Raw genomic sequence first — 72,089 nt, forward strand, 5'->3', positions numbered from 1 at the left:
AGAATGGACTAACAGTTACCAAAGGGAAAGGGGCCGGGGAGAATGGGAGGGTAGGGAGGGATAAGGGCGGGAAAGAAGAAAGGGGATATTACGATTAGCATGTATAATGTGGGGGTGAATGGGGAGGGCTGTGCAACACAGAGAAGACAAGTAGTTATTCTACACCATCTTACGCTGATGGACAGTGACTGTAATGGGGTTTGTAGGGGGGACTTGGTGAAGGGGGGGCCCTAGTAAACATAATGTTCTTCATGTAATTGTAGAGTAATGGTAACAAAATAAGAAATAAAATAAAATAAAATAAAATAAATGTAACTTACAAAAAATAATAATAATTGCATCACTTGTAAAAGTTTTGCTGCTAATATCGCACACTCTAAATATAAAAACCTTAATTAATGAATACTTACTTCATACAAATGCTCTGTTTAAAATTTAATCCTATATTTGAGCAGTTAAATGAATAGAGCTATAGGCAAAACAAAACAACACCAAAGAAAAACACAAAACTATACAGACTGGTTTTATTTTCAATTCACATCAAAAAAACGTTTAGCACTGGAAATCCTACTATATGCTATTACTTTAATCAATTAATCAATTTGCTTTTCTATTCTCTAAGATGATTACCTTTCCTTGTCCTCTATTTTCAAAATTCCAAAAACTCCAAAACTGTCTCTTTTAACTTTCAACTGATAATAATGACTTTTTATTTCATTCAAGAAATGTTTCATTCAAGCAATCAGAAGAGACAGTTTTTGTTCAAACCCTAGTTTTACCACTTGCTAGTTGAGTGAACTACTTGGACCAGCTACTGGCTCTCTCTGGGACTCAGTGGGCTCATCTGTACAAGGAGGAGAGAACAGCCATGTCTGGTGATGAATGAGGATTTTCTGTCCTCCCAGGCCATGTACTACAGACCTTGCCTGCCTTGTGATGTGCGCACCTGTGGACGCTGCCTCCCCTCCTTGTGCATATGTCCATGGACCCTGCCTCCCCTCTGGTACCACGGATGAACTGTCTCTGCACCTGTCCAAAGGCCAATCCCCTCCATGCACGTGTGATCTCATTCCTTCTCCTCTATTCAATGATTTTGCTCTTGTAGTTGTTCCCTCTCTATCATGCCTCATGTTTTTTCTCTATGAGCTCATCCCACCAGCATACAAACATTCTCTAATATCTCCTACCTTAAAATTCCTCCTCTGCTGTCACAGAGCTCTCCAACAATTACTTCTCTTCTTCCTTATGCAGCAAAATTCCTTGAAAGAGCTGCAATAGTTGCTTTTCCTTCCCTCAGTCTTTTGAATCCATTGCAACACTTGTCAAAGTCCATCTTTCCAAATGATCTGGTGGATTCTTGGACTTCTTTCATTGAACATTTCAGAAGCATTATCCTTTAGGCTTCTAGATGTTACTTGTCTTAGTCTTCTTGGGCTGCCAAAACAAATACCATGGACTGGGTAGCCTAAACAACAGAAATTTATTTCCTCCCAGTTCACAGGGTTCAGTTTCTGGTGAGGACACTTCCTGGCTTGTAGACAGCTGCCTGCTCTCTGCGTCCTCAGGTGGCCCTTGCACAGTGTGTGTGTCAGGGGGAGAGAAAGCTCTCTTTCTTCTTCTTCTTATGAGAACACTCATCTTATCAGTGCACTCTTCCAACTTCATTTCACTTCAAGTACCTCCTGAAACCCCATCTCCAATATAGTAACTTTGGGGGTCAGGGCTTCCATGTGAGATCTGAGGTGCGGTGGGGGGCACATGGTTTCTAGGGTATCATTTCTTTATTCTTTCTCAGAATTCAAGTTTCTGTGCAAATATCACCTCCTCAAGGAGAAGGAGCCCCTGACCACCCCATCTACATCTCTGTGGGATAGCCTTCTATCTTGTTATTAGAGCTCTGGGTTTCAGAACCTGGACTATGAAGTAGACTGCTTTGATTAAAATCCAGGCTCCCCTACTGACAAACTCTGTGACCTTGGCCAAGACACTTCACTTCCCTGGGCCTTGGTGTCCTCATCTGTAAAATGAGGATAATGATACCACCGAGACCCTGTGAGTCAAATGAGTTAAAATATGCAAAAAGCTGAGAATGTTGTCTGGCACAATTTAAAGGCTTAATAAATGATAGAAACTATTTTTCTTCATATTTCCCTCTTACCCCAAGAGAGAAAAATTAAAATTCCATGAGGGCAAGGACCTTCTGTCTTGCTCACCATGGTATCCGCAATGCCCACAACACTGCCTGATTCATAACAGATGTTCCACATGTATTTGTTGAAAGAATGAATGTCTGAATGAACGGTTTCTTGGAAGAGTTTCAGTAAGTTGTGGTCAACAGTGTCGAATGCTTGCAACAGCTCTGCAGGTAAGGATTTAAGCCATTTGTCAATCAGAAGGTCACTGGTGACTTGAGTGGCATTAATAGCTGTAATTTATTGAGACTCGTTGTTAAGTGTGCTAATCTGCACAATGACCCTACAAGGAAGCCATTATTATCACCATTTTATAGATGACAGGGCATTTCAGCAGCTCTGTGGGACAGGAGCACAATTGAGAAGGATTGAGAGATGAACAGGAATTAGAGACGTGGAGACATCTCTATTAGGACTGGCAGCTTGTTTAAATATATTAGCCTAAATGAGGGAAATGAATTCAGCTGGTCAGAGACATAATCTATCAGCCAATGTTATCAAAGAAACTAGGTACCACTGATGAGAAGGGAGTGAGGAAAATAGAAAATAATCAAATTTCTCATCTTTATAAGTACGTTTTTCTCTTGGGTCATCTTACATGCTACATCCGTCACAGTCTCAGTTTACTTTGTTTTTCAGATCCTCTATGCTTGCAAATGCAGAGACAATAAATAAAAATCTCCATCTTGATAAAAGCCTTACTGGATGAGAAAGTGTTTTTTACAAATCAAACTACTGAAGAGATTCCAATAGATCTGGAACACAAATCAACCCAAACTGTGGCAGAATGGCCAGAAACAAGTCTCTGGAACATTTGAGAATTCAGGCCCACCCTCTGCAAAAACTATGTCTTTCAGATGGTGGGTGAGGAAGTAGAAGGATATTTCTCAGTTGCCTTAGTGTAACAAGCCTTTTAATAGCTTCTGATGACTATGAACTACACTTCTGGAAGCTGGGCCTGGGGCTGGAGTGTTTATGCTGATCTTGCCAGGATACTTAAGGACACTGGTGCCTGTACCAGAGAATCTGCCTTCTTCGACCTTCCTTCGGGTGGTGTGACCTGGACACCTGTATGTCCATCCTGCCTGTCACTTTTCAGAACTCAGTAGCAGTAGCAATGAAGAGGTCTGACATACAAAATGTCACCTTACATGCAGAATATTAGAAAGTTTTGCTTTTTGTTTTAAATGAGAAGCTGAAAGGTCATTGTTTGTTTCAGGGCAGTGGAGGACCAGGAGCCTCACTCTAATGTGCGGCTGGATCCAGAGAAGGCGCGGTACACATCCATCAATGTGTTCTGTATCTGTGTTTCCGTGAGCTATAGCTCTCCTCAGCCCAGCCTCTCTGCCTCTGTTTTTCATCAGCGCTTTACAATTTTTCTTTTTCTTATTTATTCATCCTAGTTGTTTGAAAGTTGATAAAGATGCCTGCTAGGGATTGGCAGGGGCTGTTGGGTGGTTAGAAAATGTGGTTTGCCAAAATAAGAAGGATCATTTCATAATGTATTTCTCACTTGGGGTATTGAAAATTAAAGCTGAAAAAAAGCTAATCACTAGTCTTTTTTTTTTTTTTAATTTAAAGCCTCTGTATTGCTAGGGTGACCTTTCCTGCTCTGTCCCGTGCAAACATGGCCATGGGAATTTTCAGCCCTCCCTGCCTCCATATCTACGTGAGGTTGGCAGTTACGTCCTGGCCTCCTGCTCTGGAGTGCCACAGTGTTCATCTCAGCTCCAGGTGGCAAGGGGTTAACAAAGACTCCAGCGCCTACCCAGTTGTAAAAGGAACTGCTGAAGCTGATCAATGACCACTGTTAAGACCTGGAAACCAATTATAAACCTGAAATTTGTGATGAACAAAGCCCTGAAACACTGGGATGAAAACTACTGAATTAGTCCAGTTCATTAAAATCATTAATAGTCATGAAATGAAAACCACCAGAGTCCAAAAAGGCTTAATGCTCTATCCATATTAATTAGATGGGAGCAAATCTGAACTGAAAAGCAGCACATGCTTTGTAGAATTAGCAATTGGTCTCTACAGACTACACAGATCTCTATTAAAATTCAGTTTAATTAAAATTGATCACGTTAAGAAACTGATGTGGTTAATTAACTGAATTCCTGGACTTCTTTTCATACATTTCACAGACACCTTGTACACTGCTTTCCTGGGTGACACTTCATGTTGCACAGAGCACGTCTGACTGCAGAGGTTAACTCTCTGTGTTCCTGGAGAGCAGGGGTGGGGCGGGGGGAGAGGGAGCTAAGCTTTACGGACAGTTAAATCCCAAGCTAAACTCTTTGGGAAAGTTTGCCCCATTCACGGAGTTTAAATGAATGGGTGTCTGTCAGTGACAAAAAGGTCCTCTCTCCCACACTGCCATCTCTGGAGGAGGTGAGAAATCGTACCAAAAATTAAGAGAGTCACTCTAATGTCAAAGGGAGGACAGTGCAGAGATGGAGAAGTGCAGCCGTGCAGTGAAGGAGATGCTGCCCCAGCCTTGCTCCAGGCACTTTAGTTTTATTGCCTACACAGCTTCTTATTCTGCTGGGCTCAGAAGAAGTCATTTTGTATTTTGCCATCTGCAGAATGGGGATAAGGACATTTCTAGATGTCACCAGAGCGTTATGGGGCTTAAGCTGACAGCAGCCCCTCTCAGGGCCGTCCTGCTGCTCTCGGCCAAGCCTGCTCACCCTCCCCACACCCACCGAGCATATCGCTCCCTAAAACAGCTGTTCATCATGTCACACAGGCCTGCGCTAACCTCTCTGATGACAAATGTACTGCCTACAGGATAAAATCCAAACACTGTAGATTTGAATTCAGAGTCTCCATCATCTGGTCTGACATACCCTTATCTTTGCCTCCTCACCTTCTGTGAAATATATTTCCTTGTTTCAAACAAACTGGCCAATTTACAAACTTTGAATTCTTCATTTTCTTTCCAGGCTCCACTCCCTTTTCCTCTTAGGAATCTATTTTTATCCAGCCTATCCTTCAGGGTTCAGCTTGAATGCCTCCTCCCTGAAGGCCTCCTGTCTTCAGCCTACCAAAGGGGTATTTCCTTCCTCCGTTCTCCTGCCGTAGCATTATGGGTTGAGTTTGTTCTCTTTGGTTCTTGTCCCCATCAAAACACAGAATCGAAAGGCAGAGACACAATAGCGAAGCAGAGGGAACGTTTTATTTGAATGCTCTCCAAGCGAGGAGCGGGCCAGAGTCAAGTATACAAAGGCCTTCATCCATTAGGTGGGAGGCCTATATATTGCATTCTGCCTGGGAGGCGCCTCTTTGATTGAGAAGGGAGAGTTATTTGATTGACGGGTCCATCTGAATAGCCATCCCTCTCAGTGTGCATGTCCTTTCCCATGATGTAGTGTGTTTTGGGCAGTTGTTAGTTTTGTTGGATTGCTTCCTGCAAAGATGATCTCCCTACAAAGCCTTTGTTGTCTTCACATGGGACCCCCTGCCTGGACAGAGTTTGGCAGTCTTCTTCTTTCCTTTGAGCCTTATCTTCCCCTTCCCCGACTACTCACGTTTATCTTTCTGCCTAACGGTGGGTATTTATCTCAGCTGCCTACGTGGCTCTTGTTCCTCAAAGGCTGAAATAATTGCTTGTGTGTACATACCATCTCCTGAAGATTTTAAGTTCTTGGCAGGTAGGGATCATCTCTTACATTTCACTGACTCAGAACGGGCCTTGGACAAATTGTGTGCTCCATAAATGTTCGTTAATAATGAGGATGATGACTATCCTTTGATAGTTTCTGGTGATTTTCTCAGAGAGGAAAGTTTGAGCTTTATTGTGTAATGAACTAGTAGGAATATTTTATTGTGATACGCTAATAGCAGTAATAACGATAGATGACATTAAACTCATCTGTAAAGCATTGTGCTAAGGACTTAAATTTTGCAAAGAAATCACCCCCTTGCCTCTGGCATACTGCCAGGGTTATAAAGTGCCTTTCTGAGTATAACCTTGATTTCTTTTGCATCTACAGTTGTTTTTCCCATATCTCATTTCTAATCTTGTATATTTTTACTTGTGTTTTTCTAATGTAATCAAGCTTTTTGAGTTATTTAAAATGTTCAGATCTTATCAAAGAATCAGCTTTTGAGTATCTATGTTCTTTGTTTTTGTTTTCATCAATTTTAACTTTTATCTTTAATTTTCATTTCCTATTTTTTGGTAGATTTTGTTGCTTAATTTTTTCTAATAACTTTAAGTTTAAAAATTCTTAATAAGTATTATGTTCCTTTTCTCTCCCTTGTTTCCTTTTTTGTCTTTCTTTTTAATGATAAAGGCATTGAAGGCCATATATGTTCCTCTAAACACAACCTTTATAATGATCCTTGAGTTATGGGCTATAAATTCTTTGAACCCTTTCATGTTCAAACATCTTCCCAACCTCCTAGTTGTTGAAAGATTATAAATCCTTCTCTCTCAATCATCTATAGATGTTATTATGATTCTACAGTGGTTGCTTTTCTTTGCAATTAGTTGTTATTTCCTTTTGAATATAGCTGGAGCTTAGTGATGCTTTCTACTCATCAAACTCATTTTCTTCAGTTTAGTGACTTTAAATATTGACTCTCTTCCACCTGTTTCTTTTCCTTCTTCTAGATGGTCTATCATTCATGTTTAGTCATCTTCTAAGTTTTCTACCTTTTCCCTCATGATTCTCATCTCTTCATAGTTTTGTAATGTTTTGGGATGTATATTCCACTTTATATGCTGGGATACTACTTAATTCTCTCATTCAATTTATAAATTAAAATTTTAGTTCAAAAATCATGATTTCTAGGTCCACAGAATCTTTGGGGGCTGAAGTAGAATCTCCTAATTTCTTGCATTGCTTTTATTGTATTGTTTTGGTAATTGCCTCTCTATTTAACAGCTCTATTTAGTTAACAACCATCCTTTCTGGACCTCATAAGTGTTCCTCCCTCTGGCCACCAGGATGCTTTATAGAAATTGTAATTGTCCTCTGACTATTCACAGGGCTTGGGCTGAGTTTATGGGATACCCACTTCTGCAGATGGTGAGACACAGAGATATTTCTGTGTGACTAGTTCAATACCAGCCGGCAGGTGTCAGTACCCAGCTGAGTCTCCCAGGGAAAAGAGAAAGGGAAATACTTTCTCCCTGAAATACTTTTGTGGGAGGGCACCACTCTTCCTCTTGGAATGCCACAGATTCCTAAAGGCTATGCTCTTTCCAAGATCATAGGTATACTGATTTTACTCCAGAATTCTTTGCAGTTCCAGGCTCTGCCGAAAGCCAGAAGAAAAAGTCTGACCCCAACTGTCTCTGTCTGGATTTATAGAGCCCAAAGGCACACACCTACACTTCAGGCCCTTACTGCCTGCCAGACAGACCCAGGGGAGAATGGCTGCTATTAGGTAGGAATTGAGATTAATGAGCAGCAGACATAGTCAGGGTGCCATATTCCCAGTGTTCCCACCATTTCACATACATTTGGAAGTTTTAAAATGTGAACTATAGTACTCATATAGAAATGTGCATAAATCATAAACATCAGTATAATAAACGATTATAAAATGAACCTTGTGTAACTACTACCAAAGTCAATAAACAGAGTATTTGCCCACAACCCAGATGACCCTGTGTCTTCCTTCTTAAACACAATAGCCTCTCTGCCTATGTAGAGGTAAATCACTATACCATTTTTTATGGAATCAATTTTTTTTCCTTTCTGAAAACAGACTCACACTTATGTGCATATCCAAAAATAATGTAGTTTGGTTTCCCCTATTTGTGAATGTTACATAAATGCAATTGTACTGTATACATTTTTTTGTGCTTTGTTCCTTTTGCTAAGCATTTTGTTTGTGACATTCATTCATGTCATCTGTAGTCCCTTCCTTTTCATTCACTGTAGAGTGCTCCAGTGAGGGAACATGCCACAGTTGCTTTGTCGTTCTCCAGTCAAAGGACATTTGGGTTGTTTTCAGTTCAGTGTTATTTCGAATATTGCTTGTCTTAGTCTGCTTGGGCTGCCATAACAAAATTCCCATAGTCTAAGTGGCTTAAACAATGGAATTTATTTTCTCACAGTTCTGGAGGTGGGGAAGCCCAAAATGAAGATTCTGGCAAAGTTCAGTTTCTAATAAGAGCTCTCCTTCTAGCTGTAGACATCTACTTTGTCCTCACAGGCAGTAATGGTTAGTTTTATGTATCACTTGACAGGCTAAGGGACAGTTTTAGGTGTGAGCCTGATTGCACTAAAGGTTTACCAGGTGGCTGGTAAAACATTATTTCTGCATATGTCTGTGAGGGTGTTCCCAGAAGAGATTAACATTTGAATCAGTAGACTTGAGTAAAGATCACCCTCTCAAATGCCTGTGGGCATTATCTAATTTGTTGAGGGCCTAAATAGAAAAAAAAGGCAAAGTAAGGGTAAATGTGCTCTCTGCTTGAGACTAGATATCCATCTTCCCCTGACCTTGGACATCAATTGGTTCTCCTGCTTCCATGGCTTCAGATGTGGACTGAATTACCACCAGCTTTTCTGGTTCTCCAGCTTACAGAGGGCAGATCATGGGACTCTTGGCCTCTGTAATCACATGAGCCAATACCTAAAATAAATCTCAATATGTGCTGTGATTCACATGTTCACGAGTTTCTCTAGAACATATAATTAATTAGGAGTAGAACTGATGTCTGATAAGGCTACAAATCTTTGACTATTAGATGATGCCAATCTATTTTCAAAAGTGGTTGTATCAATTTACAACAACCTGCAATTCATTAGAGTTTCTATTACTCTGTGTCCTTTTCAACATGTTAAATTGTCAAAGAAATTTTTTTTTTAACTGACTGATCTGGTGGGTATGTAATGTTATATGTTATGTTATCTTATTTAGGTTTTTATTTGCCTTTTCCTGATTCAAGTTTAAGCAATACTTTTCACATAAAAAAAAAAGAGATAAATCTAAGGAGTAGTTTAAACCTAAGAGAGTAGAAGTAACATAACTTGGCTAAATGTTTCATGGAATGGTAATCCTCATAACAACCCTGGAGGTTGGTACTGTTATCATCCCATATTACAGGTGAGGAAGTTGAGGTTTAGTGATGAAGTACAGCTGTTAAAATCAACATAAATGGAGACCAAACTTGAAAACTCCCTGAGCAGGCAAAACCAGTTTAGTCATATAAGCAAAGCTGAATTTAGCTTATTTTGCGAGACAAGTGAGGCTAATTTGACCTTGGTCACTTCTTGCTATGCCTCTGAAAATCATAAGAGAAGCTTAAATTGTTCCCTAAAGTTGATATGAAGTAACCACTAACCATTTGCCTTTTATTTAAGAAAATCCTAACATCGTCGCCAATCACTGTAAGGAATAAATACTTGCTGCTTCCATACCTTATAAGCTGCTTTATAACACCATACCATTGAGCCTCACTCCATGTTTTAATGTGAATGCTCCCAGTTTGCAAACTATCTTTTTGGTGTGTGCATAATAAACTTTTACTAATTACTTCTTCAGTGACTCACTGGTTTTACTTCTGTTTTTTTTTTTCTCTGAACTTTTGACAGTTCAGAGCTGAGATTTGAACCCAGCCTTAAACTTCTCCCTAGTCTGAGTACTTTATGCTTTAAGAAGCCAACTGGAGCAGCCATGTGATAGGTTACCTAGAGACAGGAGTTCCTAATGGTAGGGAGAGCAGCCATGAGGCAGTAGAAGCTGGTGAAAATTTTCAGAGTTAAGTCTCAAAAGTTTAGCTTTAAAAAAAATCGTTGGCTAAGGCCTTAGAAAAGAAAAGCAAAACATCATATAAATATAGTCTTAACGATGCCATGAAGATTTGAGGACTTGTGGCATGCAAAGTGAATTTTTTGGATTTTCAAGATTCAAAACTATTAGTTTTTTAAATCACCGCTAAACGTTTTTTTCTATATTAAGAAATACACATTATTTATTTTTTCCTGTCAATATTTTGGCAACTTCAGGAAGCCACAAAGATAAAAATAAAAATTACTCTTAAGCTTGCTACCTGGAGTTAACCACTATTAATATTTTATTTTATTCTTTCCAGCATTTTTAAGCCCACAGACATGTAATTATTTTTAAACAAAGTTAAGATCAGATTGTATGTGCTGTTCTGTTATCCTTTTGCCTTAAACAAAATATTGAGAATAACTTTATGTCATCAAAAAAAATCTTTTGCACAAGATTTTTAGTAGTAGTCCATTTTATGGTTATATCATAATTCTTTTTATACTATTTCAAATAACTAACTCTGTGATGAACATCCTCATAGATAAATCTTCACCAGTTTTCTTATTATTTAAGTAACATTCCTAGAAATATGCATGATGGTGGATCATAGCCCTTATACTCAGGTTTGCAAGAAATGTCATACCTGTGTAATTTCTTTAGATCAATTCAGATTCGATCCCAAGACCTATTACTTCTGGTTGGCAAGAAATCAGATTTGCCCTCAGAGTTTTACAAGAATCTGAGAAGCTTATGTGGTGCCTAAGACATAGAGGAGGCACACCTTCACCCCACACCACCTTAGTCAGTGTGAACAACAGCGTTGGCCAAACTCCTGCTGTTCTGAAGCCATCAGCTCTCTACTTCTGCACCAGCCTAAGAAGGTTAGGCTGTAGAACTCTCTACTTCTCCCAGGCCTGGGAACATCAATGCCCAATGCCCAGTCTCTCCAGGAGCACCACACAGCTGCTCCTCTCAGATCTTGCCACCATTCTGGGTGCTGTCAGGGTGAGGATTTGGGTCACTGCTGCCTCCCTTCTCTTTTTTGGGAGAGAAGAGCCCAACCTGTACCATTTCTTGTTCCTCAAAAGCCCTCTTCTCTCCCGCTCTCCCTGAGCCACTTCATGTAGGCCTTTCCATGATTTTAGGCTTTCATATGAGACAGGACATGTTCTTGACTGTCCACAGCTTCAGCTTTCCACCATGCAGCCAGCTTCCCTCAGGGCACGGGAACCCCACAACTTTGCTACCTGCTTGAAATGGGGAGGACAAAAAAAATATGAGAATACCACCAGTCTTTTGATCTGCATCTTTGCACATTTCTGATACACTATCTCCACATCCAAAACACTTGTCAAGGTGATTTCTGTCTAGTGGAATAGACAGAACATAAGTAGTCACACAGGGTGAAAAAAATGAAAGGTACCATATAAAAGGCACTGTCTGAGTTTTAATGAAATTAAAACCCAACAAACAATAACTCAGAGCATCTCATAGAAGAAAAGCTTGAAAATGGGTAAAAAAAAAAAAAAAAAGGATATTCTAGCAGAGAGGACATTGTTTATAAAGTCTTAGAGGTAGAAGTCCAAAGTGTTTAAGGTTGTGCTATTCCAAGTATGGCCTGTGGACCAGCCCCATGGGCATCACCTAGGAGCTTGTTAGAAGTAAAGAACCCTAGTACTGCACCCAGAAGCTCTGAAATGGAATATTCATTTTAAGAAGAAGTCTAGTGATGGACAGGCAACTAAGGTATGAGAAGCACTGTTCCAGTGCAGTGATTCTCAAGGTGTGATTGCAGATCAGCATGATTTGCTGCACCAGAGAATTTGTTTGAGTTGCACATTTTCCAGCCATACCCAAGACCTAAAGAATCTAAGGCTCTGGACATGGGACCAAGCAAGGCTTTTTCACAAGGTGGCTGATACATGTGCAGGTTTGGGAATAACTGTTTCAAAGCAGAGGTTGAAAACTTCTTTACCTAAAGGTACAGATACTAAGTGTTTTATGCTTTACGTACAGTAAGATCTCTGCTATTGTAAAAAGAAAGTACCAATAGGTAACATGCATAGGAATGGACATGGCTGGGCACCAATAAAACTTTGTTTAGAAAACAGATGGATCACTGGTTTTGGCCTATAGTTCATGTTTGCCTGGCCTACAACATGGAGTGTCAGACTTGACTATATATTGGTATCACAGGGGAGTGTCATAGATCTTAATACCCAGATTGTACCCCACACCAATTAAAACAACATCTCTATGGGTAAGGTGAGGACTCTTTATTTTGAAAAACTCTCCAAGTGATTCAAATGCACAGCTAGAGATGAGAACCAGATGCTACAGTAGGAATAGATGGCCCAGAAAGAGGGTGTACAAGGATCAAGGGAGATTAAGTAGGAAGGGTGGCTGGAAGCCTGGACGTGGAAGCCTTTGAACTTGGGATATTCCCCCAACACCACAATCACATGGAGATTTTAATATCCATATAGGTCAGAGCACGCATTTTCATTTTTTTCTTAACCATATGTTACTGCATTTAAAGCACAATATTACAAATGAGAAACGTCTGAACAAGTAATAGGCCAAATGGCTTTTAATTTCCTAACAGTGAAACCCTGTTAGTACCTTGTCCTGTGTCAGCAAAATAATTGTGGTTCAAGTGAATATAAAACACTTCCATTCAATCTTCTCCCTCCTCCCTAAGGCAAACACTTTCTTATCATGGAGAAACAGTACTCCTCAAATTGTCAAACTGCATCAAGGGAGTTGAATAAGAATTATAAAGCCAGGCTAAATCAAGGCATCAGCTGGGAGGGTAAAATCCTTCTGCAGGTGAGTTTTCTTTAGCCTCTTCTCTGCCCACAGCCTCCCTGATGCTGGAGAGTGGAGGCCAAGACTTTTGCACAGGAATGAATTAAATTTCTTTGGTAGCAGAAGCTGTCAGTGGTTAACAAAAGTGGGGGGAAAAAAGTTAACTGAAAAGATCTGCAGTGGCCTATAGAATAAAAGGAAAAGCAGAGGAACAAGGCTTGGAAAGGACAGAACTATGGCAGACCTGGGCCTTTGTAATAGGGCTGGGGGCAGTCCCTTCACGGGGTTGCCTTCTAGGTGGCAGAGTTATTTCTGTTATTCTGCCCTTGAGTCACTCCATCCAAGATACCATTTTCAGGAAAAGAACACCTGTTGGCCAAGTTTGGGTCATGAGACCTTAATAAACAGCCCCAGCTTGATTAATGGTTCCCCAAAGTCCAACCAGGATTCCATTACCACAAGAAGGGACAACAGATGCTAGGAAGGCAAAAACAATAGGCATCTACTACAAAGGGCAATAACCAATATTTTTTAAGCAATGTATCTAAGGACTCTAACAGTTTGTCAGTATGTCCCACATTGATCTTGGGGCTTGAGTGCATGATCTCTTCAAATTCCAAACTCCCCATTGGAAAAGGGACAGGCCTTAAAGATCCAACCTCTCTTGTTACAGGGGAGGAAACTGGGGAAGACGAGTAAGTTTCCCCAACCTGTTCCTATTCATGTGTAGTACTATTCATGAAAAGTATACAATTAGACAAGGATCCAAGCTAGGCTCTTCTAGATCATTCTGCCTGTGGCTGTGAAAGGAGTGTTTTTAATTTCCTAGAAGACTCTATGCATGCATCACAGCTGCTTTTTTAAAGTTGAAAAAGAACAGTCTCTCACGTTTGGCCAATGGTTCTTGTGAAAGCACCAATTTCTAGGCCCCACCCACCAGAGATTCTAATTCACTAGGTCTGGGTTAAGGCTCAGGTCACTGCATTTTTAAACAAGCACCTCTATACAGGTGGTCTGCACTTTAAACAACAATGCGTCCCACACTCAACTGTTTGCAGAGGCCAGGAGGTAATGTGAGTGAAGCTGGGTTGGTATAAAACAGTAATATAGGGTAAGAAGGGTAAGTTGGAAAGTGTGTATCCTAAGGGTACTCAGATTCAATCTATTTTTAAAAACTGTAGGCCAAAAACAAAAACAAAAAACGTATTTGCAGAACAAATTCTGCTCTCATAGATCCCATACGTTTTAAGTCCTATTAGTGCTTGCATGAGAATTTTACTATTTACTGGACTTTTAAGGTAGAAAAAACAGCTATTATTCCCACTTTCATGAATAAAATTTGAGAAGACAGATGTAGAGTAACCCACCCATGGCATCTGCTGAGCTTAAATGAAAATCTAATTCCTAAATTTAGGTACTTTAAAATATACCCAACTAATGCGCACACACCCCACTTTATTTTCTCTGTGATACAGTTTCATAAACAGCATTCCTTTCAAATATGATTATGTCTGTTCAGTTATAAACAGGGCAAGAAAAAAAGCCTAGCTGTAATTTTTTAAATATGTGAAAAGCATGTAAAACATGCAGAATCTTTAAGATTTCAGATCATGTGATACAAAGCTTGGCACATCATTTTGTAAAATTACTACATGCTTCTTTAAGATTGACTTAGTTTTCATAGTGTTCTTCATTTTATTCAATAAAGTTAATACATATTATTCTCATATAACAGTTGGGTGATTTAGAAACACAAAATATGTTTGGCACAGATTCACAATTCCTTAATAAAATAAAAGATGAAACCCCCATACCAGTTAGAAAGTTAATTATTTATCTTAGCCAAAGACTGAATGTTGTTATGACACAGATTAGAAGAGCATTTTTCTAATAAGATGCTATTCAATGTCAGGCTTTAAAAGTGTTGGGTTGAGTACCTTTCACACTAATTGGAAATTCTGGATATATCTGATTCAACACTTCAAATCAGTGTGGTATTCCTATACATTGTTGGAGATGGAGAACAGAATTAGGACTCGGTTAGAGGTTAACTGTGTAATATCAGTTTTTCACTGAACAAAGCTTGATTCAGGGAACATGTTCTGACCAACCTTACCTTAACATCTTTGTGATAATGAACCAAGTTACAGCAAGTTCACTTTGCAGTGAACACTAGAATTGATCAAAGGAACAAGAGAGAAAACAGCCCGATTTGGTGGTAAGAGAAAATACTTGTGGTTTTAATTGGGTAAAAGTGGGATTAAATATTCACAAAGGTACATTAAAATAACATTTCAAATAAAGTTTTATAACAAATGAAACAGATGAGTTGTTATCTACAGTATGTAAAGAGTGCTTAAAAATCAATAAATGTATAAAACCAACCAGCTACAAAACTAACAAAAAGACATTGACAGTTTATAAAAGAAGAAATATAAATGTATTTTATAAATGTATATATAAATGGATATCAATATAAATGTATTTTAGTAAGACTAAAAGTCTTACTTTTAGTAGAAATGAAATCAATGCATGTAAAATAAGAATAAGAAATTTCACCTACCAATTGGTAAATATTTTTTAAATGATACTCAAGAGCAAAAAGTGTGCAATAAAACAGAGATTCTGAAATAATGCATATGGAAGTAAAATTTGGTACAGTAATATTGGAAAGCATTTTTCTTATCTGTAAGAATGTATTATAAATTAAATATGTGAAGTACAAGCCAATAGTAATTTATAATAATGTTTATTGCAGTATACTTATAATTGGGAGTGCCTTAGATATCCAATAGAGGATTAGTTAAAAAATCCAAGATATGTCAATGTGGTGGAATATGTTTCTATTTCAATAATCAGATTTCCAAAGAATGTTGAAATATTTGACAAAATCTCAATCATATGAAAAGGAAGGACACAAAATTGTTTATGTAGTATAATTTTAATATGTTTTAAAATATATATTCTGTATTAGTCTGCCTGGGCTGCCATCACAGACTAACATAGGCTTGGGTTCTGAGCAAAAGATTTTGTTCAGAAATTTTCTTACAGTTCTTAAGACTGGGAGTTGAAGACCAAGGTGCAGTAGTGATGGTTTCTGCTGGGACTCTGTTCCTGGCTTGTAGATGGCCACTTTCTGGCTGTGTCCTCACATGGCCTTTCCTCCGTGCATGAGCACTTCTGGTGTCTCTTCCTCTTCTTTTAAGTACAGCAATCCTACTAGATTAAGGCTTAGCCTTATAATCTCATTTAATGTTTATTACCTCCTTAAAGGCCCGATCTCCAAATACAGTCACTTCAGGGGTTAGAGTTCCACATATGAACTTTGAGGGGGAGCACAATTCAGGCCAATAACATATTCCACAGACATAAAGGAAAGATGGGAATGAAATACAGAAGAGTCTTAATATTGATTATTTTTGGGTAATGGGAATATGGATGATTTCATTTTCTTTATGTTTTTCTATATTTCTCCCCCACCCCATTTTTTTTCTTTTTCTCTTTACAATGAACATATGTTACATGGGACATAAAAAAGGTAAGTAAATGGGAAAAACAGAAGAGCATTCAGTCTCACAGATGTAGAAGAAAATAATGGAATTTAAAAATTATAAAACTGAGATATGAGTTCAATTGTTTGGTCAGAGGGGTATGTGATCTTAATGCCTCAGTTGCCACAAGTACAATAAATGGATAGAAATAATATTCACCTCATGAAACCTCTAGAAATAAACTAGATGATGTTTATGAAAATAATCTTGCAACCTGGAAACTAGTTTCAGTTTTTATTTCTAGAGCTTAATAATTTTGAAGACATGCAAACAACACTTTCTCTGGGCATAAATGCCTTCTACATGTGATGGGGATCTATATTTATATATGTTATCTAAATCTATTCATGTATCTAAGCTTTGGTGTCTGGTAGTTTGTAGCTCTGTTGGGGTGAAACAACAATAGAGGCAATAAAAGTCAGCCAACAAGTTGTACACAACTTGAGCAGAGCTTCAGTACAATGATCATATGTTAATGTCTTTGGTTTGCTTGGTCTCTTTGCCGTTCCAGAACAAGACCTCCTCCCCTGATGGGAACATACCTTACTCAGGCCTGACTTGTCTACACCAGAGATGAGCACATGACCCCAGCTGACCAGTCAGTGTACCTCCTCCCCTGGGAGATGGTGATAAGTTCAGAGATGACCATGTGACACTAGCAGGGTCAGAGACTCTTTGGGACATTAACCTTAAGTTCACCTTAATCTCTCTTTCTGAGATTATGAGAATTAAGGTATAAGCAATGATTTATCATAGAAATTAGGACCCTTTTGAGAGTGAAAGGAGAAGCTATAGATGATTGTACTGTCACAATAGGTGTAAACTGGGCCTAATCCAGGCAAACTGTGATGTGTGGTCACCCTAATCAAGAACCATAGAAAGTCAAGACTATCCAACACTGCCTTGTAGAGAGGAAGTGCTTGGGAATGACACTAACAGAAGGGAAAACAATGGGAGAGAGTTCGAGAAATATTGATGGCTTGTTTGTGGAAATTTATCTAGGTAAACCTGATGGCTGCTCACTCCTAGAATTTTTCTATTTACATGGGATAACACATTCCACTCTTGCTTAAGAAAGGACTTGCAGGAAAAGAGCAGGGAGGGAGAAGGCATTTGAATGAAAATTGATATTCTTTTCTTTTGTCCTCAGGTTTCAGAATATGTGTGCTGTCTGCGTTTCAACATAGCAGACACCATGCCCTGGCCAGGCTTGAGAAGCATCACATCTGTGCAGGTTTCAGTGACTTCTAGGAGCCAGAGGTCATTATTTGAGGATCATTCTCCCCTTTGGGTGGCAGTGTCTATAGCTCTGCAGTGCCCAGAGTGCCACAGCAGCTGCTGAGACATGGAGAACCCTGTGTTTCCTGGATACTTCTTTCCAAAATCCTCTTTTGCCCACAGGAACCAGCTTATGGCAATGGCCTGGTCCTCCAAATGATGACTTCCTGCCATCAAAAGGAAATTGTTTTCTTTTTCCAGTATGATACTATTTCTGATTTTCCTGCTTTTGACATAGGCCAGACTAACTGACAGATTCTAAAGGCCAGACACTTCCAAATATCTCTTGACTTGCTGGCTCCAGAGGGGTTGAGGCAAAATTATCATGGATTAGATGGAGACTTTCCTCGTCCTAGGAGAGTCTGAAGAAGAAAAGGACTTTTGAGAAGATGTGGCAAATGAGTCTGGTAATTAGGCAGTGAATTATATAGCTGAGTCTGGTAAATTCAGCAGTATATATATATATATATATATATATGGTTTCAATGACATAGACAGCTGATTTTTAAACTCTGGGGTGGAGGTATAAAGTGGGGAGATGACTGTCCCCCTTTTCAAATTTAAAGAAAGTTGAGAAACTTCTTCCGAAACAAATGCCCCTGCCTGCCTGTTATCTTAAAGGCCAGCTCAGGGAGTTCTTAGGCTCTGGAGCTCACCAGGATCTATGATCCCAAATTTTAAGGACCTTAAAGTTGACTTTCCAAGTACACAAAACCAAAATTACTTATTAGAATTTACATATTTATTGTAAGATAAATTCTAACTGAAATAAGCAGGCAACGAGAGGCAACAAAGGGCCAGGCAGTTTATTTAAGCGCAAACCCAGGCGAGGTTCACCAGTCTAAAACACAGGCTGGAGAAGTCACGCTCAGCAGGGCAGGCAGAGAGTTTTTAAAGAAGGTAGGGGGAGGTAGAGCTTAGATTTACAGCGGTGCGAGGACTGGCTAGCCTAAGGCATATTTTTCAGGTTGGGAGGGGGCAGCAGCCGGGGACTTTGGCACGTCATCGGTGTCCGTGCTCACCCCTCCCTCAAGTGCCTCCAACCTTACATTTATTTTCTCCATTTTTTTCCTTTCTTATCTTTTCTTCTTTCTATTTATATTTAAGACTTATCTCTTCTTCACTTTCTTTCCTCCGAGGTCATCATTTATTATTTTATCTCTATTCCTTTTCTTTAAACTTTGTGTTATGAAATAATTTAAGATATAAGTAAAGATTGAAAGAATAGTACCAAAAATTCTTACATGGCCTTCACTGAACATCCCCTGAGTGCTATGCAAACAATCTCCCATGACAGAGACTGAGTTGTAGACAGGATGTCCTTTTACACCTAGATACATCATTGTAAAAAGAAAGGTACTCTCTTTCACAACAGTACAATGATTATAGTCAGGAAATTAGCATTAATATAGCACTGTTATCTAGACTATCTAATCTCACTAAAATTTTACCCAATTAAAAAATACACCAAATTTCATTTTTATCATCCAGGATCCAGTCCAGGGTAATTCATTGTTAGTTGACCAGACGCCTTTAATCTGGAACAGTTTCTTCGTATCTCCTTGTCTTTAATGACCATGGGAGGGTTTTTTTTTTTTGACAAGTACAGACCAGTTATAATGCCCCTTAATCTGAGTTTTTCTAATGTTTTCTCATGATGAGATTCAGGTAATGCATTTTGGAAAGGAATAACATTGAAGTTATAGTGTGTCCTCGGTGCATATTATCAGAAGGCATAGAATACCTATTTGTCCTATTACTGGTTAAATTTCTATTTTGATCTCCTCCTTAAGATTATGTCTGCCAGATTCTCCACTTTTGTAAAGCTACCGTAATTCCCTTCGTGATTTAGGAACGGCTCATGAGGAGTCAAGGTTTTGCATCACTTCACCAGGCAAAACTGACACCAGCTGGTTGTCACAGTTCCACTCAATTCTCACTGCTACCCGGAGATAACACCACTTCCCACAGGTTGAGGCTCATTCTCACAAGACTGCCCCCCAGTCAGATGCCAATCTCAAGTCCAGGTTGGTGCCTGTGTTTTTGACTGACTGACTAATAATCAGAGGTTCCCATAACCTTTCCTTGGCTTCAATTAATCTGCTTACAGAACTCAGAAAACCAGTTTACTCATTAGGTTACCAGTTTATTACAAAGGATATTAAAGTATATTAATCAAAAGCCAGAGAAGAGCTATGGAGAGTAAATTTCCCAACAAAGAAGTTTGGGTCCTTGTGGAGGTTGGGGCTCAGCACAGTGGCACATGGAAGCTTTCTGGCTCACCAACCTGGAAGCTCTTGAACCCCCACCCTTTTGAGTTTTTATGGAGGCCTCATTCCTAAGCATGACTGATTAAATAATTGAAAATTTGCAATTGATTTAATCTCCAGGCGCCCTGCCTTCCCTGGAAATAAGGGGGTAGAACTGAAAGTTCCAACCTGTTATTCAAGGTTGGTGCCTCTGGCAAGCAGCCCCCATCCTTAGGTGGAGTCTAAAATCACCTCATTAACATAACAAGAGACACCTTTGTTATTTTCATCACTTAGGAAATTCCAAGAGTTTGGGAGCTCTGTGCCACAAACAGGGTTGAAGACCAAATATATACTTTTTATTATATATAACGGTACCACAGGGAGCTATTTTGAGAATACGTAAATATCCAGTGTCTCACGAGACTTTTATCCATTATTTTTAGCCAGTGTGTTGATGATTCTTACCTGAATCAGTTATTACTATGATGGTTGCCAAATGGTGATTTTCTAATTTCATCCTTATATTCTACATTGATTAGTTGGCATTGTATCATAAGAAGAGATTTTACTTCTCCCCTATTTATGTATTTATTAATTTGCATCAGTATTGATTCATGTATTCTTATTTTAATAGGTTCTAATGTGCTGTCATTACTTTGATGTTCAAATGGTCCCAATTGCTCTCCCTTTTAGTATTTCACTTCTGCTGCTTTACCCTCCTCTTCCTTTGTATCTTGTCATGTTACGTATTTCCCTCTTTCTCACTTATCCACTGTTTCCTTGGTTTCCTATCCCTACTCTCTCACCCTCACCTCTCAGTCTTGGACAGAGTTCATTTCATCCCTTTATTCATTGAATGGGCTGAAATGCATGGGTTTCTTTCAGCACAGCTTTTCTTCTTCATTTCATTGGACGGGCCCCAAACTGTAACCACACTGGAGCAGATCTGGTAGTTTCTAAAGGTGGTACTTTTCTTGACCTAATCGTAAAGATGCCAACAGCAGTTAAGTGTCTCAGTATTTCCAAGGGTTTATAACTTAGCTATAAAAATTCACTTTAGGCTATAGCTTGACATCTAATCTCTCAGCCCAGGAGTGAATTTCTTTAACCATTTTCCCTTTAATTCAACACTACTTGATTCAATGTAGCTTTCATCCTCTAATAATATGTTTATGAGTTATTACTGCACCAATACAAATCATGTCTGTTGCTAAAGTAATTATGAGGGTAAATAGGAAATAAGATACCTCACTGGTTCAAGGGTTATAAAATGAAAAAAGTATTGATCTTCTATGATGATTTCTCTTCTAGCCACCCTTCTACCCATGACCCCCTATCTATGAATCCTGAAAAAATTCTAATATGGAAAAAAAAGGTACTGTAGCATTTGTAGGATACTGGCATCTCTGGAAATGACCTGTGTCCAATTTTTGTTGCATGATCTGGTTTCAAACTAAGGTACTCAACCTGACCCAATGATTAACCAGCTATTCTATATTTTGAAGTAGGTAACCAGAATTTGTAGAAGGAAAATACTTAGAAATACTACTCATAGGAGATCAGGCAAACAGTTGGGCAGCTGTGGACAAATTGTAGGAAGGGAAACATGCTATGGTAGAGAAAGGTTATATGAAAGCAGGAACCTAGGATTCCAGGCCTAGTTTAGTTACTGACTATCTAAGTCAGTCAATTCAGCTCCCCCCTGATTCAGTTTTTCTTGACTGTATATAAGTCCCGGGAAAGGAAATCCCGGGCCAAAATACCCCTAAAAACCAAAATCAATCAAAGGGAGAAATAAAGTTTAAAACCCATTTGTTGCTCACAAACTGCAGTCTCAGGCCATCTTTCTTCTCTGCTCAAGCAGCAACCACACCGGCCCTCCCCCTCACCTCTCAGGTACAGATAAGCCCTCTGTTGCCCAGGTAATCACCCATAGATACGGAGATGAACTTCTCTCCACCCCTGAGGAAAGATGCAAATGCACTAAAGCCATACTTCTTTCCACCTCTGAACGCCTATTGATATGCAGATACACTAAAGCCAGGGGAAATACTCTGCAAATACTACAATTTTACCCACAATGTAATAAATAATAAGTGGCTTAGAACATACTCACCCCTAAGATCCCTTCTAACTCTAACACAGTTCTATGATCCTTTAGATCCACAGAAACAATTGCTCTTCCAGTTAGTTTCAGTGTGATAAAGCAAGCCCAACCTAAGGTTGGGAACAGTGAAAAAGCACAGGATTGGAATCATTTCTGCCACAACAGTTAATTTAGCCAGTCTAGGAAAAAAAGAAAAAAGAAAAAACGAGGGCAGTTTCAGTGGGAAAAGTTGTTTACTGATTTGCCTAGTAACATCTTTAAACTCATTTAATCCATTTGATCAAAGTGGTCTCCTGTGTATATCTAGTCTCAAAGGGCAGCTGGAGGTAGAACCATCTTTGAAATTGGCAGTGCATACTTTACTCTCTTCCTAGTCCTTTATTATCTTATTTATAGGAGGAAGGATGCTTTTCCCAGATAGAGGGAAAGTGTTTAGAGTCATGCTTTGAACTTAGGATAGGGCCTTAGACTTAATGGACACTAAAAGGTTATCTACTGGATTGAATTATACTGAATCTAAATAGTAGCCCTCCTAGTTCTTTGGTGGTTTCTTTGTGTTTCTTTCATGGGCTTCTCTGTATTTTTCTATGTCTTTAAAGCAAAAGGTAGTCTCAAGTATTGCCATCAGTGATCTTCTAGCCTTACTCTACTCTCTATGCTTAAATAATTTGAGCTCCTGTGTGTCACGCCTTCCAAATCTTAATTTTTAAGCTTGCCTTCTGATATACAGTCTAAAATTTCTAAGTACTATTTTCATCAGAAACCCATCAGCATCTTAAACTCAACATGATTTACATAGAAGTATTCATTTTCAACAAGAAATAACATGTTCTATGTCATGATTAAGATTCATAATCTTTCCCCTGGCATATTAGCTAGACACTGTGGAGTCTTGTATCACTTCTTTCTTTATCTACTTTCTCTCATCCCTGAATCTAATCAGACTGCGTGTACTAGTCAAGCTGATCTCTACTCCAAGATCCTGTTTTTAAATTCTAGCTCAGACAAGAGCTAAGGGACCCTCTGTAAGTGATTTTACCTCCTAAATTTTAATTTCTTTCTTTACTAGACTGTGGTGGGGATTAAAATGGATAATGCAACTGGAGCATTTAGTACAACTCCTGATACATAGCAGGTACTCCATAAATGCTATTGCTGTCTTTGTTTATATCATATTTCCATTTTTCCTCTGCATTCTCTTGACAGAGGAAATGACTCCCAAGTGGAATCATTTATGTTAAGCTCCATGTCACCAAACCTAGACTTAATTGCCATTTTGACTTCTCCCAGAAGTAGAATCTTAAATCAGTTAATCAGGAATCACCTGGTCAGGACTAGTGATCCACCTGATAGGCCTCTGCTATCTCTTAAAGGAAAGTGACTTTTCCAACCAATCCACTTTTTACTAGAAAAACTTCCTTGTCCCACCTTCTTTGCCTATAAAAGTCATTCATTTTGTATAACTCCTTGAAGCTCCTTCTTACTGCTAGATGGTGATGCCTGATAGATGAATTGTTGAGTAAAACCAATAGTTGAATTTTTTTTTCTTAACACCTCCTTATAGCACATGATCAATCTGCCCTGTAGTACTGGTAAGTACTCATGCATCTGTACTCATACTCTAAGCTCCAGGAAGGCAGCATGTTCAGTTGGACACTGCCATCAGCCAATAAGCAGAGAGAAAACACACGGAAGATCATGTTTTAGGGGAGAGCTTCCCTAGTTTCTCTGTTTCAATGGCCAGGATTAGTTGTATGGTGCCACAGTGGGGAGAGAGGACAAGGATTGGTCCTCTTCCTGTGTGCCCAAGAGAGAAATGAAACGGTGTGGAGAATGCATAGCATTGTCTCTGTACCACCAAGTGTAGTGACTGGGGGAGGGAGACACAATAAATGAAAGATGAAATGAAGATAATATAATTACATTGCTTCCAGATGTCTACAGAGTCTTCAATGGAATGATTTTTGAATTTCAGACATTCCAGTACCACTTAAATTTTGCATGATGTTATGTGTCTTCATTTTTTCTTTACACAGACTTTTTTTAAACTAAATACGTTTGTTTTAAGAGTGGACATTTTGTCATTGTTATAAATGTAAAACCATGTTTTTCTAATCTGCAGTAAAATAAATCATGAGTACTAAAATAAATTCATCCATGTCTTACCTAAAACATTTTGTATATGATTATCAGGCATTCTACACTTTGGGAAAAATTGCCTTAGTGCCTTAGAAATATACACATATGTATACATCTCAAATGACGAATGTTACTGTTCAGCACATATGTTAAGGAAACATGTCTCATGGAAGCAATTCAATTAGAGAAGACTTCTTCCAAAGGAGTATCTTTCTTTCCTTTTTTCCTTTCCTTTGCTTCTTCTTTTTTCCTTGATTGTGCCTCTCCTTTTTTATTTCTTCCCTCCCTTCCTTTCTTACTTTCTTCCCCCTTTCCTTCTTCCCTTTCTCTCTTCTCTGCTTCTCTTCTTCCCTCACTCTATTAGATTATGAAAAGGATAAGTTTGGGCAAGATCCTTGGAGAAATGGGGGTTTTATTAACTCCCCACAGTGCTTTTCTTGAGCTCTGTTGAATTTTCATCATGAAGGCAATATCTCAGGAGAATTTGAAAGTCCTGTCCAATTAGATGCCCTTTAAGCCCCAGGGTGACCCTCCGTCTCCCCTTCCCACTCCCATGCTGTGTGCTCAGCTTCTCACCACTCACAGCCACACTCTTCAGAGCTGAAAGAACAGCACAGGGTTTCATCTTGGACTGACGGTGAGTGTTAGGAGTAACACAACTGGGTGATGACCGGGGTAAGTAGTCAGGTTATGCCTGTCAGCCTTGGCCTGCGAAGCTGAGTTGTGATCTTTACCTGCTCTCAGTTATGCCAAAACAGGGGGAATGCCTTCTAGCAAGGTCTGAATTCACTACGGTGATCAAAACAGCTCAATAGGAGTGCCTGGGAAAAGCGTCCATTTTCCTATCGACAGAGTTTTACATCCATCCAGTAAATTTTATCTGAACCCTGTAACTCTAGTAAAATGCACCAAAGTGCAATAAATTTCACTTTATGGGTTTTACAGTTTAAAAGCAGCTTCAGGGCAGTCTGGTAACTGAGAGGACCCAGTTGGAACAGTCACCAAGGCTTGGTTCCTTTATGTGAGGCCCTGATACCCTTTAGTGCCCAGTCTACTCAGGGGAAGCATTACGTTCTACCTGACCATCATGTAAGTCATGATATAAGTCCTGTATCTATGCCTGCAGAGCTGGCTTTAAACAGTGAAGAAAAAAAGCAATTAAGTTACTTAACAAAGGGTTGCTAGCTTCCCTGGGCAAAGAGCAAATGAGCTTTTTTAAAGACCAAGATTAAGTCACTGAATTATTACAATATCACCAACTGCCCCAGAAGTCCCTCAGCCTTTTAGTCTTTTTCCAAGGAGTTTTAATCTGGGAGTAAATCAAATAACATTCTGTAAGGGAAACTCTTCCAACTGCCACCCCTCCCTGACCCAACCAAAAATATTTTTGTGATTTAGCTGGAGGCAGGCCTCCTTGTTTTCAGCTGGCCTTTAACTGACTCTTTTCCTTACATTTATAAGTTTTAAAAGTTGTGAAGACTTGAAAAGTTCTCCTACCATACGGAGGCCTGGTCACAATAACAATTTGCTTTACATAGCACCTCTCCCTGCCCAGAGTTCAACAAACCATCAAATCCTGATTCTTTTCATCATTTGGTTTTGCTTTTTAAAAAAAACCAGTTAGGATCTATGTTGAATCCTTGTGATGGAGTCATGGCTGAAAGCCTTTTACCTTCATGTAATAAAACTTGCTGATGGTTACTATTTGGCAGGTGCAGTCAGAAGCCCTTTGTCTGTATCACATTGCTTCATCCTCACAAGGAGTTATGGGGTAGAGGTTTTATTCTAGTCCCTTTAGAGACTAAGGCCTTGAGGCAGAGGCTGTTTATGTAATTTGCCCAGGGTCACCAGGAAACCAGTGTCAAACTCAGTTATTCTTGCTCTGGTCTCAGGGTCTCACCTTGGGTGTACCTGGGTGGTGGAGACAATCTCCCAGGTCGAAGCATCCAGCTCTATGAGTTGATAAGTAGAGAGCATTTGCTTTGACCTGAGGAGGAAGGAGTTATTTTTGAAGGATGAAAAGTGTTTGCAGGGAAAGGAGTAGAAGAAATGGGTCCAAATGAATGCTTTGAACATTTTGTAATAGGAGTAGGGTGAAGACCTAAAAGTTCTAGTTGCATGAAAGACTGAGAGATTGTGCTTTGGGAACCAGGTAATGTACCTGCACAGAGCTGAAGGGAGGGTGAGCAGAGAACAGCCAAGAAAATGGGGGACCCTCCTTTCACAACAATTCCAGTTCCCTCCAGCCACAGACCATAGGTGTTGCACTCATGAATGCATCCACAGAAGGAGTTGAAGCAAATGGCTTAAGTGGACTGAAGACATTCTTAACTATTTGTTCCCCAAGATCCCCCACTTCCCCATTCTGTACCTTTTTACCCAATCCTGTTTTATATTCTTTGGAAGGACTTATCACTGCTTGATATAAATACCCTTATCTTGTTTTCTTACCTTCCCTCTCACTGGAATGTCAACTCAGCAGAAACAAGGACCTTGTGTTACTCATCGATTCTTCGTATGTGGCATATGGTGAGACCTCAATAAATATTTCTTGAGCAAATGAATGAAATATCCAGAAAGGCAAGCAGAAGCCCATGGACCAATGTGTTTCTGTGTAGACAAGAGATGCACATGGTGCTCACAGAAATAATTCAGAGATGGTTGGTTGTAGTAGGGGTGGAAGTTGAATGTACTGGGACAGAAGACCTAAGGTAAGGGACTAAAGGCATCTTCTTTTTGGAATGGTTAAGTCTTGGACAGTTTACTACAAATATCACCTCAATATAATTACAATCTGTGTAAGTATCCTCATTACCATTACATAGCTGAGAAAGAGAAAGCTCATAAAAATTAAATAAGTTACTTGCCCCTGGTCCTACAGCCAATATGTAGAAGAACAGGCTTTTGAAACCCTGTCCAGCTGTTGCCACAGCAATGCTCTTTTCACTGCACCATGTTGGTTAACATCTACCATTTGGGCTTGTTTCCACCCAGAGGTGGGTGGAGGGGAGGAGGCAATGTGAACATAAATCTCTCAGAAGAACAGCTGCAGCTTATTTTTTTGTTTTGACAGTGCTATGCAGGCCTCAAATTAAAAAACAAAACAAAAGAAAACATGGCCAAAGTTTGTGGTCTTCATTTGCCAAGGCACAGCCCAGACAAAAGGGAAATCTTTTTGATGTAGGTAATCTAAAATGATCTCTTCATGATCAGTTTATGACATTAGAAAAAAAAACAGTTTTTAAGCTGCTGTTACACAAACGTGATACTGATGTCTCATATTTCATGGTACACATAACTCTCTACGTACCAGAGCATGTGAGTGATAAGGTCACTCAGAAAGACATTGTGGTATTGAATATAAGAGGTCTTCTTGTTTAAAGCTAGCTTTGTTTTCTTGTGGTTGATAAATTGAAGGATTTGCCCAGTTTTTGTTGTCCTTGAAATATTTTTTCAAACATCAATAATGGAGTCTTCATCCCATACCTCACTCTCATCACTCCCGGGAGAACTTTAAACCTTATTTTTCTGGGTGCACAGACAGTCAATGAGTAGTCAATGTTTGTAACTAATCAATATCTTATCCCCAGTTTGATTTCAACAATGGAGAATGAAGCGACTTTTAAAAGAAGACCAAATTCTTCTTAAAACATCCCAGAAAGTGTACAAAGTTAGAATTAAAATGAAATCTTTGACCCTTTGTTAAGAAATGCTATTCCTGTAAATGATTCTTTGGAAAATAATGTCTAAATACAGAAGAAATCTCACACAAAAACCTCTTTATTGAAACAGTACTTATGGTATTGGAAAATTGGAAATAAACACCTACTGCCAGTGGAAGGGTATGTGAAATACAGTTACATTTGCATAAGAACTATTATGTAGTAATTAAAAGATTATGAAATAAAGTAAGGAATTGCCTATGTTTTAATGTTAAGTGGAAAAAAGCAGAAGACAAAAGTGAATATTTGGAGTGATAAGAACTATAAAAAGTAGTTTTAATACATGAAAAAGAGATTGGAAGAAAATACACCAAAATGTTTAAAGGGTTAGATTTGTGTGATGGGACTATAGATTATTTTTCTTTGTTCAACTGGCCTATATGCATTTTTCAGGTATGTTTTATGTTTATGTAAATAAAATATCCTTAAAAACTTTACTTTTTGAGACCTTATTTTTAAAAGAAAGATTTCTAATTCTCCAGTAGGAAAACAAATTCATATCAAATAATTGTGTTTCTCAGTGACTATGGCTTCAGGTTGAAGGGCAGTATGCAGGAGAATAATTACCCAGCCTCGTTTAGAGCATTGTAAATGAACTAGGTGTGTATTTTTGAACATCTCAGAGAGCCCAGGTGCTGTTTTAAAAGTATCCCCATTCTCAGATGAAACTGGGAATTAACAGACTGGAATTCCCAGACCTGAGTTGTATTAACATCACTAAATCAGAGAGCATGCTGAGTGTGACAGCCAAAATTCTAAGATAGTCACCAAAATGCTTGACCTCTAATACATTACAAACCTTCTCCCCATTATTCAGGCAAACACTAACTTAAATGTTGATGAGACAAGATTTTGCAGATATAATTAAGGTCTCAAATCAGTTGACATTAAGATAGGGAGATATTCTAGGTGGCTTGACCTGATTGCATAAGCTCTTCATATCTGGAGTTCAGAAACAAGGAAGTCAGAGATTCTATGCACAAGAAAAATCTGATGTGGCTTTGCTGACTTGAATAGTTTGGGGACCATGCAGCAAGGAATGTAAACAGCTCTAGGAGATGAGAGTGAACCTCAGGTGACAGCCAGCTAGGATACGGGCATATCTGTCCTATGACCTCAAGGAACAGAATTCTGCCAATGTTCTGAATGAGCTTGGAAATGGATTTTTCCTTAGCCTCCAAATAACAGCCCGTTTTGAGGTATACATTGATTTCAGCCTATGAGACAAAGCAGAGGACCCAGCCATGCTGTGTTGGACTTCTGACCAGTAGAAGAACTGCATGTTGTTTTGAGCTGATGAGCTGTGGTAATGTTACTCAACAATAGAAAACTACTATTATGTCTATAAATTTTTCATTGTGAATGAAGAGAGTTTTGAGTTACATAGAAAGAGAATACCCTCACACCACACCCATTTCTCAAATACATAATTCTTTCCATAATATTCTGCAGGGTGGTGATGATGTTTTTCTCCCTTACAGAGGTCCAATACTAAGCTAAGAAATAGATGGTGGTCATAATAATGATACAGAACATTTAAACAGTATTTGTCATGTGTTAGCATTGTGCTAAACACTTTATCTGCATTCTCTCATCTAATTCCTACAATGATCATTTTGAAACAAGAGTTATTATTAGTTGCATTTTGCATATGAGGAAACCAAGGCTTAGAGAATTACAGAAACTTATGTATCTTCATATATGAACCAAAATCCAAGTCTGGCTGGTTCTAAGCCCATTTGCCTGGTGGAAAGTTACAGGTGGTGTTCAATATACACTTTCTGTCCCATAAATTAGGGCTGTTGGTAAACATGAGAAACTGAAAAACTGATTTTAAACAATTTAAAAACTCAGAATGAGGTTAATCTGAAATAAAACCTGCCAACAATTTTGTAGAAAATTTCTAAAATTCATTTTCCTTAGAAGGATGGATAATGCAACTGCTCAAGTTAAAAAATTTCTGAGGCTTGGTTCACTAAGATTTTCAACTATTTTTTATTTTGGGGACTTAAAAATATCAGAGAGATTTATTTCCTGATAGTTAAGAGTCAATCACTTAAGTAGAAATTACAGATTCCATTGAGAGAGACATAATACATCTTTTTATTGTATATTGTAATTTGGAAATTTTGAAAGCCAAGAAGTAAATTCTGTAGGACAAAGTAGCTCATATCCATACAAGGACCATTAGAAATTATTGTCAACTATTAACTAATGAGTAGAAAGATTACGTATCTCAAAGCATCAAGTATAAGGAGCTTACTCAAGAGTAGTCCTGTCTGGTAGAAGCACAATGCAAGGTCCATATGTTTATGTAAGGTTTCTAGCAGCCACATTGAGAAAAGCAACAAGAGGTGAAATTAATTTGGTACTTAAATTTTATTTAGCCTAATACTATAACTTCAATGTGTAGTTAATATAAGAAATGTTGAGATATTTTACATCCTTTCTCATACTAAGTCTTCAAAATCCAGTGTATATTCTAGTATAATACTTCAATTCAAACTAGTCACATTTCAAGTGCTTAACAGCCACGTGTGGCTACTGGCTATCACTGCACTAAATAGCACAAGTCCAGAGCATGCATTCTCTTTGGAGGTAATATTGTATAGAGAGGGCAAAAGTTGCAATTGATTCCAGGATATGGGTATCTTACTCATTTTACGTACAGATATACATACAGTGCACAGAAAGGTATACAACTCATCTGTGGTATTAAAATGTCATGGAGAGGGTATATATTACTCAGGATTACCCAGGGAAACAGAACCAATAGGGGATATATACATATAATACATACATAATATACATATAATACATAATATACATTACATGTACATACACACACATATATAATATTATATACAAATAATATATAATAGATGCTATATTGTATATAATATTTGACCTTCCCATTCTGAAGGAATAAAATGCTCTAGAAGAACAACTGAATCTTTGCAGCCAAACACAAACATTAAGCACACAGTCCCCAGAGCTGTGCTGTGCAATATGGTAGCCACTATCCAGAGGAGGCAATTTAAATGTAAATTAAATTAATAATTAATGTGGTACTAGCCACATGTCAAGTGAACAAGAGCTGCATGTGGCTAGTAGACACCATATTAGACAACACAATGTAAAGAATTTTCATCATTACGGAGTAAACATTGCATTGGACAATGCTGCCTAGAGTATCAAGAGTCTAAATCCCATCTCTGCCACTTGTTATTTGTGCAAGCTTGGGTTAAGTTGCTTTACCTTTCTTTGTCTCTGTTTTCTCACCTGTAACATGAAATAATGATAAAGTACCTACTTAGAAAGTACACCTGTATAATGGAAATCTATGCTGTGCTCATAGATAGGAAGAATTAATATTGTCAAAATGGCCATCCTACTCAAAGCAATTTTACAGATTCAATGCAATCCCTATCAATATACCAAAAGTATTTTTCAATAAACTAGAGCAAATAATCCTAAAATTCATATGGAACCACAAAAGACCTGGAATAGTCAAAGCATACCTGAGAAAGAAGAACAAAGCTGGGGGTATTATGCTCCCAGACTTCAAACTACACTACAAAGATACAGTATTCAAAACAATACGGAACTGGCAAAAGAACAAAGTCATAGATCAAAGGAACCAAATAGAAAGTCCACATATAAGTCATGCATACATGGTCAATTAATATACAATAAAGGAGCCCTGGATATACAATAGGGAAAGACAGTCTCTTCAATTACTGGTGTTGGGAAAACTGGACAACTACATGAAAGAGAATGAAACTGGATTACTGTCTAACTCCATACACAAAAGTAATCTCAAAATGGCTTAAAGACCTGAATGTAAGTCATGAAACCATAAAACTCTTAGAAGAAAACATAGGCAAAAATCTCTTGAATGAGCATTTAACAACTTTCTCCTGGACACATCTCCTCAGGCAAGGGAAACAAAATAAAAAATGAACAAGTGGGACTACATCAAAATAAAGTGATTCTGTACAGCAAAGAACCCCATTAACAGAACAAAAAGGTAACCTATAGTATGGGAGAATATATTTGGAAACAATTAATCTGATAAGGGGATAACATCCAAAACATATAAAGAACTCATATGACTCAACACCAAGAAAACAAATAATCTGATCAAAAAATGGACAGTGGACCTAAACAGACATTTCTCCAAAGAAGAAATACAGATGCCAACAGGCACATGAAAAGATGCTCCACATTGTTAATCACCTAGGAAATGCAAAACAAAACCATAATGAGATAGCACATCACACCAGTTAGAATGGCCACTATCCAAAAGACAACAAATAACAAGTGTTGGTGAAGATGTGGAGAAAAGGAGAACCCTCCTACAGTGTTGGTGGGAATGTAAATTGGTGCAGCCTCTGTGGAAAACAGTATGGAGGTTTCTTAAAAACTAAAAATAGAAATACCAAATGACCCAGTAATTCCATTTCTAGAAATTTTCCCAAAGAAGTGAAAATCTCTAATTCTAAACGATATATGCACCCCTATGTTTATTGCCACATTATTTATAATAGCTGAATTATGGAAGCAACCAAAGTGTCCATCAATAGATTAATGGATAAAGAAGATGTAGTACATATATACAATGGAGTATTATTCAGCCATAACAGAGAAAGAAATCTTTCCATTGCAACAACTTGGATAGACTTGGCATTATTCTAAGTGAAATAAGAAAGGTGGAGAAAGATAAATACCATATGAATCTAAAACAAAACAAAACAAAATGAACAAAATAGCAGTAAACTCAGAGACACTGAGAAGTGACTGGTGGTTACCATGGAGGAGGGGTTGGGTGAGAGAGATAGAGGGACACAAAAATCCTCAATCGTAATATAAGTTGGTCATGCAGATGGCAGTACAGCATGGACAGTAGAGCCTATGGTTCTGTAACATCTTCCTGTGTTGACAGATCATAACTACACTAGTGAGGGTGAGGATTCAATAATATGGGTAATTGATGAACCACATTTGTGTTGCATATTTGAAACCACTCTAAGATTGTGTATCAACAATACTTCAATTTAAAAAAAGAAAGTATACTTATAATATGAAATGATGAAAAAGTACCTATCTTAGAAACATACACACATTACAGTACCTTAATATAAGAGTTGACTATATAGGACACCACAGAAAAGCAGTTTAAGAAAGTTTTGTGAGACGTAAATGAGATAATGTATGTTAAGATGCTAGCACTATAATTAGTATACAATTTCATATTTCAGTTATCTTTTTTTCTGTTGAGTTTTTTCTGCATCAGTTAATATTTGTAGTATTACTTGACCTGAAAAAAAATGCCCACTCAAATATCTGAATTTTTACCACTCAAATTAAATCATTTTGAAATAATATCAATCATCATTTGAGATTTGCTCTTGGTAACTCCATTACCATAGTATTAAAAGTGTGATTTTCATTTTGGGCTGTTTTTGTGACAGAAGATTCACCCTCATCAAGATTTTAATTAGTGCCTTAAATATTGATCTATCAAAATACTGATCTATAAAAATTTCATCAGTATCATAATTTAGCTTTCATAAATGTCAAAAAAACAAATTGCACTAATTGGTAGTGTTTGTTCACTCACACAGAGGTGACAATGGAACTAGCAAGGCCATTGGCAAATGCTTCGTCAGAGGTAAGTTGCATGTTTTTCTTCAGAATTTCCCATTTAAGTTATTTATGTCATTTAATTCCAATCTGCTTTCCCCTCGGTCACTTTTCCAATGGATACATACCTTGCTATTTCTATAAACCACAAGTAACTCACTGTTTCACTGATGTATATTGCTCATAAAATATCACATCACTAAGTGTACCAGTTTGGTTCCTGCATTTGGATATCTGGTGAAAATAAGAATTTCTGTGTGTGGTCCATGGTGATCAATTGCTGCTTTCTGAAAAGCTGGGTTCCTGTATAGTTTGATTATTTAAAAAGCTACCCAGGATGCTTTCCTAGGAATGGGTGGTAGTAATAGATCTAGTGGTTAAGAAAATTGACAGTTTTAATTCTGTGTGGTACAAAAGTAGTTTTTATTTATTTAAGATAAATGTCCAACACTACTTCATTATAAAAATTCTACATATGAAGTTTGGGAAAGTGTAATACCTCCTTTAAGCAGTGGCTGCAAGTCAAAATACATTCAGAGTTAGTAAAACTAGAGGGGAGAAGCTGAGGGGCACTGAGTCTTCCATTTGCTAGTTTGGGGCCTAGACGATGCTTACTGGGTAAAGCATGACTACTATTCCACTTGAACCTGAATTTAGTTAAACCTTCTCATATATGGTATCTAGATACTTGTATGGTTTGGTAAGATTTAACAATTTCCAAACTTTTTTTTTTTCAAATATAATGGTTATCTTTAGAGGAAAAAAGAAGCTAGAGCTAAGACACTTGGATTTGAGTCCTGACCACACTCATTAGTGGGATGCTCTTTGGCATGGCATTTAACCTCTAACCTCTGTGTATTTCAATTTCTTCATCTATAAAATGAAAGGATTGGAATATATATACTCTTGCAACCAGGTATTAAGTTCTACAGTGTCACAATTCTAAATCTAGACACATACAAGGAATCCAATTTGGGTAGGAGGTTGGTATAAATGCTAATTGAATATTGGTAATTTTCTATAGTTCAACCTAGTAGTACCTAGAGGAATCCCGATAGTCACACACTAAACACACACACACACACACACACACACACACTCTCACACCCCACATTACAGTACCTTAATATAAGAGTTCATTGTATAGGACACAGTAAAAAAGAAGTTTAAGAAAGGAAGGGAAATTATAGAAAATGTATTTTGAATCATTTATGTATCAATAATTTTTTCAGAGAATGGAAGTTCTGGGATACAGTAGTATAATGTGTGTGAGATGTGACATTCCCAAGTCATTTTCTGTAGTGTATAGAGAGCCAAAGAATGGTAATAGGAGCCTGTGTCAATTGTGTCGAAAAACACCATCTGTTTCTAAGCACTTATCTAGGCCACAGATGTCACAGCGTAGATGTGGTCACCACGATATTCAAAGATCAAAGAGGGGTCTAATGACATGCCCCAGTACTCACAGGGCAGATTCACCAGAGCATGAACATAATCACTCAGGCCAAACAAGACCCATTTATAATTTTTAAATTATCAGTGAATCAGATAACTCTATCAAATACCAATTATTTGGCTGATGCTGAAAATAACTCTCTTGTCTTGTTGGTCTCCAGAATACCCTCTTGAGAGATGTTGGAATGTTCCCTCTAATGTAAATATTTGTTAATATCCATCAAGCAGAATTAGACTAATTTAATGATGTTCAGTATTAGTGGTTAATTTTATTTATTTTTAAGGAACTTCTAGTATAAGGAGAATGTCAGAGAAAGGGTGTTAACATTGTACACCATTACCACTCACTAGGACACAGTACAGTTTCTTTTCCAAAAGTTCACATTTTGTTTTCATTTAAAGACAGATTTCACCTCACAATTCAGCAAAACTTATTTGGGATCTTATTTGTAATTATCATCCAGTGACAAACTTTTTTGTGTGTCTGTGGCCCTGGGACATATAATAGAAAAAACTGGGAGTGGATTCCCCTCAGGAATCCACAACCCACATGCGCACATGGTCAGAGAAATGTGTACATGCTAAAGAAAAATGTAGCTTCCAGCTATCGATGATTTATTTTTTTTAACTTCAAACTATGTTTTGCATAAAGATTATAAGAAATATTCTACAAATGATTGGTCTTAACTTTAAGAACATTCTATTAAATGAACCATATGACATGGTTGATTCAACAACTATTAAGTATCAGTAATTTCATTTGGTTCAACCCAATAGGATCTAGATTAAAAAAAAAAAAAGACAGCAATATCCAGATTATCCCAGTTTTAAAAAATTGATGGTCTTGAGAAGGAATACCTTTGAATGAGTAGTTTTTCATTATGCCTAGGATCTCACTTTGAGATCTGCCTTCTTGTGAGTGGCTCTCAGAGACTAGTGTCAATTCCACTTTTGTTTGGCACACAGCTGTCATTTCTTCCCTTTGCTCTTTACCTACAGTAATTAAGAGACGAGTGATGCGTTATGTGCACGACTTGGATATTCCCATTTCATTTGAAACTTCAGCACTCCTCAGTCATTTTTGATACTCTTATAATTTTTATCTGCAATTATGTTTTCATTATCTTCCTTCCTGATATTTTAGATGTCCAATAAGCCTCTCAACTTCCTTAATTAACAAGTAACCTCCCTTCTTCATGCAGGAGGCTACTTTTATTCCTACAATATTTATTACTAATTGGCACACACACACTCTTATACTTATAATAATTTTTCTGCCCTTTATTTTCCCTCTGTTTCTCTTCTAGCAACATTTCATCCTCCTCGGTAACATCGGAGATTGGTTTCTGGAAGGGACAATACAGAATCAATTTCCCTGGAACATAGTTTGGGGTCTCACTCTTCATTTACAAATATTACTTTACACTCCTGAAATGGTTGTGCTCCTCACCTTTCTTTCAAAGGAACACCACCCCTGAGTTATGTGATCAGTACTTTGGGTCCTTTCTATGTGCTGCTGCTTGCTTTTGTTGTTCTCTCGTTCACCATTTAAATATTTTGCATGTCTGATTCTGGCTTTGGAACCAAGAACTTGCAGCTGTGGACAGACAGCAGCATTGATACGACTTCCCTGTACATTTGGACCATGTTGTAGAAATGCCACCTCAACTACAGGTTCGTGTTGTCCATTACTTCTTCCTGTGAACAGAAACTGGGCCTCCGCTTGGTACTTCCTACATCATCAGAAATTCATACGTAAGTAGCATGTTGGATGTTAGTCACCAGAACATGCCTTTTTAGGAAAAGCTCGTCTATCTTTAAAACTTATTTGTTTTATTAAACCAGAAATACATATTAACTGCAGATAATTAGACAATACCAATAAGAAAATGAAAGTAAACCACTCTCTATTATCCCCATTTAGAGATACCCACTACTCTATAATATTTTTACTAACCTTTTCTTTAACTAAATCTCTTTCTCTTCTTTTCTACTTTACAATTTATGTTTTTCTCTCCTGGAGTAAGTGCATTATTTTCTCAGGAGTTTTATGATGTGTTTTGCTTTCCCTTTCATCTAAGAAGTCCACATTATAATTGATCTATTCCTCAAGAATAACTTTCTCCCAAATTCTCTGAATATATCCACTTTCCACTAAGTGTTGCTCTCCTTGGCCTTTCCTCCTCTGTTCTTCCCTACACACAAAACTAGATACTTGGGGACTCAGCTTTCCTTTCAGTCTAGATGAAAGTTTTGATTTCACACATTGCAATGAGAGGCCATTAAGTCAGAGATTAAAAACCATCTCCTGTGCTTGGGACAGAAATGAAGGGACAGCCAGTGATTATTATGAGGTATCTGCTCTGCAAGTCAAGTATTTGCCCTCAAAGCTGTGTGACTGGAAAAGCTAGTCCAGTAAAAGAGCCCTTGAACTAATAATGTATTATCCTAAATGCACATTTTTATTTAATTCAGGGTAAAGCAGAATGAATCTTAATAGGTCAATAATAATGACTTATGGCTTCCTTCATATGGCACATTTACAATAAATGATAATTTACCATTAAAGAATGGCATGCTCCTTTTTGTGTGTGCAAGAAAAATTAGCATTAAGTCATACTGAGAAAGAGCAGGTTTTCCATTCCTGTGTTTAGGATTTGTATTCAGTAACTCAGGCTTAGAATATCATATGCAAACCACTTCCTCCCAGCTTCCCCCTCCTCATTCCCATTTAGAAAATGCAGGAAGGATTAAAATGTAGCCATTTATGACATCATTCCAACTGCACACTGATGGACTGCAGATCCATTCCGTGGAGCCATTTGGAAAATATTTCATGTTCCAATCATTAGACTTGCTAAATGAGTTCAGACTTGGAATGAAGTGGGTTGAGAATGAGAAAGGTAGTATCTGTCGGTAGGTGACTGTATGTAAATAAATGTAATGTGTGCATCTCATCCAGGTTCTTAACTATCACTCTGATGTTTTAGTAAATTTTGTGCTTGCCTTCCTCCCTTCCTTCTTCTTTCTCTCTTTCTTTCTATATGAAACACTCTGGTGCTTTACTTGAGGCATAGATAGATTAATTCTGTTTCTTGATAAACTTATAGGACATTACTGTTTTCACCGATAAATAAGGATCTCAGACCTAGACTCTAATTTCGAAAAGTGACAAGTGGAAAGCAATTGATCCTAATTTGTTTGGTGTCTAACCCCATCTTTTTAACTGCAGGAAAAGAAGTAGCATTGTACAGTTAGACTCCAAAAAAAAAGATTCTAAAAGTTCAATCTCTCCATTTACTTTCTAATATTTGGATGAAACTCACTACTGCCTCAGAGAGATGCCAGGCTAAATTACAGGGAACATCTTAGCACTTTAAAACCTGTGTATTCTATTTCAGTTGTCTATACACTGGCTCAGAATAACTTGATTAGAAGAAAGTGTTGAGTAATTGGATGAAGTCAGGCTCCGAAGATTCCCCGATAATCAATGAAGTCTAGTGCTCCTAGCTCTGCTGTGTCCACGCTGCTTTTCTCTCAATCCAAATAGCCTCTTCAAAGCTGAAGCTTCAGAAAACAAACATCAAATCCTCAAAACTGAGCTAATTTCATAAGCTTTTTGAAAGTAGATTGGATTTAACAGGGCTATACTTTTGGAAATGAATGGTTGATATAAATCAGAGGTAGTGGAAAGGTAACGTTTATCTGATTTGATTTAGCAGCAATCTGGTCCAGATGGCAACAGGGAATTTAAAGATATTGAAATATATGGTTGCAGCTGGAGACTGTATAAACCTAAATATAAATAATTCAGATGTGCTTATGCATTTAACAATGTCAGTTTTAAACATAGATAAGAGCCAAGACTTCAGGCTAGCATTTGAAAATGGGAAGATGACTAAATGCAGGTGCTCTTACTTATGCAACCATATTTCAATGCCTGATTTAGCTCCAATCTGAAAATGCAGGTAGAATTTATCAGATGTACCTGTCTGGCCTAAGAGAATGAAGCACAAATAAGTATAAGGTTAATAATCTGGTGTATCAGAAGCAAGAGGCCTAATGAAAAACAAAAGCAAGTAGGATGAACACCTGATTGAATATGACTCAGAAATATACAACCTTTCTACCCATGCCAGCATCTCAGACTTGTCTTTTTAAGAAGGGAAAAACAGAAAGATGGCACTACGTCAGTTTGAGCCATAAAAGGTCTGATATCCTCCTGAAAGCAGATTGGAAAAAAATCCCATGGTGCCAGAATGCTGAGAAGAGTATCTAGTGTTCATCATGGTGCTCATCCACCGGTCACAAAGAGCATTATAAAGACCTGAATTCAAATCCTGCCTGTCACTCAGGAGCTCTATCATCATAGGCCAAGTACATAAAGAAGATCATAACCCACATTTCCTGTGGAGCTGTGAGGTCTCATTGAATCAAGGAGAATGACTCCCTCACCCCACAATATTTGTCAGTTTCTTTTCTAGCTTTGCTCTTTCATTCTATCTCTTTGTCATAGTTTTTTTTTCTATCAATATATTACCCCGCAGGACCTGAGGGCTAGAGTTAGACTAAGACTTTGTCTGAATTTGGTGGCTCCTGAGATTGAGAGAGATGGTGATTTTTGCCAAATGTGCTAACAGCAGATGCTTTCTGCTCTCAAATCAATTCTACATACCTACACTTCTTCAAGGACAGCTCTTTCCATGTGACTTTATACTCCGCCTCTTCATTCCTCTCCCTTAGCTGAGGGCCTACTGAGAAGGCTTTCAAAATGACAGATTGATACTTGGTAAGATCTTAAAGTTGAGGACAGGAAAAAGGCAATTATAGAAGACATAATAAGTGAAAAATTAAGATTTTTATAGGCTGTCTGTAGAGTGGGAGGGTCATGAGTAGGAAATGAGACCTCAAAGATGACTCTAGGCCTCACACTTGAGTCTTATTAAAACCATACCTAAAATCGAAGATCTCGCTTGAATATAAAGAATCTTCCTGGGAGATTAAGCAATTTGTTGAAGGTCACATTGCAGAATATAGTTTGGCTTAGAGAAAAGGTCCCCTGGCTCCCAGTGCAGAGACTGCTCATTTCATCTCTCCAGAAAAACTTAAGGGAAGAAGCTCACTAAAGTCCTGGAAAAAGCAACATTGATATAGAAGATTTTCATAATTGAAAACAAGTCTATGGGAGGATGCTGGAACCTTGGCATCCCTTCTAAAATAGATTGTCATTATTTTTCCTGGAGTTTGTTTAAGGAGAAGGAGCAAGAAAGAAAAACCTTTTATTGAGAGAGAAGGTGGAAGGGAAGATTGGACAAGTGTAGTTTTCATCCTGATACACCTAACATTGTCTCAGCTGCTTGAAATCACAGTATGAATTTATTGTTTCCCCAAGTGATAGGTAGCTTGAATTTGACATATTCTTGTAATGTCAGTCCTTCTTACCAGCCCACCACAGGTGGTTCCCAACCCTGACTTGTCCCCATGAGCAGAAGAACCCCAGCCCACCAGTGGCAGAAGGCAACAGCTCGTCTTGGTGTCACACACCCTAGGGCAGAGCCAAAAGTGATGCCTGTACATCAGCCACATCTCACACTGCACTCCGAAAGCTCACAGCCTCTCATGGCCTGTTGAGCTGTGCACTGTGGTGACCACACACTTATGTGCCAGGCTTTCCCACTCTGTTGTGTGTGGGAAGGGGAGGGAAGATTCTTGTCTGCCCATCTTTGTATTCCCAGCCCCTAATACAGAATCTGGAACAAGGAAGTCACACTCTACATGTCGGTTGAACAATATTGTAATAAACCATTTATATCTGCATAACTGTATTCATTTATTCGTTCATTTTTTTCATTATTCATTCATTCAGAGATGCATCTCAGACTGCCTGAGTGCTGGGATTACTACAGGGATTGGGATATAACTCAGCCCTTGAAGAACTAATATAATCTTGTTACCCAGACAGTAATTTAAAAAGGCAATTTCAAAAGAGTGTCAAAGGTATTATGATAATGAAAGTATAAGGGTATTTATGTGGAAGGACCCAGAAAGGGCACCCAGCTCAATCTTAGGGACAAGGAAGTCAGCTCTGAGGAAGCAGTAGCTAAGCTGAGATGCAAAGGACTGGAGGAAAGGGGCGAGGAAGGAGAGAAGGGAGAAAGGAATAGTGCATAGATGTTAAGTGGCGATACCATGGTGAAAACGTATTACAGGTAAAGGTAGGGAGACAAGATCACCTTCAGGAACCGCATGGGTTCGCATTTTCACAAGGACTTTCACTCTCATTCTCTCATCTGAGTCACTCTCTGAGACAGACAGTGTGTTGGAGGTACGGCTGGGTTGTTACAGCTACTTTACAAGGAGAGGAAAAGGAGATGCATGCTGGGGGAGTTCAAATGACTAGCTCGGATTGCCCAGGCCAGGGTCTCTGGCTCTAACGTCAGTGCGCACTCTACCACAACACAGTGACAAGCATTTTGGCCTTGCTAGATTCCTGAGGTGGAGCCTGAATGATCAAACCCAGGCTCCAGGCCAGAAGGGCGTTTTGTCCCCTGCTTGGCATAGCATTGACCTTGTTCATCCCGGTGGCCTCTGGCCCTGCCACAAGCACAGAGATGCCCAGGGGCTTTAAGTTCAAAGACATGCCAACTCTAGAGGCTCCAGCTCCCCGGGGCTTCCCCTGAAATGCACACTCCCTGTGCCAGGAGCCGCAACTGTCATCAGAGGAACGGCTAGTTTCTGAGCCTGTCCTGACGTACCTTTGGAAAGGGCTCTTGGGAAACCAGAGCAGGTCATCTCTGCTGAGCCCACCCCTTGGCCTCCCACCAAAGGGACATGCCAAAGTCACAGCCCGACTGGAGGTGATGGTCGCCAGAGTGAATGCCAGTTCTTCCCTCACTCCCACCTTCTGCCTCCAACCAGCCCCCACCTCTAGATGAGCCTGTTTTTTAAATTCCTGTAGCATCTATAACCTGCCATTCACAATTGTTGCATGGATAACATACCTGATAAGATAACAGAGCACTTACTGTGTGGCAGGTACTGTTTTAATTGTTCTGTGTGGATTAATTTGTTTAATTTTTACAACCACCTTGTAAATAGGTAGAATTACTATCCTCATTTTATAGATAAGTCAGAGATAGTTAGGTGACCTTCCCAAGATTCAACAGCTTAATAGGTGGAACCTCTCCAGGGCCCCCTTACCTGCTTTACTGTCAGTCATGCTGTGGAAGAAGTGGAGCTGGAGCCTTGGAAGGACCGTCACACACCCCTGCGCCTGCTCATGCCGTCCCCTCTGCCTATGCTGCCCTCTCTCCTTCCCATCTTTTCCATTCTCTCCCTCTGTTCATGAAACTGAATTCAGCTCATTCATATAGTCAAGTAAATGTAGCCTCCCTTTGGCTTCTCCCAGCCATCTCTCCCCACCCAAATCAGGCTGGATTCATTACTCCTTATTCAGTGTCCTCACAGGTACATAGCAATGATGCTATTGTGACCCTGACCCCTTAATGGCCCCAGGAGGACGTCCTTTGAGGGTAAAGGCTTCTTCATTTTGCAAACCAAGTGCGCAGCACAAAGCCTGCCGTATGGGGAGGACTTCACAAATATCAGGTCGAGAAAACAGGCAAACATGCAAAGCCTGCCTCTGAAAGACAATTTATGTTTGTCCCTCAAATCAAGCAGTGAGAAAAACAACAGGTGGGAGTTGCTCTAAGCCATAATTATCTCAATAAAAGGAAGCCTAGAGGTAGAACAAGCCAGCAGGAGGTCCTGAGTCCCTTGTCACCTACAACCTGCAGTCTTCAAGGTCTGGGCAGTGACATGAAGGAGAGGTTGTGAAGGGGATTCCAGCTACCACTGGGGAGGCTGCTTTATGATTTTGAACAGAGACTCTGATTTCCACTGCCAAGGCCCCCATGAGCCTGGCCTGGACTGACACAGTAACCTCTGTGATGGGTCTTTTATGTGTGAGTTTGACTGGGCTACAGCATACCCGTATTTCTGGGTGTGTCTGTGAGGGTGCTGCTGGAAGAGATTGGCACTTGGAATCAGTTAACTGCGTAAAGAAGACAGCCTTCACCAGTGTGGGTGGGCATCATATCCAGAAGGCAGAGGAGAGGCAAGTTCACTCCCTCCGCTTGAACTGGCACACAGCAGCCCTCCTGGTCTCTGGCTTTGAACTAGGACTGAATTACCCCACCAGCTTTCCTGGCTCTCCAGATTGCAAATGGCTCATGGTGGGACTTCCCAGCTTCCATATGAACCAATTCCTATACCAAATCTCATTCAAACACACACACACACACACACACACACACACACACACACACACACACACACACTATTGGTTCTGTTTCTCTGGAGAACTCTAACACAACCTCCACTGGTCTCACTCTCCTCAAACTAAAGTCAGTTACTTCTTCTCTCTCTCTCTCTCTCTCTCTGTGTGTGTCTCTCTCTGTCTCTATGTCTCTCTCTGTCTCTCTCCTCTCCCTCTCATACACACTCTGATTTCACTTTCTTACACTAAAACCTCCAAAGCTTCCCATCATTCACAGCAGTTCTTAAAATTCTTTCTGGTGGCTGGGGCACTCCACATGACTCAGTGACTTCCCTGTGGAGTAAGACGATGGAGTTAGGGAGACTCAGCCATAAGGGAGCTGGAAACCCTGTGCTGTTTGACAGCAAAAGTAGCCTCACTTCTTATCTTTGCCCCCAAATGCCCCTGGGTCCATATGTCTATGTTTTGGGATATGCTGATGTGGAGCCTGTCAATCACTTTCTCACTGGGGTAAAATTTTCTTCTTCTCATGCATCATCTCCCCTGTGGAGTCTCTGGTTATTATTCTTCCACTGACATGGTACTTATCACAGACTGACCCCATGGACAGCTCTCTGTGCCACTAAACCTTCATGTCTCCAAGGTCTCTCACACCTGCTGATGCACCATTGGTACTTAGTAAATGCTTATTTAAAAAAGTGATAATAAACCCCTGAAGAAGAGTGATGTTTATAAAAGGTTGTAGGAAAATCTCAGGTCAAGTCTTCAGAAGCAAATGTAAAATACTAACATACAATAAAAATGCATGTCCAGAGCCTACAGCCCAGCTCAGTGTTTTGCTCTGAATGTTAGTGGACTTAAACTTTCTCACCTGAGATTCGTGACTGACACCCTAGGATAGGAGAGATGATGAGCAGGCCTTGAGGAACAGTTTAGGATGGGCGTTTTCCAGGACCTATTCCTGTATGTTGTCAATTAATCTAAATCATAGGTTGTTCCTGGCTATGTCCAGAATTAAAGGAAGTGAGAAGATAAATAGTCCAATGAGTAAAGGGAGAAGGTCAGAGAAATAATAAAAATTTCCAAACTAAGCCTTTTCCAAGTCAATAAGGCCATACCCAATGTCCAAGTGTTGCCATTCCTGGGAGCAAAGGAGTGGGCACCAGTTCTCATGAGGTGGAAATACCCAGAGGGCACAAGAAGAAAATGATGTCAGTTCTCAAAACTTTTCCAAGAGAAAATTGGGCCCCCTGAGCTGTCCTTAGTCTTGTGAAATGTGCCATTAAACCTTAAGCAAGACTGTATTTGAGATTAGGAAAACTGTGGCATTACCCAACAGAATTTAATTTCATGTCAGCTCAGCAATAATGTTGCCATTTTGAAAATTCAACAGGTAAAAAATGAATTGTGATAGTGTGTGTGTTTTTAGAGGCAGAGAAAGAAGTTTCTGCTACATCTTCTGAAAACTGCTCTTTCTTATCTGAATTTGTAGCAGCTACTGTTTTTGTTATAGCACCAAAGTTTCAAAGAGCCATTAATACCAGGAACTTTAATTTACAAAGGCCAGATCTGGGGCTGAGACAGGAACCATGGTGTAGTCAGAATAGGGTGAGGGCCTCCAGAAAAAGGAAGGCAGGCTATTGACAGTCAGAGTAAAGTAACAATGTGCAAAGAAGTCCCTATCGAAACTCTGTGTTAATAGATGCAAGGTCAAGGTCACACTAATTCTCTAGGGTAAAGTTACCAGACAAGGAATATAGACATCTTCAGTGACATCAGTTAGAGCTCAAAAGGCCACAAGCAACTTGGCCTGGAAGCTTTGAGTGTCCCACAAGCGTATCTTAGCATAACCCGTTACTTCACTCTATCTCAACTATAAATAGCCCTAGCAAACAGACGACAACTCAGCCTACCTTGGGAGCAGGGCCAGTGGTAGAAGTCTGCACCCCTAGCCCTTTACCCACATTCCTGAAAATCCTCAATGAACTATAAACCCTTAGGCAACACACCACCCCAGGCTCTCTTGTCCCCTCCTGGCATGTGCCAGAAGCTCTGTCCTATTCTAAAGGTTATGGTACATATCTGTTGTATCAATAAAATTTATAATAAGTAAATGTAAGTATATATATGCATAAATTTCCTGCTTCTCCTCCCCCAGACTACTGGTATTAAACATTTGCCAGGGAACTACTGAATAAAAGACTGAATATGCAGCCTTATAGGAGGCTAATAATTTGAGACTATTCTGTTGGCAATTCGAGCCATCAGAGGTTTTTGAGGAGGGGCATGACGTGATTAGATACTCACTTCAGAAAGTTCATTCTGGCAGTCATATAGGGGATAGATTGGAGGTCGGGGAATATAGGGGGTAGATATTACTTAGAAAGTCTATTTAAATTCAAATGCAATTAAAATCATATCCTTTAGCTAAATGCTAGACATTATGCAAGAAATTCTTTATGCTATTTCTATTACTTCTTATAGCAACCTTATTGAGGTAGACCTCATCACAACAGAGGCAATAGGGTTGTGCAGAAAGGTACAGATTTAGGAAGGAAAGAGAATGAACAGGGCTTGCTGACTCTAGCCTAGGTGTGGACTTATTTGGCTGTCTGGCCAACCAGGCTCTCTAGTGACCAGCACCACTGGTATCGTCTGAATTACCTCTCCCATTGCACGTCCCAGCCCTCACCACCCAAGGGGTGACATCACCCATGCTGGGCCCAGCAACCTGTCTCTCCCTTTGTAAAAGTTCAAAGGTGGGGGAATGACAGGAAAGCAGGTGAAAATCATTTATTCTAGAAGTAGTTTTTAGCACAGACGACTCAATAGTTAGTTCTGCTTGTATCTGGACCACACTGGTTTCTGCCTATTTCTAAACCTAGTCTCCAGCCTCCAAAACCTCTCTCTTCACCAGAATTGGCTTCTACTCTTTAAAACTAAAAAACTCTCACTAATACAGTACTGATTAGGACTGGGTTCAGAACTGGGTGATGTTTATGGAGATACCTAAGGAGAATGTTTGAGAAGACAGTAACTAGCTCTAATTTTTAATGTCCCTGACACAAGCATCTATGGTTTGTTCTATGGGTCTTTTTTTCTCCAGAACTAGCTCTATTTTAACACATGTATATGGTGGGTTTCCTGAGCTCACATAAAAAGGAACCTCAGCTCTTTTATTTCTATCACTTTGCCCACCAGCTGCATTGAGGTGTATATTAATGATGGTTTGGCAGGCCCCTGCCCACGAGGCTCAGGAGCATGAAAGATGCACCTATGTATGATCTGTGCTATCAAAGGCCACAGGAAGATCAGTGAGAAGGAAAATTGACACAGTGATATAATCCACCCTTATCAAACAGAAGTGCTTGACAAATCCTCATTAGAGAGGGCTCTGTGCTTGGACCCTGACTGAAATGTTTTGGTCTGCAAAGATCCTGAAGCAAGGGTCAAAGTGGCCTTGCAATCAGGTCTTCTAGCTTCTTTTTCTGTGGAGGGGATGAAGGGAGGACTTAAAATCAGGCAGGATCAGACCCTGGGCTAACAGGAGTGCTTAATCAGCTGCCCAAGGTCCCAGGCAGAAAATTCTGCCTGCTGCCAAGGAGGTATTAATGACAGAGACCATAAAAGGCAGTGACCTCATATCTCTCAACTTCTCTGTCAAACCCCTAGTTGGCAACAGATCAAAGAGGCAGGTTGCCACACTGGTCACTTCTGGCTGTGCTTATAACAAAGATCAAAGTGACAGAACTGTAAGTACAAGAGAGACCCCCATTGCCAGTTCCACCTTAGCAGCCCACTGCTTGGCACCTGGGCAATGCTCAGTGTTTGTGGGTAAAAGGCAAGCAGTGGAAGAAGGAGGAATCAGTTACCACTCAGAGTCTAGGGGGAAAGTCTTCCCATTCTCATCACTGCAGCTCCTGGGCTTTGGTCCAGAGGGAAATTGTTCCTCCTATTCTACCCCTGCATGTCCATTCTCACCATCCTAAAAAAGGTACAGGTCTTAGGGAGGCAGACAGAGGTCTGGGACTCTCCCAGCAATGCCCCTGTTATTTTTCTGGGAACCACTTGAAAGCCGAGTGTAGGTAGAGGGCCCGCCCAGAACCCCTACTTTAGGTAGTCTAGCTTTGCCCGTAACAGTAACTTCAGATGTCAGCCTCTTCATTTGCTAGAAGATGAGCCAAGTTATTCTAAGAGTCCTGGTGAACAGCCATCTTTCACGTGTTGTGCTGAATAGAATTAGGTCGGTCCCTGCCATCCTGTAAGACAGAAAGTGTCTCGACTTAAAAAACAAGTTCCCTGAAGTGTTGTATGCTTTCCCATCTGGGCAATGGCTTTTCATGATTCTACTGCTAGAACCTTCCTCTGACATTATCAAAGTCCGGAAAGAAGCCTGATACCAGAGACAACAAGGCAAAAGCCCCCACCACAATGGTGGAGTCATGGTCATGCACTAACAGCCACCCCAGACCCCATGGCAGGGGGGGTGCAGTCTCTCAGTTGAGCCATTTCCTGGAGCAAAATGCACTTTCTCGACAGAGCCAACCATTCAGAGCTGCCCTCTCTGCCCTTTCAAATTTAATTTGTTTCAAATCTTGTAGGAGCCACAGAATTATTTCAGGATTGGAGTCAAGTGAAAACAGGTGTGCTGCTCTTTTATCCATCTCACCTCCCCTTCAAAGGGGCCTGATTAGGCGCCAGATTAATCAGACTGGCCAGTGGGGATGGGGGGGAAGCCCTTTGCTCTCTTGGGCACCAGTCATCAGGGTGCTGACCCAAATCCCTGGAGGCTCCAGTACAGGACCCCTGATCCAAGTGCCCTCTTCAGGCCCCATCCAAGCGCCTGTGCCTTGGACCTGGCTACGGTGTTGTCCATGCTGGCCCAATTGCCTTCTCTGCTCTTGTACAGGTCAGTCTGGCTTTGAAAGCCAAGGCCTGGTGGTCTTCCAAGATAAACCCGAGTTCTGTTCTTGGCTATCTCAGCATTTGCTTTGGCTGTTCAATGAGGCTGACCTTGCTGATGTGTCAATATTTAGAGGGGCAGGCATAGAAAACATTCATGAAGTTTAAGATGAACTAGAAAAGTCTTATGCAAATAGAAAAATTGGAGTTCAGCAAAAAGTCAGACCAAAGGATAAAATGATTCTTATCATGCAGTCCCGGGAAGGGGGGCTGTTAGCATTCATGGACCCTGCTCATGGAGAGTGGAGGGCTGTGGAAGGCTCCAGGGCTCAGACCCAGGGTGTCTTTGTTTGTCTGTCTTGCAAACTCTTTGGTTTCCATATTTCTTCTCACAGCTTTAAATGCCATCCTGGTGCCAACAACTCCCAAGCATAAATCCCCAACCCAGTCCTTTTCCCTGAACCTAAGACTCTACATCAGTAACTGACTTAATATTTCTTCTTAGCAGCTAAAGTATTTGCTTCCACTCCACCCCAGATTTGCTCTTCCTTTAGTTTTCCCCCTGGCAGTGCCATCTTTCCCTCGTTCCTGCCAAAAGCCTTGGAGTTACCTTTGCCCCCTCTCTGTCCACACCCAACAACCAATCTTCTACCTTCCCAAGTCTAGTCCCTACTCATCATTTAGATCACTAGATTGCTTCTCATTGGCTCTGACTGTCACACAGTCATCCCTTATCTAATGGGGTGGAGTGGTGCAGGGTCGGGGCATGACATGCTATGACTGGCCAGGATTGGATCTCCTGCTACACCTTTAAGCTGGCATAATTGTCCAAAGGAATATTGGTGGTGCCCGAAGACTTGAAAGGTGCTAGATATCATCTTAAAAATGATGCATTCATGGGCCAAACAGAGACATGGGTGTGCGTTCCAGGGATACAGTAGTGAGCTGAGTGGGTGGTATTCTAGTGATTGACCTGCCACCATGGGAATAAAGTTGGGTATAAACCCTTTCACCCCAAAAACGTTCCATTGTCATTTTTCAGTCTCATTGGATCCACAGTGAACTTGTCCATGGCTGAAACCTATTGGCAAGACAAGTGGTTTTCTGGAGCTTAATGTGAAAGATAGAGAAGCTGTGAGCAGGTCAGTGGGAAAATGTGTCAGGATTGACTAATGATGTCTGTTCTGAGCCCAAGAGTGGGGAATGGTGCATGTTAGTATAAAATTTCTCTACAAATAAAGCATGAAAATCATATAAAGCATGGATATGCTTTCATGGGTAATGTGTGAAAATTGAGCTAATTTCAGCAACAGAATCTTTATTAAATATACATGGTAAGGGATCAGACAAAAAAATGGCTTGACTAGATTTGAGGGGAAATTCAGTGTGGCTTCTGGTAGGTGAAACATGAATGGAGGCCCAGAAGTACAGACAGCTCGTAGACTGGTTTATTTGGAGGAGAAGGGCCATGTCAAAGAGAAATTCGAGATAAGGCTGGAGATGTTCCACCAGGGACAGCATAATTGATGAGGGCCTTCAATGCTTGACTGAAAAGGGTGGATTGGATGCAGGCAGTAATGGGAGGCTCTGCAGGGTCTCAAGCAGGTGAGGGTTGTAATAAGATCGATGTTGAAGGCATTATTCTGTCAGTTGAATCCGGGATGAATTGAAGCTGTGGGAACTAGTGGTGAAGAGGCTGGTTAGCATCTGCTGCAGTGAGTCAAGGAAATGCACTCTGGAAAATGTCTTAAGCAGACCTGTCATGAATATGAACACAGACTCCTTAGCTGTGTCCAAACCTATGTCGTGAACATGTTTAGAGAAGTTTCAGAACCTCTATAGAGCTTTCAGAGTAAATGACCTGAGCAATGGCGGAGGGTCCTTCAGTTTTGTTTACTTGACAGTGGCCAGGGCAAGGAGAGAGGCGATTCTGAAGCAGCTCTGAAGATTCTGGAGTGGAAAGAATTTTATGCATTTCTATATTGTGGCACCACAGAGTCAGCCCAATAGGCTCTCCCTATCGGATCATGCGAAGGATCACTTGTTAAGACCCTATTTTAACTCATATAAATGTAAGATTTACTCTTAGGTCATCCACATTACAGGCATGGGACACAAAGGAAATGTTGGCAGGGTCCAAGCTGGTAAAATAACAAAGCAAAGCATGGCAGAGACTGTGGAGAAATGGAGGGCCACATTCCAGAATAGCACCATTGCTCAGCTCTCACTGGCAGCTTCCATCCCAGACGGGTGCAAACTATTCAAATTTTTAAAAAGTCTTCTATGTAGTTTTATGTAAAATATCCTAATGTTTAAATGTTCATAGCTAATTTAATTTTTTTAACTAGTTGAATCCTCCATTCATATCCCTCAACTCAGAAGCTGCACATGGGAGTTTAGTCCCTATTATTGGGTCTAACTGATTCAAGGGAAACAGAAGATGAGCTTTGTAGTAGGCAGCCTGGGACAAAATCTTGGCGAGACCTCTTTTTCCCTCTGAAACTGTGAGCAAGGGACCCAACAGCACCCAGCTTCCATTTCATTATCTGCCAAATAGAAATAATAATGATGAACATTAATTAAGCACTTACTAAGGACCAGGCACAGTTTGAATGGCTGTACTTTTATCACCTCATTTACTTCTCTCAATGACCATATCAGGCAGTTGTTATTATTTTCCCCTTTTTCAGGTGAGAAGATTGAGATACAGAAAATTTAAGTAATATTTCACTGGACCATGATAATAATAGATCTGAAGCTGCTGTGATGTTTTCAAAGCACATTACAGGCATTAACTATTTTGTTTTCAGTTTTCTTAAGCTATAATGACACATAATATTGTTTAGTTTTAGCTTGTACAACATGATTTGATACATGCATATACTGCTTAATGATGACTGCAGTCAGTTTAGCTAACATCCATCACGTCACAGAATTAGTTGTTTTTCTTGGGATGAGAACTTTAAATGTTACTCTTTTAGCAACTTACAAATATACAGAACAATATTATTAACTATAGTCATTGTGTTGAACATTACACCCCTAGGACTTACTTATCTTATAACTGAAGTTTGTGTTTTTAGCCACCTCTGCCCATTACTTTTTATTAGTAGTCTAATGGAAAGGAGAAGTGGCTATTAAAAATTCTAACTGCTAGCAACTGCTGCTGGGAGAGTGGCATCCTTCCTTTCTTAAAAGGATCTTTATTAAGGAAAATGCCTGAGAAGTTTTTTAGGGTCTAAATGCTGAAGCTTCGGAGGGATGGCTTGAAAGCTACATCTGGGCAGAGAGTATACTGAACTGTTCTGCCAAATAGCAGAAGAGTTGGGGGGGCCCAGGGGAGCCTGAGTGAAGGGAGTGAGGGCGCGAAGAAGGAGAAAGGAGGAGGGAGTGAGGGGACACAGGAGAGCAGCTCAAGCCCCGTGGCCAGAGACCGGAGGGCAGAGGAGATGGCCAGTGAAGCTGCTCTGAGCAGGACGGCAGAGGAGCTGTGATCACTGGAAAACCCAACCGTCACATTAAACTGTATGACTTCTGAGACATGTCAGTTGTTTGACTGTTTCCAGGAAGCAGAGGGGAACAACAGCCTGTGGTGCTTTGGGTAGGAGAGGAGCAGGGAGAGTGATACTGAACTTACAGGGGCGAGCATGGCATGTTCCTGATTTTCCTCTGACCTGTGAGGTGGAGGCTTGCACCATTTTAATTTAAACATTTAAACAAGGTGACTCCGCTTAGACTGATCTTTGGGTGACACTGTTTATTTTCAGAATTCAAATAGGGTGTACAGGTGACTGAACTCTGTCATGCTAAGTCAGTTCTGATGTTACCCTTATCTCAATCAGTGCCCTGTGTTCATGGTTGATTAATACACCCCGGTAGTATATCCAGGTAGTATATCCAGGTAGTGATAGCTGCTTCCCCAAGTGTGGGGAGAAGGTAGTGACACCATAGAAGTCTCCTAGGCATCAGAGTTAACTTTAGTTTAGCGGATTTTCTGAATGGGGAGGGAAAAAGATCATTTTGTTATGCAGAGGCCTATCAATCGCTTTCAAAGACACTACTAATACCGAGATCTAAGGAGAAAATGTGGAGCATTCATTAGGGAGGCTTTGATTTTATCTGATCACGGGCGAGAAGAGACAGAAAATTATTACATTGTTTTGAACTTTGTTAATTTGTATAACACATGGTACTTATGTTCTTAAGGAAACAAAGATCCACATAATAGATACTTTTTTGTTGTTATTGATTTTCTGAACACCCGGCACTGCAATTACTTTTAAGAAACGATTTAACTTACAACAGTGGAAAAATCCTAGAATGAAAATGCTATCTATCAAAGATAAAAAAGTTAAAGCTTGTCACAGAGGAAAATAAGACAGGCATGATTAAAAGGCAATGCCCTGAACCCATAAAGAGCGCAGGCTGTCCCAGGTGTGCTGTCTTAAACATTCTTTTCTCTCGCTCTCTCATTTTTTTTTTTTTTTTTTGCTAGTAATCCTCCAAGCAAGTGTCAAAAGCTTTCATTTTACTGATGACCATTATTAGCTTTGCCAGTGCAGACCCAGACTCCTTCTTTCTCTAGTCCTTCTGCTTTTGTTTCTGCAATATGACAGTGGAGATGGGGAAAGGCTTACCTATGAGCTATCCTCCTCGAAATATACCCTGCGGGGCACCAAGGGTTATGTTCCACGTCCCATTTCTCCTGGCAGGAACACACTGCTCCTGGCACTTGGTATACACTGCATTTACATTCTCTGTCTTGGAAATTACACACGTGAGGTAAGTGCAAGCAGTGAGTGAGCTGAGGGATTGGCATATGTAGCAAGTATTTACAGAGAATCCAATCACTTGGCCTCACAAAAGAAGAGTTAGACTGATTGTGGTGAGTTAAACGAGAGGCAGAAGAGAAGGAAAAGACTCAAAGTGTGAAAAAGGCATTTGTGGAAGCTCAGGATTAAACAAAAAAGTCTTTTTGAGTATTAAGAAACAAAAACAATGGATCCAGAGCCATGGAATGGTGCCCAATGGCCCCAAATGCTCATTTGCTTTTAAGGTTGTTTGGGCTTTAATTAGTGAAGCCTTGCCAGAGTGATTAAAACACTTGAACTTTAAGGAAGAACAATTTGCAAGGCCAAACGGGAAAAAGTATGAGTGGATGCAGATGGCAGTACAGAATTTGAGTTTTGTTTAGCCAAGGCTTAGAACTCTAGCTCTGAGGTAGGGCTGGGAGTTTTATTTAAAAGTAAGGTTCAGACCACTTTAGTCTGCTTTAGGCATGAGATAAAACTTATGCAGAAACTTAAAGAAATGATGCTCCTCTTTTTGTCATTTTATTCCTTCTGCATTTATCAAGAATCCATAGCTCACATTCCTCCCACACCTGCTCCAAAGCATATTGAATTATTTATTTATTTATTCGTTCATTTTCTTTATTTTTTTTATTAAGGGGTATCACTGACAAACAATCTTATGAAGATTTCACATAAACAACATGCTTGTCACTATATTCACCCATATTATTGAGTCCTCCCCACAGCCCTCACAGTCACTGTCCATCAGCGTAGTAAGACGCCATAGTCACTACTTGTCTCCTCTGTTACACTGTCTTCCCTGTGACCCCCTATTTATTTTCTTACTGATGTATAGTTGACATACAATACTATGTTGGTTTCAGGTATACAACATAGTGATTGATTCAACAGTTATCTATATTATTAAACACTCAACTAGTATAGTTACTATCTGTCAACATAGAAAGATATTAGAGAACTATTGACTATATTCTCTATGCTGTACTTTCATCCTCATCAGTACTATATATTATGATGGAAATTTTGTGTCTCTCTATCCCCTTCACTTATTTCACGCACCCACCCCAACTCCTCCTCCATAGTAACTACCAGTCACTTCTCAGTGTCCGTGAGTCTACTACTGTTTTGTTTTGTTTTTTTAGATTCCACATATAAGTGAAATCATGTGATATTTGTCTTTCTCTGCCTGGCTTATTTTACTTAGCATAATACCCTCTAGGTCCATCTATGTTGTCACAAATGGTAAGATTTCTTCCTTTTTATGGCTGAATAATATTCCATTGTGTATATGTACCACATCTTCCTTATCCATTCATCTATTGATGGACACTTTGGTTGCTTCCATATCTTGGCTATTGTAAATAATGTAGCAATAAACAGAGAGGTGTATATATCTTTTAGATTTGGGATTTTGTTTTCTTCAGGTAAGTTTCCAGAAGCAGAACTAACTGTTGGGTCAATTTTTACTTTTAGGTCCTCTGCCCATTTTTTAATTGGGTTATTTGTTATTTTTGGTGTTGAGCCATATGAATTCTTTATATATTGTGGTTATTAGTCCCTTATCAGATATAGCATGTGTAAATATATTCTTCCATATTAGTAGGTTGCCTTTTGTTTTTTTGATGGTTTCCTTTGCTGCACAGAAATTTTTTGGTTTGATAGAATCCCACTTGTTCACTTTCGCTTGTGTTTCCCTTGCCTGGGTAGAAATATCCAGAAAAAAAAATTGCTCATACTGATCTTCAAGAGATTCTTGCCTGTATTTTCTTCTGTGAATTTTGTAGTTTCATGTTGTACATTAAGGTCTTTAATCCATTTTGAATTTACTTTTGTGTATGGTGTTAGACAGTAATTCAATTTCATTCTCTTGCATGGAGTTGTCCTGTTTTCCCAATACCATTTTTTAAGGATTCTCTTTTCCCTATTGTATATGCTCACCTCTTTTGCTGTGGATTAATTGACTGTATAAGGCATATCAAATTTCTTATAGTTCCTTCAAAAGACAAACTATTCTGTGTCTGAAACCTCTACACAAACTGTGTTTCTCTGCTTATACCTGCTAAACTCCTGTGCATACCTCAAAACCAAATCCCCTCATCCTCTGAATCTTCTCTGAATATTGTGTCATTTAATCTACCTCAGAAGTTGCACTTATCACATTTTTGCAGTTAGTTGGTACCTACAGAATTCATGCAAAAGAATGCACATAGCATATATATATACATTTTACATAATAATTCTAAAAATACCTACAGATTATTAAAAAACAAAATTCAACTAAATGAATTTTAAAGATCTTACTGGCTTTATTTAATGATTCATGAAATCAGGTAGCATCCCATCTAGCACATAGAAAGAAGCTCCACCTTGCTGTACAAAATGAAAGACACTTACAGGCATAAGGGAGTGAGAAGAAGGAAGTTATCCTAGCAAAATGTAGATTGGGTGTAGCAGGTCACTTTCCTTCAGGGAATGGCAGGGTTCTATCAGGCAGATTTCCATCACCAGTGGTGATCAGGTGGTTCCTGATTGATGGGTTTAAGACTCCAGGTTTAAGATCTGGAAGAGCCAAAACTATTAAGTCTTAGTTTGGTGATGTGGGGCTTAGCATAAATGTTCCATATGGGGCCTGTTACCTTGTTTTTAGCAGTACCAACCAAACAGCTTAAAAAAGAGCATTTGCCAATAACTTAAAACTTCCTGCATGACTTACCCATCCCTCTGCTTGCCCTATAGATGCAACGTTTAAAGACATTTCATATTTATCATAACTTTGCTTTTCTTTCTAATTTTACTACATATGTCTGTCTCCCTAAACAACATATTATTTAGTGTTGCCTCTTTTGAACCCAATATAAAAAAGAATTATATATATCTTTAGGACAGGGTGAATTGATTCTAGGAGTACTGAAAACTCTTACTTTTTTAATGTACAAAGTAAAGATATACATGAAGAATATAAATATATAGCTTATCTGTAGTATTAAAATTTCATGGGGGATTATTTGGAAAAAATGTCCAAAAACATTCCTTAAGGGTTTGATAATATAAAAAAAAGGTCAAGAAACACCTTGTGGGTCACATATTTTCATTGTACAGTATCTCATTAGATGATCAGATTACAACTGATCTATTCCAGTGTTGATAGATATATGGGTTTTTTTCCAATTGATTTTATTAAAACAGTCCTGTGCCTACAAATCTCATAGCTTAGATGAAATAGACCAATTTTTTGAACTATACACATGCCAAAATTCACACAAGAAGAAATAGAAAATTTGAATAGGCTTATATCTATTAAAGAAATTGAAACAATTATTAGTAACTTCAAAAAAGAAAACACCAGACTCAGATGGGATCAATGATAAATTCTACCAAACATTCAAGAAAGAAATCACGCCAATTCTCTATAATCTCTTCCAGAAGATGGAAGTGGAGAGAATACTTCCTAAGCCATTCTATAAGGCCAGCATTACCCTAATACCAAAACCAAAGACATCACAGAAAAGAAAACTACAGACCAGTATCTGTCATGAACACAGTTATGAAAATCCTCAACACAATAGTCACAAGTCAAATGCAACAATGTCTAAAAATAATAATAGACCATGACCAAATGGGATTTATCTCAAGTATGCAAGACTAGTTCAGTATTTGAAAATCAATTAATGTGATCCATCACATCAACAGGCTAAAGAGGAAAAATCACATGATCATATCAATAAAGAAAAAGCACTTAACAAAACCCAACATCCACTCATGATTTTTTTAAAAAAGCAAAGGAGAAAAAAAAAAATCCCTCAGCATACTGGAAATAGAGAGCAACTGCCTCAACATGATAGAGAATATCTACAAAAACACTACAGCTAACATCATACTTACTGGTGAGAAGCTTGAAGATTTCACATTAATATCAGGAAGAAATATCTCTTCTCATCACTACTTTTCAACATCATATTGGAAGTACTAGCTAGTACAATAGGACAAGAAAATGAAAAAAGATATACAAATTGGGAAGGAAGAAAACTGTCTTTGTTCACTATATTGAAATCCAAAAGAATCACCAAACTAACAAGCAATTATAATAAAGTTGCAAGATACAAGTTAATACACAAAAGTTAATTGCTTTCCTGTATATATCAATAAACAAGTGGAATCTGAAATTAAAAACTCTGTACATATACATTAACAACAACAACAGAAAGAAATATATAGGTATAAACCTATATTCAAAATAGGTACAAAATCTGAGGAAAACTACAAGATTCTGATAAAGGAAGTCAAAGTAGAACTAAATAAATGAAAAGATTTTCCATGCTCATGGATAGGAAGACTTAACATTGTGAAGACATCAGTTCTTCCTAACTTTATGCATAGATTCAACAAATCACAATCAAAATCCCAGCAAGTCATTTTGGGGGTATCAACAAATTGATCCTAATGTTTATATATGGGGAGGCAAAAGACCCAGAATGGCCAATTCAATAGTGAAATAGAACAAAGTCAGCAGATTGATACTATCCACTTTCAAGACTTACTCTAAGGCTATAATAATCAATGTGCTATTCACAAAAGATAGACAAATAGATCAACAGAACAGAAGAGAAAACCTAGAAATAAAACCCCATAAATATAGATCACTGATCCTTGACAAAGGAGTAAAAATAATATAATGGAACTGATAATCTTTTCAACAAATGACGTTGGACACCTTGGCATCCACATGCAAAAAAAAAAAATCTAGACACAGACCTTACATCTGTCACAAAGTTAACTCAAAATAGATCACAGTGGAAATCCCAGAAATAAGATGATAATTGAAAATTGATTATCAGAAGCTCTTCTGAGGCAAATCATTCAACTTTCAGACCTGAATGACATAATAATAATAGCAGGTGCACAATAACTTAGACTTTGTTCTCTTACTACCTACTTAGCCTCCAAATACCACTTAACAGCCATCAAAATGCTGTTGAGCAAATGTAAAACTCAAATTTTGAATGTTATTAAATAGTGGAGTGCAGCTTTTAATTTTTATAAAAGTAATCAAATCTATCAGTGTTTTCATATATATTCCTGATTTCTGTTCTGTGCTTCAAGAGGTCATCCAAAGTCCAAGATTAGAAAAATGCCTACAATTTTCTTCTTGTATTTTTATTTTTTACACTTACTTTGTTACTATTTATAATTTTTTTGGTGTAAGATAGGAGGTAGGAATCTAAATAACTTTGATTTGATATAAAATATTTAATTAATATTGGGATTCTACTGAAGGATGAAATATGTCATTCAAAATGATAACACAGCTAGCTTCCCATAAGGACTATCAGTCTAAAGCAGAAATACTATAAATATAGGATGTATAAATATTAAAAAATGGATCACAGGACTAAATGTAAAGCATAAAACTATAAAACTCCTACAAGATAACATAGGAGAAAATTTAAATGACCTTGGGTGTGGCGAAGACTTTTTAGATATAACATCAAAGGCACAATCCATGAAAAAAAAAATCGATAAGTTGGACCCTATTAAAATTAAAAACTTCTTCTTTGCAAAAGATAATGTCAAGAGAATGAGAAGACAAGCCACAGACTGGAAGAAAATATTTGCAAAAGGCACTGGAAAAAGACATTACGCAAAAATACACAAAGAACTCTTAAAATGCAACAGAAGAAAATGAGAAACCTGATTAAAATTGAGCCAAAGACTTTGACACTTCACCAAAGAAGATATGCAGATAACAAAAAAAATATGAAAAGATGAACCACATCATATATCATCAGAGAAATGCAAATTAAAACAATGAGATACCATTACAAATCTACTAAAATAGACAAACTCTGGAATACTGACACTAAATACTGGAGGATGTGAAGCAACAGGAACTTCTCTGGTAGGAATACAAAATGGTACAGATACTTTGAAAGACAGTTTGGCAGTTTATTACAAAGCTAAACATACTCTTACAATACAAGCCAGCAATCACACTCCTTGGTATTTATCCGAATGAGTTGAAAAGTTATGTCCACACAAACCCACATGGATGTCAAGTCATAACTGCCAAATCTTGGAAGCAACCAAGATGTATTTCAGTGGGGGAAGGAATAAACTGTAGTACATCCAGACAACAGAATATTATTCAATGCTAAAAATTAATGCACTATTAAGCCATGAAATGACATGGAGGAAACTTAAATGTATATCACTAAGTGAAAGAAGCCAATCTGAAGAGGCTACATACTTTGTACTTCCAACTATATGACATTCTGGAGAATGCAAAATGATGGAAACAGTAAAAAAGTCGTTGTTGCCAGGGGAGGGATGCATGAAAAGGCGAAGCACACAGAACAGTGAAACTGTTTTATATGATACTACAATGATGGATACCTATTACTGTATATTTGTCCAAACCCATAGAATGTACTCACCATCAAGAGCAAACTCTGATGTAAGCTATAGACTTGAGTGGTAATGATCTGTCAATGCAGGTTCATCAGCTGTAACAAGTGTACTCCTACAGTGCAGGATGTTAATGGGGGAAGGTTGTGAGGGAGCAGGGGACCTGTGGAAACTGTCATGACCACTCAATTTTCTTGTGACCCTCAAACTGCTTTAGAAATTAAAGTCTATTAAAAAACAACAGTTTTACAGTGGACAGTCCTGTACATGTTTACTGCTTCACATGTACATCAGTTAATTTAGGAAATATCTAGAAAATGAATTAGTTGGTTGTATTGCACATGCATGTCCAAATTTACTAAGTGATGCCAAGGTATTCACTGAAATAATTGTTTCAATTTATACTCCCACTAGCAGTGTACAAGAATCCCCACTGCTCCACATCCTTACCAACACTTGGGATTGTCACATGTTAAAGGTTTGCCATTCTTCTGGTTGGCAAATGGAAACTTATTGTTGATTTAATTTGCTTATTATTAATAAAGTGGAGCATCTTCTCATATGTTTATGCCTATGCTAGTTTCCTCATCTATAAAATGTTTATTTCTTTTGCCCATATTTTTATTGTGGGTTGTTTTATAGATTGATAGGAATTCTTTATTTCTGAGTATTGAACTTCTACTGCTGCTTTTTGCTACAAATACCGTTTCCAGCATGTGCCACTTGTTTTTCATTCTGACATTTTTGATGACTGAAATTTCTTAATTTTAATGTAGTTTAATTTATCAATCTTTTTCTTTACTTTTATTAATATCTGCTTTTATTTTTAACACTTTATTTACTTTATTTGGGCTTATTCTGCTAGGTATTCAAAGTTCTTAATTTTCAGCATTCTTTCTTGTCTTAAACAGACATTTACAAGGCATTGAATTTCCCTCTAAGTCCTATTTTACTTTTTCCATTATTTTTCAGTTACAAGTATTTTAAAATTTCCATTGTGATTTCTTCTTGTGTGTCCCCTCCCCCTGCCAATGTATGAGGTTATCTTAGTCATCTTTTTGTTATTGATTTCTAACATATTGTGTTATGTTTAGGAATCTAGCCCGTATGATAGTCTTTTAAATTTGTTAAGCCCTCCTTTATGACCTAAAGTGTGATCTGGGCTCCATGTGTGCTTGAGAAAAAAATGTGTGTTCTCTAGTTATTGGTGTGGGATTCTGTAATGTCTGCTAGATCAAGTCTCTTAATTATATGGTAAAAATCTTCTATATTTTATTCCTTGACAGCATGAGCTATCAATTACTTAAAGAAATGTGCTAAATATCTCCTAGTCTGATGGTGATTTGTCCATTTGTTTTTGTATTTTTTTGGTATTTGCTATATAAATTTTAGTAGGTTATTAGGTACATTCAATATTATATTCTCTAAATCATTGCTGCTTTTAGCCTAAAAGCTTATTTTATCTGATGTTAATATAATTGTGCCATCTTTCGTTTTGCTTGCGTTTGCTAGGAGTATCAGTCAGGGTCTGACTAGGAAAACAGAAACCTCCTTAAATATCTAAACAGAGGGAATTAATTCAGGAAATGGAAACACACATAATAAAAGATCATACCCAATAGAGATGGTGAGGCAAATTTAGAGGCTAACAACATCAAGAAGCCACTCCCACATATAGAGAGGGTGAGCAAAGGGCAGATGCAGTGACAGCAGAGCCCAGAAGCCATGGCCACTCAGTGGAAGCAGAACCACAACTCACCAAGAGGAGGCGGATGGAGCAACAGCCCCACTGCTAGAGATGCCATTCTGCTAGGATCCCCTGGCCCTGCCATTCACTTCAGTCCAGACTCAGCCTCCACTATCCCAGCAAGACAGTAACCAGCTGGCTTGGGGAAGGCAGCTATTCGGGATAAGTATCACTTTGACTGGACCAGTGGGAGCCCCTTCACACTGGTGTCCATGTGTTTGACATGTCCCCAGCATTCTTTGAGCACTGGCTTAGTTTATGACACAAAAAGATGTTGCAGGCTCATGTTCTTTCCCTGCAGCCCTCCAGGGAGCTCTCACCCTGCTCTGGTTTGACACCTTATGAAGGGTCTCCATCCTGAGCTGAGCCTTCCTTAACTGCCTGGACTCTGATACCATCTAGCTTCCCCAGGGCGGGAGATGAGTACACGAGTTGGAGAGGAAATGGCCCAAGACTTTTTCAAACTTTCTGTATCCTGATGTTCTAGGTCTGGCTCCTGTGAACTGCATATAGATGTATTCTGTTTTTGTGTCCAATCTGATCATCTTTATCTTTTAACTAAATAAGTTCGTTCTTTTTCATTTTTTGATCACTAGTGTATTCATATTAAATTCTACCAACTTTTCAAGTCCTTTCCCCTCCCACTTTTGTTTCCCACTTGTTTTGCCCATTTTCTTCCCTTTCTACTGGTTTGTATGTTAGATATTCTATCTCTATCATTCTAGGGATTACCCTCAAATTTCTACCATGCATTTTTAACAAGCTTAACAAGTGCTAAAAATGAAGTTCTTCCTTTTTCACTTCTTTCTCCATTTTCCCCTACTCTTCTTTCTTCTTCCCTCCTCTTTACTCTCTGATTTCTCCCTTTCCTTTCCTCTTTTTTTTCCTTCCATTCCTTTCCCAAGTGATTCGGTCCTAAATCTATTATGTGAGCCTAATGAGGTAGGTGTCCCACCAGGGTGGCGGTGGCAGAGCTCTTGGGAGAAAGAAGGTATTTCCTGGGGGGAGGGGGCAGCCCCTGTGGAATGACAGCCTGGCCCAGGGTGTTGGGGTCCATATGGAGTAGAGGGTGTTCATGTAGGAGGCTGCCTAGAACACCCTCCTGTGGGAGCCTGAACAGAATGAGCAGGGCAACCTCATGGAAGGGATATTTGGCAAGGGGTATTATAGCTTGATTGGATGGGTTTGAGAGGGGTGAAGAGAGTATTCATGTGGGAAGGCAGCCTGTGGGGTGTCAAGATCCAAGCTGTCAAGAAGGGCTTCTGGGCAGTTGGTGGTCTGCATATGGAGTCAGAGCCAGGGAAGGATGAGAAAGATCCCCCTGTGCACTCTTCAAAAAAAGAACGAGATGAGCCTGTGACATCTTTGCATGGCATAAAATAGGGAAGTGCTCAAAGAATGCTGGGAACACTCCACAACAGCATAGCAGTCAGGTTGAAGGGGCTCTCACAGATAAAACTGAAGTCAGTTGAAACATCAAAATCAATAATGAAAATAATGGATTACAACCTATTTAATAAAATAAGAGAGCCTGAGTCCGTATGGTATAAATAAGTAAATAAATAAATAACTTGAAAAACTGATGAGGAACAGGCTATTTACATGGTTTCATTATATTTCCATCAAGTACTTATAACTACTAAGGTAAAAAAGAGTAGTTTTTCCATAATGAGTAGAAAAGCTTGGCAGATATCACTTTAATCAGTGATCAGATTTAGTATCTTCATAAAAGGACAGCCACATGACAGTATGCAATGAGAACACAGCATCACTTTTACACTATTTGTGCCAAAGATGCATTAACTTAAGTCTAATCATGAGGAGACATCAGACATATCCAAATAAGGGACATTCTACAAAATGGCTGGCCTGTAATCTTCAAATGCCAAGGTCAGAAAAGTCAGGAAAAAGATTATTGAATTTGACTAGAGACATGACAACTAAATGCCACATGTGATTCTGAACAGAATTTTTATTATAAAGGATATTATTAGGACAACTGGCAAAATTTTAATAGGTATGAAGATTAGGTGGAGGAATGTGCTGATGTTAATTTACTAATTCTGATGGTTGGTTGTGATTCCGGAGGAACATGTTCTCAGTTGTTGGAATCACACACTTAGGGATTCAGGAGTAACGAGCATCAAGTCTGCCACTTACTCTCAAGTAATTTCAGAGAAAGAAGTTATTTGTACTGCCCTTACAACTGGTTCTGTAATTTGAAAATACTTTTTAAAGATAATGGATATGGTTACCTTTCTTTGAATTATTTTAAGAGAGCTTAGATCACTAATTCATCTCCCTCTTGACTTACATATTATAGTGTAGGGTTTTCATTACAGCTTTGTTTCAGCCCAACAGATTAAACATTTTTACTTTATACATCGAGGTTTTCTATTTTTAAAGATTTTCTAATATGTTTATATTTTCTTTCCTAACAATTATTTCTGACTACATGGACCTTTCTTTTGAGATTATTTTCATTCTATCATAAGAAAATGCCTCAGGTGTTCTTTCAGAAAGAAAGCATCTGTTAGTAGCACATAGTTTTTGGTTGACCTGAAAATGTTTGTACATAATCCTCATCTTCGCAATATAGTTTTGCAGGTACAGAATTTTAGAATGACAAATGTTTTCTCTTCAAGGTATTGTTTCTCTGTCTTCTGTTTTCTATTGATGCTGTTAAGAAGTGTGTTATCATTTTAATTGTGTCTTTGTAGTTAACCTGTCTTGTCCTTCTGGGTAGCTTTAAGGTTTTCTTTTGTCTTTGCTATTGTGCAGTTTCACTAAAAGGTCCATTGGGCTTTCTGAATATGATGATTGGTATTTTTCATGAATTCTAGAAAGCCATCAGCCATTGCCTGATTGAATATTGACTATCACCAATTCTCTCTATTAGCAACCCTGGAAAGCCGACGGGCACTTACTGGACCTTCATAGTCTATCTTCTTAGACTTCTTTCATATGTTTTATGTCTCTCAGACTTCTTTCACAGCTTTATACTTTGCATTCCTTAAAATTTCAATACTCTCTTTTATTATTTAAACATATTAAACAATATCATTTTGTATTCCAAATCAGATAACGCCAACATCTGTAGTCTTTGTAGGTCTATAGTGTGTTGTTTCTACTGGCTTTCAATCATGGTGGCTTATTCACTCATATGTTTAGTCATTTTTGATTCTTGGCTCATGTTCCTTAGAACTATTTATTATTCATGGTAATTATTCTATACCTGGATTTTAAAAGTCTAGTCTTCCAAATAGTATTTCCATTCTGCCACACAGCCAGGGATATTATTATCATCTAAGACCCTTTAAACTGCATTTCACCTTATGGTTTTTCAGGCCCAAATCTGGTACAGTGTGGGCTTATGCTTAGAGACTTGTAGGAGAGACATTTCTTCCACTTCTACCTGGAGCCATGACCCAGAAATGCATATACTCCAAAAATATCTCTTTCCAGAGGGGGCTTTTATTTTTCTAGTTCACATCCTGAGGGGATTATCCAACAGAATTTCTATTGGCTTTATGTGAGAGGACAGAAGTGCTTAAGTCCCTTCTCCTTCAATTCCATCTTCCTCCCATTTCCGGACCAGGAAGCATCCTGAGTAGGATGATACTTTGAAAGAGAAAAGGACCCTGGCAATTACCAAGACTGAATTTTTCACCCCTCTAAAGTAGTGAGGTATGGGAATGACTTGATTTAAAGAAATCAAAACACTTTCCCTAGGCACTAATCAAAGAAAAACACTGAGTGTTTCCCCACTTTCAGTATGAAGTAGTTATTTTCTTTGATCTCTGATAGCAATGTGAATCAAAAAATCTAAAGAAAACAAGAACAAAATAGACTAGGGAGACAAGACATCTAGTGTAAGAGAGAGGGTCATGACAAGGTAATTTCTCACAAAGCTGTCAATAGCTACTATACTCCTATCAGCAATTCTCCCAGATTCCAAGTGTGCTGATGAATGAATACATGTCTTCACAAAGACAAAGAAAAGTTGTTGCCAACTAGACTGCAAGTTCTTTGAGAGCAAGAATAACACTTTTTGGTTCTAGAGACTCCAATGAAGGGCTGCTGGACATGCATAAAAGAAAACAAAAAAAATAGATTACTTGATTGATAATGTGTATCATATAGCCCTTAATTGAACGGAGACAGTATTGCACAGAGATAAAGTACACTAAAACTGAATCAGGTTTCCTGGCTTCAAATCCAGGCTTAGCTACGTGATCTTACGTGAACCTTCTCTAGGCTTGGTTTTGAATGTGTAAAATGGAAAAAAAAAAAGTAGCTATAGCTTTAGCTTTGTTATGAGGAGCTCCACAACTAATTTGGGTGAAGTGATTATTACAGAAATGATTATGGGGGTTCAGAAAATCTGTGAAGGAAACAGTTGCAGAGAAGTGGGCCCTGAGTCTTGAGAGATGGTGAGTATTTGGATAGTCAGAAAGGAACCTAAGAAACTTCTCACACACGCACTTGGCTTCCTGATTCCAGAGGGGTACACAGCTCTTAAAGCCACTTGGGATTTCAACTTCCCTTCTGCCTCATGGAAGTAATGCCAAACAATACTTACATTCTCAGACTCTGAATTAATTGCCTGGGGTAAAATCATAGTATCATAGGTCCACCTACCTTATTGCCTATGTTTTTTTAAAAAAAAGACTAAACCTCAGATTTTTCATCTGAAAAAAATTAAAAAATGCTTAGTTCATAGGATTGTTGAAAGGATTAAACAAAACAATGATTAAGTGTCTCATATACATTAAGTATTCAACAAGTGTTAATTTGTAACTCATTTTCTTATTCTCATTAATATTACTATTTCCCCCTAAAGTCACCTCCTCCAGTCCTGACTCCCTGGAGCGTTCCTGCCCTTGCTTGATCTGCCTTCCTCTTCCAGACCCTGCTGTCGGTAAGACATGCTCCCTTACTAAAGGGGTACATCCTGCAAAACCGGACTGTGAAAGTCCACAATAGACAGAGGGACAATGCATTCTTGTTCAGAGCAGCCACCAACAGTGATGACAACAGCCATCAATGGGCCAGGGTCAAAGATCAGCAGTCCCTCTGTCACTTCATTCTTCTTCTGGGTCCCAGTGGAGTTCATAGGAACTCAATCTTAAATCTAAAATCCAATCAAAGCCCATCTGCACAGGCCCAAGCCAAGGACACCAAATGAACAAATTAATATGGCAAAACAGATTCTTCACTCAGTCTTCTGAAAAGTAAATTTACCACCCTTCGGTGGTTGTAGAAACGTAGCACAGTAACCAGTCACTTGGGAGACACTGGGGGAAACTGTTAATTCATGCTTTTGGTGAGGGGGCTCAGGATTAGCAAGAGAACTAGACAGAGACCCTAGATATCCTCAGGAAACACCAGAGAGAAAGCCAGCAATGCATCTCCAGTTGGGCATCCAAGGAAGCTTAAAGTGCTGAGCTAAATTAAAAATGAGAAATGTGAGCACAGAGGTTGTTTTCAACAAAGCTCCTTTCTTGTCTCTGCCTCATGGAAAGCAGGAACCTCAGCTCCCTTGGAAACCATTAATGTAGCTGATGCCCTTCCTACACTCCTCAGGGCATGCGCCTGACATTTGTCCCGATACAGCTGGAATCCATCCTTTATGGTGTAGTTTATCCCTTGATGCCATTGTCTGCTGAGAGATTGCCCAGCTACTGAAAGTGTGCAAGCAATACTTTACACTTACGGTACATACATTCTGAAACACTGTGTGGCCTTCACCAATTTGCTGCACAATCTGTCCTGATAGGACCCACAAAGCCAGCTTCCTGATAGTGGGGACAAAGTAATTTCTCTCTTTTGTTGTCTGGGAATCCTTTTGTAGGCTTAACTCACTAAATGAACTATGCAGATCAGCATGTGGGACAGAGAGGCCTGAGTGGTCTCCATTAAAAGAGGGGGGGAATGAAAGGGAGAGATGTGGACGGGGCCTGTAAGGTCCTTTCACTAGCAGAAACTGCTCAACAAAGGGAAAGATGTGTCCACACCAGGGAAACCCAGAAACCACATGGTACCTGCTCTTCCCCTTAATGTGGTTAATTTATCTTGGAGAATAATCATATCATGAATGCTATTGCCAAGCTTTATGCTCAACCCCTTAAATATATGGCCTCATATAATCCACACAAAAATCATCTGAGGTCAATATAATTGTCTCTATTTTGCAGATGAGAAAATTGACACTCACTCAGGCTTAAGCAACTTTGGTAGAAGCTGGAATTCAAATAAGGCCTGGGTGAGTCTAAATCTATGACGTCAACCACGTTGCTATTAAATATCTTGGTTTCTAAAGTACAGAATCTGTCCTCTTCTCTCTGAAGTAGCATGGTTTGGTTCCTCAATAGCAAGGGCTGCCACAAAAAGCCCCATAAGAACAGAGGTAGGGGATTTGGTCACTTTTTATAGCTCTTTGGATACATAATGGCATATAATTTTCTTACTCAATTTCTATAAACCTATACTACTTCAAGACAAAGTTCTTTTCCCTGTCCTAACCCATCCCACGTATTATCAGTAGAGTCTGGCCTACTCATTTCTTTGCTTGGAAACCTCCTATGCTCCTCGGTTGTCCCCAGGGCCACAGCCACCCTTGGGTGTCCAAAGCTGACCACACCTTGCTTTTCCAGGCTGACTTCCCATGGCTCTAGTGCCCAGCCCTAGGGTTTCAATGGGCCTCTGTGGATCTCTAGAGCCACCAGGATGTTAGACCAGAGCAGCTCTGCTTTAAACATTTTGTGGCTCTGCATAGATCTCACTTTAAGGAAGATTTTGTGTTCTTATAAAGTTTGAAAAGCACTTCTCTAACTTAACCACACCCAGTTTATTCACTGAATGAGTCTTCCTGCTCTGCATCTCCATTTAAGCTCATCCTTTTCCTGAAATGCTCTTCTTTCTAACACTCTTTTGATATCCTACATATTCTTCAAGGCCTGGTTGAAATGACACTGCCTCCCTGTCCTTCATGTATTTCCAAAGCTCCTTGTTTATACTGCTTTTATAGAGCTTGCCAAATCAAACCCTGTGGTGTGGTTATTTGTGTTCGTCTCAGATTGCCTCTCTCACTTGACTCTGATGTCCTGTCCTAGAGTTGGACAGGTAAAGACCATGTGCATGTACTGTTATGTTCTGATCATGCAGGCACTTAATAAATACGTGTTGATTTGAACATAATGATATTGATAATTGTATCATTTTAAGCAATGACTTTGGTAAACTGAGGTGAACCCCATTTTTAGTTATGGGAAGCTGTTACGGTTTAGTTACGTCACTTCAAAAAAAAAGATATGTTCAAGTGCTAACACTCATTGCTTCCAAATGTGACCTTATTTGGAGATGGGGTCTTTACTAAAGTAATCTTAACTTGATTAAATGATAAAGGGAGGTCATTAGGATGAGCCTTAATTCTGTATGTCTGGTGCCCTTACAAAAAAGGGAAATTTGGACACAGAGATGACACATAGAAGACAAATGATGTGAAGACCCAGAGAGAAGACGACTATCTACAAGTCAAGGAGGAAAACCTGGAACAGGTCTTTCCTTCACAGCCCTCAGAAATAATGACCCCATATTTTGGACTTCTGGCATCTAGAATTAAGACAATAAATTTCTGTGGTTTAAGCCATCCAGTGTGTGGCACTTTGTTATGGCAGCCCCAGCAAACCAGTACAGGAGCCAAGTATTCCTGGGACCAACGAATGCATCGTGTGCCTGCCTGGACAGGCCTTTCCTGCTCTCCAGGCTAAGGCAGTACATACTACTTTCATTTTCTTCCTTCAAAGGATCTCTGTCCAGGCAGGAGGGTGCCTGGCTTTTTTTTAAAACAGATATTCTTTGGGGCATTTATTTCTTTAACGTTTTAGGTCTTTTGAAGGCAAGACATGGTGCTAATGCTGGGATACAGCCTGAAATCACTCATAGCTTTAGTTTTGTCTCTCTCCAAGTTTCCAAATTCCTCAAGCATCTTCTTCTTGTATTCTCACTAGCATCTCTCTATATGGGCACACAGTGTGAGTGCTGAAAGAGCAGTGCTTTTCCACTTCCTCCAAATTCCACTGGGTGATGGATGTCCATCCCTTCTGACCCTCATCACTCTCTAGCTTTTCTTACCATTAAGGGTGTGTATGTGTGTTTCGTCTTTCCTTCTAGACTGCAGACTTTCGGAGGTGGAATCCAATGGGTGAGCAATATCTAGTACTCAGTAATGAATGCCTATAGAATGGGCGATGGATGAATAGATAAATAGCAGTGGGAGGGGGGCTAAACACCTAATCTTGGAAATAATACAGAGGAAAACCTAGCCCAAAAAGGAAAAGGGAAGTGGATCATCATTCTTTGGCCTTTGATTTGAATACATGGAGCTGAGGTAAGACTGAGGCTCACTGATAATTATTTATAGCCACAATGTCAGAATCAAGTGGGCAGAACCTAAAGATATATGAAGGAACCTAAGGAATATTCATTTTGGCTGTCACTGACCACAAAGAGCTTCTAAGAAAAGCTATTCAGATAAATAGCAATAATAATAGCTAATGTTTATTGACCTCTTGCTATGGGCTAGCCATTATGCTAAGAGTTTATACATATCATTTCATTTAATCCTCCTAATAACACTATAAGATAGGTGACATTTTAAAAATATAGCTTCAGGAGGTGTTAAGTAAAACACTCAAGCTCTGAAGACAGGAAGTGGTGGAGTTGGGGGTCCAATCCAGTTGGTACAATGCCAGAGTCTAAGGTATGACCTCTGTTCAAAGACTCATTTATAAAACTTTCTTGATGGAAGCAGCCAAAAGCTCCAGTCCTGTTTGCAAGATTGTCTTTTGTGACACAAATTATGAAAAACTTCTGTTATACAACATATATAGCTTTGTTGTACAATGTATGCTTTTTCCTGTATATCCATCTGATCTAATTAAAGAAAGGTAAGAAGGTATTTTGATGGGGACACCTTGGTGAGGGTAGAATATCAAATGTTTCATGTAAAGTTTGGTTCTTTGTGTCTACTGGTGGCCAATAAATGATAATTTAATTGAATGCATTTAATTTTGCTTGAACAATCATGAGTTAGTTCTAGGTGGCAGCCTTTGGATGTTATTTTCTCCTCGTGCTGATTTAAAGCAAAAGGCCAGAGTCTCTATCAAGAGAGAGATTGGAATCTTTGGGAATACAGTGAAAGGAAGAGTAACGAAATTGTGCTATAGAGTCACCTTTTCAAAGATATCAAGGCCTTCAGTTTAGAAGTCAATGCATTCTTTTTTCCTCCTTAGACATTCACTTGCTTATTCAGCAAATGTATTTTGAGTACAGGCACTGTTATGCATCTACAGTGGTGAGGAAGATGGTCAGGTTCTCTGTCCTCACGGAGCTTATAGTCTAGAGAGGGAGATGAGTATTAAACAACAAGTAGGTGTAGTCCTGTGTAATGGTGGGGCAATGACAGCAGAAATATAGGGTACTATGGGAGCATGTGGGAAGTGCAATTTGCCAGGCGTCAGAAGTCAAGAAAGACTTTGTAAGTCCTAGGATCTTTGGGTACAATTCTTGAATAACTGAAGTTTTTTAAATGACAATGAAATATTACTTCATAAAACACATGGCTATTAAATTAAAGATAACATTTGTTAAGTTTTAAAGATGGCAGAAGGTCTTTAATGGCTAGTTACCCAAATAGGATAAGGACCAGGAGATTCCCATTAACGGAAGCGCCACCACCAAAGGAGGGATTGCGCTGGGAGCATTCTCTTCCTCACCCAAAGGGATGTTCCCTGAGCCCAGAAATACTGAAGGCTGGAGAAGGACCTTACTGGGTTTCTATATCTGGCCTAAATAACATGAGGTAGTCTATTCTTTATTTAGATACCTTTTTTGTGTCACATTTTCTGTTAGCATATGTATCTTTTAATCACACCTTACAGCAAATGGAGTTACCTGACAGGAATGTCTCTGTACCAACTTTTCCATCCTTGGATAAAATTTCAGAATAGTACTCCCTCAGGGAGAGCAGCAAGACTCTATTAGACCATCTCTTATCTGATACAGAAACATAGTTCCTTTACCACAGAATCTTGCAGGTGACAAATGTTGAGAGTTACTCTAATATTACAACCGTATAGTTCAACACGATTTAAAGCCTACTTCTAAAACTAGGGAGTGGAGTCATCACCGATGTATAGATACAGCTTTCTGTGTGTTGAGATGACACCTAGTGGACTATATGGTATATAAAAAGTCAAACATCCTTTGAGTTACAATCTAGCATTTTCCTCCCAAAGTTTGAGGTCTGGGTCTTCTTAACTAGTGAAATCTCTAAATTTTTAAGGTGACACGATATATTTGGCATTGGTTCAGCTTGAGATGGACCAGATTTGGAATTCTTTTAAAACATTCTATGAAGGGAGATTTAAAAGGAAAATATCAGAAAATATCTGCATCAAAGGTATTCATTTTATCATTGGTGGTAGTGGAAAGAGAAGGTGATGCAAAATAAAAGGAGCCTGTTTTATTTAAGATGATTAAGATTTGGAGCAAATAGAAAACCAGACTTCAGAATTCAAACTAGATAATAATTTTAAAGATACATTATGTTTCACAGTGTCTTATAGGATCAGGACGTCTTTAATGCACCTCTTGGTTCAGTGAGGGCTGATGTTCAAAGAATGTTTATTGACTGTGTCCTACATGCTGAGCACGGAGGTAGGGACTGAGATAGAATAAGGAACCAAACTGTAGAGGAACCCTCCCCTAAAAAGCAGAGATACTACTTTGGAACATTCTGGATTTTACCACTTAATCTAACAGCATTATGTAACTATTTCACCTATATTTTCTTTGGTTAAACCCTTATGTTATTGATTGTTCTGTTACTAAAGGCCAAAGAGAACTCTGCTAAGACAACCTGAGCTTGTTGACTTGCCAGATAATTGCAGGACACTTACAGGAGTTGTTGCCTATGGCAATAGACTTGTTGAAGCATTTGATCTTTCCTTTACCATCTGGTTACCCCGGGGCTTTGGGAGAATTATTT

The sequence above is a fragment of the Manis javanica genome, chromosome 11 (assembly GCF_040802235.1).
Source record: "Manis javanica isolate MJ-LG chromosome 11, MJ_LKY, whole genome shotgun sequence".
Lineage (NCBI taxonomy): Eukaryota > Metazoa > Chordata > Mammalia > Pholidota > Manidae > Manis > Manis javanica.